The following is a 72,089-nucleotide window of genomic DNA, read 5'->3' on the forward strand; positions in this document are numbered from 1 at the left end:
ATCTGCTAGTTAGCTAATTGACTCTGCTATTTATTGACTTTGAGGAAACTAGAGAAAGACAGATATGGATCTAACCATTAAGTAGTTGGTCCTCAAACACAGATGCATTAATATTTTATTGATTGCATTTCATTTTAATTGTAGTGTTGCTAAAATTTCAAAGAGATAAACATCTCTTTTTATTTGAAGGCCCCAGAGAACAATAACTTTGAAACATTTATTAACAGAATAAATACAGACAATTATGTATACATATGTCTGTGAGTGACTAGGCTAGTAAAGGTCTTTGAGTAAAATCAACAACTGACATCAGGTTTCAAAGGAAGGCTATGATTGCACACACATACAAAAATATTTCCAACCTAGAAGACTAGCTGATAAAAATCTTTACTTTTTCAAAACAGCTCTACCCAGTAGCCTAAAAGGCTAGGTTTTCCAGACTGTTGTAACTGCTCTTGGATACTAACTAGGGATTGGAGGTAAGATTCTACCAAAATAATTACAGAAGAGAGAGAGGAGAGAATGTAAGAGCCAGAGAGTCAGACAGAATGCCTATAAGATGCTGTCTTCTGGAAATGACATGCTAGTTCACTTATGAACTCACAGTATCTGTGGTTACCAGCACAAGATTGGATCAGTTAGTGTTCCATCATGGGGTTAAGAGTGGTCTTCCATGGGGAGTCAGCAGAACCCAGCTCACTGAGCCTAGGCAGGTCCAAGCCCCTTCCCATTGCACCAAGGCTATGCAAGGTGTCACACCACAGGCACTAGATTCCCAGAAGCCTGCCCATGCACCAGGGACAGATCCCGATCCCCCTACTTGAGAGCCCCCCAAAAACCCCATGGGAGTCCTCGATTTGGGAGATATAGGGTGGCTTGGGAAAGAGGGCTGGGGGATGGGAGGAGGAAGGGAGGGTCTGTGGATAACATGAGGAGTGAGTAGAAAATTTCTCTTAATAAAGACAAAAAAAAGAGAGAGTGTGTTCTTCCAAAGGACCTGAGTTAGCATCCACGCTGCAAGGCTCACAACAGCCTGTAATTCAAGCCTGGAAGGATCCAAAGCTTCTGCGGCACCTGCACACATAAGGCATATTCTCTCTCTCTCTCTCTCTCTCTCTCTCTCTCTCTCTCTCTCTCTCTCTCTCTCTCTCTCTCTCTCTCTCTCTCTCTCTCTCCCTCTCTCTCTCTCTCTCTCTCTCTCACACACACACACACACACACGCATAAATGTAAATAAATAAATCATAAAAAAGGGCAAAAATTTCATCATGGATGGTGGGGGCTGATGAGGCCCCGCCCCTTCCTGAGGAGCTATTGATGGCTAATGATTGCTGAGAGGGGGACAGTCGTTTTCTTCAGAGCTAGAGCCGCTGGTAAGCCGCCTGTGCGCTTGTAAATAACTCTCCACTCAGGCTCTTGCCAGCAACCCTAATTAAACTCAGCGAGTCATTACAACACAAAAGCCATGAAATCAGGAAGGCCCTCCTTCAGAAGAAGGGGTTCAGTGGTGGGGGGAGAGGATTGAGAGAAGATAGTTGGGTGAATGTGACCAAAATAAATTATATACATGAAATTACCAATAAAAATTAAAAATATTTTTAAAAGGCTGTTAGTATACATTTATTAGCTTTAAATTTGAGCTACAACATGACCCTCTGCAAGAGATGAGTTTTAAAATGTAGTGAAATATTGCATCTTCTAAAAGTAGTAGTATGACTTGGAGAAATGCTGCAGGCAACAGTGATTTTGGTTGACTGATACTGGAGATTCTCTCATTTGAAATAAGTCACTGGCAGACTTTCACAGGACTCCACTGCTCAATCCTTAGTTTGGTCAGCATTGAGCAAAGCAAGAGCCTACTGGATGTCAGCTATGTAGTAATCTTAGGCATCTCTCATCAAACTAATTTTCTAATGGAATTCACTAGGGATGATCTGTTGGCTTAGGTGTTACACCATATTCCAGAGGTCAAATGCCACTCACTTCTTTAAAAAAAAAAAAAAAAAAAAAGGCAAAAGGGGATTTGACAATAGGAATCATGAGAATGTGTTCCATTGACAACAGAAATCATGAGAATGTGTTCCATTGATGGTAGAAATCATGAGATCTTCCATTGACAGCAGAAATCCTGAGAATGTGTTCCATTGATGCTAGAAATCATGAGAAGGTCTTCCATTGGCAGCAGAAATCATGAGAAGGTCTTCCACACTAGGGAGCTCCAAAGTCCCTCCTACTCTGTTCTGATTCATGGTCCTGGATTGTGTCCCTTTCTTCATTGAGAGGAGGTGGCGATCACCAAATAACAGCACTGCCTGGGTGGGCTGACAAGTTGCATTTGACTCCGCACGGCCCTTCTCTACTTACTAGACATTGAACTTGGGCAAATTTGTAAAACTTCTTTAAGCCTAAGTTTTTTCTTCTGCAAATTGGAAATATGCTGCAGGGACAGAATGTGATAATGTAAGTAAAGCTGTGAGTACTACGTCTGGCAAACCATAAGCACTCAAGAAAGTGTGGTTTCAATTTATCTTGTCATTAGCAGAGCATAGAGATGACAGATGAAGTACAATTTATTGAGTTCCTAGTGCTCCTTGGGCAAAAAGAGGTTCTTGAAATTACTATCTATCTCCTCATTCTTTTTCCTCATGCTCCCCCTCACAAGTTTCTTCTCCATGCATCTAAAAGTTAATTATCTAATATGTGTGCCTTCCCTTTCTTTCATTTCCCCTAGTTCCCCATGGTTCCTTTAAAAATATATCTATATGTAAAAAAAAAAAAGCAGAGAAAAATAAAAGTTATTATGACAAAAATGAAATTAGTACATAAAATTATTTGTTAGGAAATATGTCTACACAGTAGAATTAATGATTTTTATTCTTTTAACATGCACTCTAATTAAATAGTGTATTTTTAAAGGTATGCATACTTAGGGAAAGATGCTTATTAAACTCAGTAAGTATGTAGTTGTAGAGAAGTGTGAATCAGCTGAAGTTTGAAATAAGCACCAGAGAAAAATCATTTTTATGAAAAACCCAAGACTTAAAAGACATTTGGTTGAATTTTAGTAGAATGACAATCCTGTAAAGCCTCATTTGTCTTATCCATAAAATGGGGCAATAATATTTCTAGTAATTCCATTTATTGGTACTGTTGGTTTGAAAGGCCCGTTTTGTAGCTCCCAGAGCTAATAATAATAATTCATTCCAACTTTAAAATTGTTTACCACATTTATGTATGTATGTATAAGTGTATGATTATATGTGTATGTGTGTGTGTGCTTGCACATGTGTGTGAAGTGTGGTGGTTAGAAGATAACTTGAAAGACATGGTTCTTTTTGTTGTATGGTGTAGCTGGAGTTTTCTCCAGTCCCGCTTGGGCCAGCAGCCACTCAGACCCAAGTAAATGCACAGAGATTTATATTACTTATAAACTGTTTGACCATGGCAGGCTTCTTGCTATCTAGTTTTTATATCTTAAATTAACCCATTTCTATTAATCTATAAGTTGCCATGTGGCTTGTGGCTTACTGGTACTTTACATCTTACTTCTCATGGTGGCAGCGGCTGGCAGCGTCTCCTGACTTCCACTTCTCAGACTTCTCTTCTCTGCTTATCCCACTTATACTACACTTCCTGCCTGGCTACTGGCCAATCAGCATTTTATTTATCAATCAATAAGAGCAACACCTGCACAGCATACAGAAAGACATCCCCAGCAGTATGGGTTTCAGGGATTGAACTCAGGTAGGAGGGCAGCAGACCTCTTTACTAACTCACCAGCCCACATTCCAACTACTAATTCTGTAATAGCCAGTGTGTTCCTTATTCCAACTGAGGTTTCCTCTGAAATATGAATTTGAGTTCACCTTTTCTGTATGTTTCTTTGATAGATCTATAGCATATCCTGCTCCCCACCACTACTAATAGTTTTTAAGTATACTAATTTCTCCCCCTTGGTCATATCTAACATCTAGTGACCAATGAATCTTCTATTATACCATAATACTTGGTTTCACTGAAACTTGTTTGTTTGATTGTTTGTTTGTTTGGAGACAGACTAGCCAGGAATTTTCTATGTAGACCAGGTTGACCTCAAAGTTAGATTCATCTGCCTCTGCCTCCTGAGTGCTGGGATTAAATGTGTGTACCACTATCTCCATCCTCCTCTGAGCACTTTAAATTCTTCATGTTGTATTTAAGAATCTCCAGGTTATATTTAGTGATCCAGCCACCAATTGCTTTATTTCTCCTGCATCAGCTCTGATTGTTCTAAAGAGTATTATGTACTTGATCTTTGGTATCCACTGAGAATACCATGTCTCTGAATATTACCTGCCTCTGGGGCCCCTTGACTTTAGCATTGTTGATATTCTAGGATGAGCTATTGTTTGTTTGGTTTTGGTTTTTTTGTGGGCATCTGTCCTGTCCTTCCATAATCTATTAGGAGTGGATTAAAATTAGATAGAAAGAAGTGCCTGTCATTACATTAAACATCTAATATTCATAATTCCTTTACAACAAACAACTTCAATAGAAATACCTACACATAATAGAACACAGATGTGTAAGTGAGGCAAAAGATTTCATTTTATGGTTTTTTTTTTTGTAATGCATAAAATTATTGTCTTTCTTTCTTTCTTTTTTTGTTTTTGTTTTTTGAGACAGGGTTTCTCTGTATAACAGTCCTGGCACTCACTTTGTAGACCAGGCCGGCCTCAAACTCACTGAGATCTGCCTACCTCTGCCTCCCAAGTGCCAGGATTGAAGGTGTGCACCACCGCTGCCCAGCATTATTGTGTTTCTTAATTCTGAGATAAGATATTATATAGTTAATCTCTTTGTGAGAGCAAGCCATTTCTTCACTTTCCAGTTTGGCCCCACATTCTCTGAACTCTAGCTTTGGTCTCTATCATTTCACTAAAACTCTATTAATTATATTACCAATAGCTTCTTGTGGTGGATCTGATGAGCTGTCTCAGGTCTGTCCCAACTGTCTGTCTTTGATTTTGATATTTGCTTAGACCACATGTTCTTTCCTATATTATACTTTTACTTATTCAAATCAAGATCCTATACAATTTGTTCTTCTTACCATGGATCAGAGAGAGTATTGACATGGTATGTTCTTTGGATAGAACACTAAATAGCCTACAAAAATAATTAGTGACTGATAAATAATATATATAGCAAAGGATGTAATTTTAGGCAAAACAAATATATAGAGATTGGCAAACTCTATGATGATACCAATTCCATCAGGAAGATTATAACACCACCAAGCTGACAATAACCACTTAAAGATCGGCTTTGGACTACAAACTGCTCGGGACAATATCAAGATAGCTAGCAGGGATGATATAGCCTCACAGACTACTCTAGCCAGGACTTGAGACAAGCCCCATACTTTTACATTATGCAGAGACAGGACAACAAATGATACAGCTACCTCTCCCAAGACTTGACAATTAACCCAAATTTTTTTCTTTTCAGGAATCTCTGAAGATGCCTTTGCCACCCCCCCCCCCCCCAGACAGCAGGAAGTAATTTTAAGAACACAATGCCCACATTCCCAAGAGGTGGGGTGGGTGGTTTTTGGCCTTTCAGTGGGTTATGGATAATTGTCATTGTTTAGTATGGTTAGTTACAAGTTGTTAATTGATAATGGTCAGGAAAAAAAAGTTAAACAAAGGAAATTCAATTCAGGGTTCTTGTTTGAAAAAAAAGAAAAAGAAAAAAGAGGATATAGATAAGAGGTGGATTATTGAATCTGGAAAAAAAGGTATAGAAATGATAGGATAGATTATTGAATCTATTCTGGAAAGAAAAAGGGAGGATATGGATATGATAAGATAAAAAGGTAGATTATTGAATCTACATTTAAAAAAGCAACTACTAGTTTTAAATATTTTTACATTGGATTAGATTTTTGTATATTGTATACAAATTATGTATATTGATACAAATTAGAGATTGATTTTGTTAGAAAATACTGTATATATGTATATATATATACATACACATATATATATATTTCTAATCTTGTTCAAGGTATTGTACCTATATAGTTCATTTAACAATGTAATGCAAATTTATAGTCCTTGAAAGTTATTATTACCAACTAATTAGGATATAAAGAAATGCAAGTTAGTAATTAGTCATTACAATCAAACTTGTAAGTCATATTAGGTATGTTTTTAAGGTCAAAAAAATATATTTTATACAGACAGGTCATCTTCAAATACTTCAGAGAACTACAAAATATGGCATTTAAGATATTTTAATAACATAGATTCTTTTTATTTTTTCTTTAAGACACTGAGACATGTCTGCTCCTGGCAGCACCAATCTACTTCAGAGTAGATGATGGACACTGAAGAAACTCCATATGGAGTTTACTTTCTCTGTGGCAAAAGTTAGCCACTGGGCAAGAAAGCACACTTGCCTCAACTATTAACAGTATGCTGTCCAAATGGACAAAAGGACACAAAAGAAAGGACTGTCAAACCTTGCAAAGACAAGGTAGGATAGCCCTTCAGAAAATCCTGCTTCACAGATAAGTCTGTCAGATATGCTAGGCTGGTAGGCCAAAGATGGATGCTCCAATGTTGCAGAGGAATCTAGGGTGACTGTCCAGGAAGCCAGCTGTTTCTGTCATTTCTCACATTTTTGGGAAATCACTTCCTGCTTACTCAGTAAATATTATTTCCTTCTTGAATCTCTAAGGGAGCTGAAGACTAGATAGTCATAGTTTTCCTTATTAACAAATTCAGAAAAGAAACCCATTAAACAGGTATAAAGTGTATAAATTTGAAAGACATCAAGAGAAAGTTTTTGGTTGGCAATACAAGGATAGAGAGTGAATTAGGTACAACACTTTGGATTCACCAAAATAGGATAAACAATGGAATATTTTCTCTGAATTTATCAAATGTTTATGGACTGGACACTGTTAATGTAATTATTTACGGTTTATACTTATTGTACTTATTGTATATGGTTTTTCTTATATTAGTTATAATCTTTATTATTTTAGACAAAAAAAGGGAAGTGTGGTGATATACTGTGTACCCTAATAAAATTTGTCTGAAGATCAGAGAACAAAACCAGCCACTAGATTAAACATAGAGGCCAGGCAGTGGTGGCACACACCTTTAATCTTAGCACTTGGCAGGCAGAGATCAGTCTAGATCTCTGTGAGTTCAAAGCCACCCTGGACTACATGAGATTGACTCAGTCTAGGAGAGAAACAGAGCCAGGCAGCGGTGGCACACACCTTTAATCCCAACACTTGGGAGTCACACGCCTTTAATCCCAGCACTTGAGAGCTCATGCCTTTGCTTGGAAAGTACACATGCCTTAAATCCCAGGAAGTGATGACTGGGCAGAGAAAGGTATATAAGGCATGAGGAGACAGGAAATAAAGACAGGAAGCTCATTCGTCTAGATGCCTATTGGCTGAGGCTTTTTCAGGCTGAGGAGTTGTTACGGTAAGAGGTGGTGTATGTGGCTTGTTCCTTTGTCTCTTTGATCTTTCCGTATTTATCCCCAATATCTAGTTCAGGGATTTTTATTAAAAGATCTATTAGAATTCGTGTTACACTAAAATTTTTTCAGTAATTGAAGGGTTGTTTCATTTTCCAATCAACATCAACTACAACATCACTTTTAGGTACTGAAAAACTACCAAGTCTTAATTTTTTTGTAAAATTTTAAATAAAAAAGGGGAAATTTTTTTATTTTCTCTAACACTACAATCTATACAATTTAAAAAAAAATAGGCATCATCATTGACTAGTCAATGTGTAAAAAAATGTATAAAGTAGAATTGGAGATTGTGTTTATTATTCTAATTTAAAACAACTAGACCCAATGCAGACAAAATAAACATGAATATTTGTAGAAGCTATTTAGTTTTTATTTTTCAAGTGCTATATACTTCAATTTCTTTGTTCTAATCCAGTCCATAACTGCTCAGGGGTAACTCTCAATTCTATCTTTCTGGATTTTAAAAAGCTATGGAGTATATTATATGAAATGCTATGAAGTTAAGAGTAATTAATAATGATTATTATGCATTAATTAATAAATACATTGCAATTACTTATAACAGCAAATTAAAAAGTGACCATGTTACTAGATCAGTGAAAGGTCAAGGAAAACCCTTATGCTTTTGGAGAATGAGTGTGTGAGTGTTACTTATTGATACTTATGAGTGTCTCAGTCAATGATACTCTTTCATATGTCTTCTGAAGTGCTGTTAGTTGGTCTTTGATCTTTTTTGGGGGGCCCATCACCCAGCTCACAAATAATTCACACACAGAGGCTTATTCTTAATTATGAATGCCCAGGCTTAGCTTGGCTTATTTCTTGCCAGCTTTCATTAACTTAAATTACCCCATCTACCTTTTGCCTCTGGGCTTTTCCTATTCTCTTACTTCTGTAAATCTTACTTCTTACTCCACGGCTTGCAATGTAGCTGGGTGGCTAGCGCCTAGAGTCCTCTTCCTTCTCTGGCTCCTAACCCTCTCCTCCCAGTTTTTTCCTTTTATATATACTCTCTGCCTGCCAGCCCCACCTATCCTTTTTCCTGCCTTGCTATCAGGTGTTTTAGACAGGCAAAGTATCACAGCTTCACAGAGTTAAACAAATGCAACATAAACAAAAGTAACATACCTTAAAATAATATTCTACTACACTAAACAGACAAAATATTTTCCCATCATTTTGGTGTTGACAAGTGTCCCATACCCCTTGGATCATTTAGAAGTCACTCACTGACTTTACTTAGTGATCTATTCTTCTGTGAGTTAAATAAATAAATAAATAAATAAATAAATAAATAAATAAATAAATAAATAAATAAATAAATAAATAAGGGCCTGTGTCACACAATACACACCTGACTTACAATTCTATGACACATCAGTTTATAGTCCTTCAGTTTTCCAATAAAACTGTCTTAATCGTACTTTATCATTTTTAATAAAACAAAGACAAAACAAAAACCCACTGCACATAGATCGAGTCCTAAAGAAAATCCAGTAAGATGGATATAGAGCAGGCTTTGACCAAGCTACTGCTAAGAAACACAGACATCTGGAATTTTACTAAAAGTATTACCATGAATATGATGTCAATTTATATCTCTTCTAAGACAAGGAGCAGAAGGATGAGAAGAGAACTTAATGTCCGGCCAGCTGGAAGTCAGAATGCTGCATCTCAATCCCAGATGCCTGTGGAATGACTTTTGTAAGAGGCATCAGTCTTAGAAACCTACACATAGGATTTTGTTCTAATTATTAGCTTCCAAACATCTTGATTTGGGATCCCTTTCCATGTAGTGTGAGGTACAGGAGATGGACTCATCCAATTTGACTAAACACAATACTGAGAATCAGGAGAGAAAATCCTAGCACTTCTTAAAAATCTTTTGAATTCTTTTGTCAATATATTGGTCATAGTGAAAGCTAAAATCCTTAGCAAAGAGAAAACCAAAGGAAATAATATCACAGGTACTTTATAAAAATGGAGGATTATTGCTGTATCTCAGAAAATGTTTTAACAAGTAAGCAGAGTCAAGAAATAATGAGGGATAAACATGCAGTTAAAGTGCTGCCCTTGCATGTGAGGTTCTGGGTTTGATTCACAGTGTTGCAGGGGAAACTTACTTAGGCATCTTGTCCAAGGTGACTGCAACTTCATTGATAAAACAATGTCTTGAATCCTGGCTAAGGTTTCAAAAGGCATAAAAAAAATTATGGAGTAAATAATGAAGCAACAGGAGGGGAAAAGGAAGACATTAAAAAAAAAAAGACATGAAAAACATGATGACCAGTGAAAGTGCGAAGAAAAAGGAAGAGAAGTTGACTCTGTTTTTCAGTGAGGGGAGTCCATTCTGAAATAATAAAATAAAAGTCCAGCGAGGGAGGAAACATGGTCATAACTGGGTACAAAGCTTCAAATGTAAATGTTAACTGCATCTCAACTTAAGATCAGCTAGAAATTCATGTCCAGACTTAATGGCACATTTTTCTGTTGCAATCTTTTTTCCCCCAACATAACATTTTCCCACAGAGGGCTATGACAGTGTCCATGGCTCGTGCTGTGGCAGAGGGCTGTGTTGATGTCTGTGGTCTGTGCTGCGACCAGAGGTCCATGGTAGATGCTGACACCGGAGACCATGTGGATGTCCACAGTCCGTGCTCCCACTGACTGTAAGGCCAAGGAAGCTACTTTTGCATCTTATGGATGACTAAAGACTCACAGTGGAGAAAGAGGGACACAGAAGGCTTCTGTGACAACCTCTGCTGCAGAGCTTATATTCAGTATTCTATGGAGTGTGAGGACCATCTCTGGCCAAAATGAAGGGAGGATATTTTAAAAAATTGATAAGTAGCTCACTCTAAATAGAAATGTTTCTATTAATCAACTTTAAACATGTCTGTAAAATCAGAGCAATAAATTTAAATCATAGTATGTCAAAGCAGAAAATGTTTGTCTTTCAGGTAATGTCACACACATGAATACTCTACTGACTGAATGTTAATTCTGTTTTACTGACATATGATCATGAAATGATTGCCTTCAGTCCACCACCTCCCCCATATGTTGATTGGATTTCACTGGATTTCCTCCTAAGGACCAATATAATTCAAGATATTGATCTAAAATTTTAATTATAAGTAAACACAGTATTTTCTGTAATAAAATTAGAAGCAACCTGGAGTCATCTCTGTCCTTCACACTGAGCCATACAAGGACTTTGGTAGGGCCTCAGGTAGTTTCAAAATTGTGTTGAAACTAATTAAAATGGGTTTATTCTCAAGATATCTATCTGAGGCAAACATGTTCAGAGAATATCTGTTAGTTGTCTATCAACAACCCTCAGGGAAACTCTTCCACTCAGTTTTTTGTTTGTTTGTTTGTTTGTTTAAATTATACACATGGTAGGAAATGAAAGAAAAAAATCTTTGGAGCTGTGTCTTAGTTTGCATTCTGTTGCTGTGATAAAACACTGACCAAGTGCAACCTGGAGAGAGAAGAGTCTAGTTACATCTCACAAGTTACAGCCTGCCATAGAGGGAAGCGAAGGTGGGAGCTTGAAGCAGAAACCGAAACAGAGACCATGGTGGAGTGCTGCTTACTGGCCTCTTCTCTCACAGTCATCTGCCCTTCTTACACAGCCCAGGCCCACTTGCTAGGGATGGTACTGCCCACAGTGGACTAAGCCCTACTCTATTAATGAGCAATCAAAAAGAAAAAAAAATGCCCACAGACATGCCTGTGGCCAATCCCGTAAGGAAATTCTTCAACTGAGGTTGCCTCTTCCCAAGTGTGTCAAGTTGACAACCAAAATTAGCCATCACATGGCTTTGTGACAAACACTGTTATAAAATTAAAATGCTTTGTAGATGGATCGTCTTTTCTCAAGATAGTTTGATTTTAAAATTAAATATCTTTCAGCTTACCTCTGCCTCAAATGACCATTTAGCAGTGTTTGGACGCTCTTTATATGACTGCCCTACGTCCCACATTTTGTAATATTTCAAGAGATGGAATCAAAATTTGTGTTGTTCTTGGTGATATATTGATTTTTAATAATAAAATCAGGAAAATGCTTAAAATTAATCCAGCAGCCTTAACCTCAGTTAGTGGATGCAAAAGACAGTCAGAATCCCTAAATTCTTCAAAACTGTAAATGGTCCCAGTGTGCCAAATAACACCAAAACCCAGTGTGTAATTGTTTTTGCTGATGGTTCACATGTATTCTGACTAGTTGATGTATTCATTCTGTGTAGTCCTTTTGTGTTTAACACATACTCTGAGAGAAACACTATATATAATTAATTGCTCATATTTAACTATATCATTTAAAGTTTTACAGGTGTATACACCTGTGACTCTATCACCAGTCCAGACAGCACATGTCACCCACAATTCCCTTATCCTTGAAATTCCTGCCAGCACCCTCTCCCTGCTACTGACCTACCTTTTGTTACTATAGATTAGTCTGAATTTCCTATCACATTGCAAAATGGTTTTACTCCCCCACCCTTTATTCCTGGTCTGTTATTTTTCACAAAATTCATAATTTCACAATTATGCTGAGAACTTAGATGTTGTAAAATGCAATAATGTATTCTTTTGTATTGCTAAGTAATATTCCATTGTTAGAATATACTAAAATTTATTTATTGTCCTGTTGATGAGCTAATCCTAAATTTTAGGGCTCTCTGAGCTATGCAAACTTGGGCTTATGTGGGTGTCCAATTATTGTGCATTTTGCCTCTGTGTTTTTCTAAGATTAGTTAGCTGTTACTCTTCAAAGATGTACTTATGTTTCACATAATGTTTTAAATTTTCAAGGCTTGCAAGCAATTGCATTTTCCCCTCTTAATTTATGTATCTCCATATATTAAAATAATCGATCACTCAGTTAGTGATCACAAACTATTTGGTGGTCTGAGTGGTCAAATTATGAAAAGTGTCTGACCTGAACTCTTTGAGAATAATTACAAATTCTTTCTGGTTTCATCTTTTTTCCTTTCTTAATATTTAATATCTGTTTGAGAAAACTATCAAAGCTAGACACTTAAAATTTTTAAAAATAAAATTAAATATAGTTTATACCTATAACTACATTAAGAGGAAAATATATTTACATGGAGGAAAATGTTTATTTTCTTTTCTTATTTTGAGTTATTCTTAAAAGTTATGACTGACTTTTTTAATTGGAAAAATATGGTGATGTTATTCTTTTAATTGAAAAATATAGGAGCAAGATGGGGCAGAGTTCCAGTTTTACTATAGGAAAATGCTCATATTTCACAGGTATGCCATTATTAATGCCCAACTTCATTGTCATTTTTCATTCAGAACTCCCACTGGGAATACTACGTGAGAAAGAAATGGAGGATGAGACCAGATTATTATAATTCACAAGACTAATTATGACTTTGAGTTTTCCTGAATAAGCTAATTCTTTCTGTACCCTGGGATCGGTAAGCATGAGAGCAGTCTCACAAGGGCTTTGCTGAGTTTACCATGGCCTGTATTTATAAATAAATTTGATGATATCAAACAACATTTCAGTTCTATGTTTTCTTTGGGGTTTGCTTCTGAAAATTATTCTAAGAGGGAGGGACAGGAGAGGCTAATGTGGGGACAAATACTAGCAAAGTACAAAGAGAGATCTGTATGAAAATGTCATAGTGAAACCCATTGTTCTGCGTAATACTGAAACAATTAATTTAAAAATCTGTTGCCACAGGTATATTTTAACTAAATAATAATAAAAAAGGCACACACGAATCACGCACTACAGGTCTAAACTCATAGGTTTGAAATAAGCTGTTTATTCTTATTGATATCACTGGAACAAAACTAAAGCGGACCGTGGGAAAGAAAGGATAACAGAGAACTTGAGAGGACAGCGGGCAGACAGGAGTGGACGGGAAGCTGGCAGGACACTGTTGCTTGATCTCCATGTTTGTTTGTGGAGGGCCTTGGGTGAGACATAAAATGATTAGATGATCTCTGATGACTTGAAATCCGTTTGAGATGTTGGTCTGACCGACCTCACGAATGCTGATTGCAAGGCTTTCTGTGATAACACCATTAACCAGTTCCTCCAGGATCCTCTCCATCAGTCACTCATTGCAATCCACCGGAAAGGGTTTTCTTGGTGCATTAAACAATTTCCATTGGTGAGGTTTCTTGTTTTTCAGTCTACCTCCAGTTTTATGCTTACATTTTGTTCCAAGAGAAAAACTAAGCAATAATAGACACATGTGCCTTTGCAAAGATTCAGGCCCCAACCAATATAGCAATAAATTACATAAGGTCAAAACTCCTTTTCACATGCCTCTAATATTGATGCATTTCATGAGGTAGAAGAGCAAACACTGACCTCCTCTAGTAGAGATACGCAAAACTAGTAATTACACCTAGTTGTTGAAAAATCATTATGAAGTTGTGTGACAAAAAAAAAAAATGGGTATTAACTGGGAGGAGAGATTCTACCCACCAAGCCATGTGGGAAGCTTAATGGGCTCTGGGAAACAAGCCACCCTATAAAACTTTCTAACACAGCTATGTCACCATGACGAGGGACACACTTTCTCTTTTATATGACAAAATATTGTATACTGAATGTAATACAGTAGGCTTGTGTGTAAGACACATATAATCACTACTATTTTCTGTTGACTTTTCTAGCTTAAGTCATCATTTTCTCTATTATCAATTTACCTAATATGTTAGCAAGAATGTGCTTTATTGTCACTTAGTGCTTGCCAGGTGGCCCTTGATTATGATTAAATAGATACGCAAGCTCACTAGCCGTTCTTATGTGGAGTCGTCTATTGCTACAATAAATATTACCGGATATTTTATATGACCTAGCTATAGAAAATAGCATTTAATATTGAGGGCAAAGGCTAACAGGACTTTACTTCTACTGTACCACACTTCCCTGTGTTATAAAGAACATCTGTGAAATATGCATGCCTCTACAGAAATTACTCTTCTCAAAACATGCAGTGCTCATTCTGCTCTTACACATACCTGACCTCCACTGAATCCAAGAAGATTTTGCTCCCTTACTGTAAAGTATGACTGTTGCGGGCCCCTTAACATACTCCACCACCATGAATGAACCCTGATCAGAACAGCAAGTACAGCTACATTGAGGCTTATATCAGCAATGCCACTTAACACATTTAAAGAACCTGGAAGTTCTGACACAAAGTGACAAACCTGAGCAGAGTTGGATGAAGCTCTCTGCAGCTGGCTTCTTGTACTGACACAGGGAGTTGTGCCCAGTGAACACAGAAGTTCAATGTTCTGGGTCCTCAGGGTGTGAAGGCTCTTTCCAAAGTCTTCATGTTCAGCACATCTCATCTACATGGCATAATAGCTTCTGTAGCTACCAAAGAAACCTGTGAGACTTCCAGGTTTCCAGGCCAATCCTTTGAATAACTTCCTGTTGCTTCCTCCCACCCACAGCCCTGTATCAGGCTCTATATCACCACCAGAACAAAAGAACAATAAGACTGTGTTTGGGGCATCTCCTAAGGTTGGTTTCAGTTAAAAATGTAACTTTCTCCAGTATGATTATTGGAGGTACTAAACTCTCAAACTGTTTTAGTAATTTAGGGCTGGAAAAGAATCATTCCAGTTACAAATGCTGTCATAACATGGTCAATGGAAACAAATGGCAAATATACTTGTGTTGAACATTTCTCTACACACATGTCCATGTGTTCATATAAAGTATAGAAACATCATAGCATGTACCAAGTACTCTATGTAACTGTAGTTATCACTTACATATCTGGGATACTTCTCAATTATAAACATATAATCTCCTTTTATGAAAATTAGTTTTTGGGATAGTAAGTACATGTCTAGGTATAATATACTGCATTTTTGTTAATAAATAATTATTGTATTCTAAATATTTTAGTAAACAAATATTTTCTCTCAATAATTTCATGGCCTTTGTATAACCCAATAGAGTTCATATCTCCTAGTGTTTTCAACAGACACAACTATTATTAAATCTTTTGCTATATTGGAAGTTATCTATTTTTACTGTTGCTTTTGCTCATTTGTTTGCTTTGCTTTTAGAAACAAGATTTCCCTGTAGAGACCAGACTAGTGTGGGACTCATTGAATAGCCAGCATGGGCCTTAAGCTCACAGTCTTCCCACCTCAGCCTACTGGATGCTGGCATTGTAAGTATGAGCTACCACACCTAGCATTGTTCACATTTTAAAGAAGGGATGTTTCCTATTAGAAACAATATTTTTTTGCTAATCTCAAGCACATATTTTAGCTTAGTGTATTGTGTATTAGTAATACTCTGTGTATTAGTATACATGCATTGTTCTCATTAGTATTAATTAACTGCTGATCTTAAAGAGTAGAATTGTTCATTTGGGGAGTTGAGATTTTATTAGTGTTGCCAAGTACTTTAGATTCTTAAATAATCATTTAATTATTTGTAATATACCAAAGTTGGTTAAAAGTTCTTCTAAAACAATTGTCAGCCTTGTTCTATAATACCTGTTTCAAAAATGGGTCTAGTACAGTGAAAGAAATGCTTTTAATGGAGAGATGAAAAAGGGGAGGGGAAACTCAGAGGGAGAAAAATGTCAAGTGAATTGATATGATTTGTTAAATTAAATATGGATTCATAGAACTCATTCACATATTTATACAATATATTCATACTGACATTGAAAATACATTTTGAAAATATCCAAATAGAAGTTCTATATCCATGAAGACATTTTTAATCTTTAAAAAGTAAAAGTTATCCACATAATAGAATTTCATGACTTTTCTGCTAACTACTCTACATTTCAAGTTTTTTGACAGGAAAACACAACAAATCTTAACCCATGAAAGTTCTAAAGGAAATTATATCCAGTGTTGCTACTTTCAGGAATTTTTATACTTACGCTGCTAGTTAACAATGCCAATGAATATAACATACATTCTTTTGTTTTAAATTCATATCCAGGTCATTGAATGTTAGTCCATTACATTTACAGCTCCATGCAGCCATTCTGCTGGGTCACTAAACGTTTTAAACTTAGCAGATCAAATGTTAGTAAAACCAAATCTTAATTTTTGTCAGTTGTGGAATATGATACAGAGAAAATGAACTAGTTCTTGAGAGTTGGAAAGATACAATTTTTAAAAAGTCTCCTCAAATTCATGTATCACAAAGACACGTTATGCCTTCAGTCCTACTTGGACTATTAGCATCTGTGGATGACAATGCATTTTCTAGATGGTACAGCACCTAAAATGAAGAGTTTGGATCTTTGGAAAATGCATATGCTATGATTTGCACGTAAGTCGATTTAATCTGAAAAATTAAAAGTGTTTAGATATGAATCCCGAGTTGTTTAGGGTTACTTTGTCACAAAGCCTATTAATGTTGGTGGATTCTCCTCCAGTCTTGTGTATTTCATATTCATGTAAGCTTTTTGTTCCTGTCTTTGCAAGGAGTGTGTTTTATTGCTTTCACAAAAATTCAGTCATAGCTCAAGTTATTTTAACAAATTATTATTTTTTCTCTGTTTAAAAAAATGGTGTCAAGATCAAGATTTTACATCGCAGAGAAAATGGAGGAAAATTGAGAGAATCCTTTCATTTCCTTTTGTAGCCTGCTACTGATGATGAAAAACAAGAGAACGAATGTAATTGGTAAAATAAACCCCATGGGAAGTTTCAAGCATCTCTAACAGAGGAACATTCCTAGTTGTAAATAGCTCAATTTTATTTCTAGAACCTAAAATATGTATTCCTGCCACCCCACCCCAATCTTGCTTCCGTTTCAATACTCCGGCCTTCACAGAATAAACAAGTGACTGTCAGAAAAGAAAACCCAGCTAAGGTTTGGGGGCTGCTGCCGCCCGCTTCTTTCTTGCACAATGCCATGCCAATCGCTACTGGTAAGGAGAAATAAAGAGAGGTCCGCCACTGTGGGGTGTAGAAGCAAAGGGCCAGAGGGGCATCACTTCAATCCCTGGCCTCTGCTTCCCCCTCACTCTGCATCGCCAGAAAAGAGATGCTCTTCATTCACAAAACAAAACAAGAAAAGCTCTATAATTATTTTTGGCTCAGCTCCATTGAAATTCATTCTCCTGGAAGCATCTCTGTTTTAGATTAAAACAATGCTTACAATATTCATTCTCTGCTCTTACTTGCTTTCCTTTTTCAGTATTCCTGCACACTACCAATCACCAAACAACCCACCCACCCCCATTTTCCTCTTGCAGTCTTTATTTTTCAATGGTTTTCTCTCTTTCTTCTTCTCTCTCCCCTTCTCTCTTGCCTATCTCCCTGTCTGTCTCTCACACTTTCTTGCCTGTCTCTCTGTTTGTCTCTGTCTCTCTCTGTCTCTTTCTCTTTCTCTCTCTCTCTCTCTCTCTCTCTCTCTCTCTCTCTCTCTCTCTCTCTCTCTCTCTCTCTCTCTCTCGGTTACTCTCTCTGCCTTTCACAGTGTGTTTTTCTCTATCATGCTAAATAAAGTTGAGCTTAAAGCCTGCTAGCAATGATGCCTCTCAGTGCCTACTGAAGACCTCCATGTTTATTGTCAATGGTACAATCTGCCTCCCCTACGAGCCTTGAAAGTTCTCCTCATCTGATACCCCTGCATACTTCAGGATAGTTGGTCTGTGACATGATATTTTGAAACAAAAGCAAAACAAAAAAAAAAAAACCCAAACACAGCAACAACAAAAATCAATCGTTCCTCATGCATCCTATTAATAAAATTTGAATTTACTTTCCTCTATCTCTCTCTCATCCACATGAGATGTGGATCTAATTCACAAAAGATGGATAAAGTCTTTATTACCAATAGTAGGTGGCAGTTATTCACTTCTAGCAACAAAACCTTCAAAATCACTATTTTTAAATCAGAATTCCATGACTTAGTTGTAAGGATTTAATCTATTTTTTCTAACACTAACTTTAACTCTTTTTCCTCCTCTTGAGATAAAGACTTTTGTCTCTTTGTTGTTAGGAGAAAATAATTTCAGCAAATATAATTTGTGTATCTGTACTTAATAAAGTTATCTGTTATGAAATGTTGTCTTGTCTCTCATCTCTCCTGAAACAGTGAGTTCTTTGGACTCCTTGGATGAGGCAAAGATTTTACTTGAAATGACTTATACTTTGTCGAATTCCGATTTCCCAGGTTTTTCCATTCTTACTGACTGTAGGCACAATTTGCTGATAAACCTTTTATTAAAAGAGGTGGATCTCATACCTACTTTCACCATCATTAATTTTTTAGTTTTGCTGTTTCTCACTCTCTAATTGCATAATTAATTTGTGTTCATTTCAAAGTCTCAGCACCATCACCCATGAAGTGTGCACTCCTGTGAATAGTGGCTGTTTTGTGTGGATACTGGGTTCACTTGTAAGGAAGCTTTACCCTTCTACACCAGCTTGACAAATGGAAGAAAATCCTGACAGCTGCCCAGATGTGAAATGTCTCTGGGCTTTCCTATCTGTCTAATAACATGAAAGCAATGTGTGACTGTATATTTAGAAGAGTTTGGGAATCTATTTCTGAGACTCTGCAACAACCCTATCACTGGGCTCCACTTGGTTTACCAAATAAAATGTCTAGGGGGTGTAATCCCTCTCTCTCACACACTGCTGTTAATTACACTGTAAACATTTAATACACATTCTTTCTTTCCTTTGCCCTTTTCAAAAGGAAAGGTGGTAATTTATATGTACTCTGCCTCTTTCTTCTCATTGTTTTATGTCTTATCTTTCTGGCTTTCTTTCATTTCAGTAGAATGGAGGTGGACATGTTTGGGAAGACAAAAATGTTTACCCAGTTAATTTTTTCATATAAAGAAACAGCCTAGGCACCTTCTACTTTGTCTTATGGCCTTTGTTAAGCCACTAATGTGAAAGCTGTGCTTTAATTACCACAGTACTGTAAAGGGAATGCAGTGGGAACACATAGCCCTTGAACGTTAGCCAAATGAAAGCAGGTTTAATAGCAAGAATGGCTATGTTTGGGATCCATATGCATGTTCAACTCACACATTCAGGCAACGCAATAAAGCAGGGAAAAAACAGCTGATACACAAAAGGGACCGTCTAGACAGTGCCCCATCAGTCTGGCTAAATTTGGTGCTGGCATTCCCAATGGGATTGTAATATAATTGTTCTGGTGTCTGCGTTCATTCCCCGTCAAACACCATTCCAAAAACACATCCTTCTCCCCCCAACACTTCTTCTCCCACAAATATGAAACCCAAACTATGCAATGCTAGAGAGGGCATTAGAAGGCCCAAGCCCAAGAAAACATCACAATTCAGCAGAATTGTACCGTTTAATTTAATTCTTTCTTTTAATCCCCATGTTAGTTAACTCCAATACAATTAATTTCACTGAATTTTAATAATTTAAGATCATGGGAAAAAATTTAAATGCAAATATAAACAACCTTAAAATACTGAGCATCATAGATGAAAGCAAACAGGCCTTCTGTTCCTTTGTACTCATTAACCTCTGTTATAAAATTTAACAGAAATCAGAGATGTAAAAGTATAGAGATGGACATGGATCATAAATTCTAATGAGGAAAAGGCTAATGAAAAGAGTGTTAAGCAAAAGCATTGAAAAATGCCAATTGTGTATTTTTTTTCTTTTTTGAGTCGAAAGCCACAGTATTTTCTGAAATGAAAGTTTCATTTCTGTTAATTTTTGAATGAATGACTCCATGTCCTTGGCTTTTAAAAAGAGAAATCAACAATATCCATCTACTTGTTTGTAATAGCTACCAATTAATGTTTCTAAATATTCCAGTTTAAGGCCTCAAGAAAAATGAAAATCATTACTTAAAGAATAAAATAAAATGCACATCATTAAAATGAATAATGCATAGATTATTGATAAAAATATTCATAATATAAAAACTTCCACAACATTGAAATTAAAACTGTCAGATTCCACCACAGCCCTTAGGAAAACACAGATTTGAGGACTGTATCTTAACCTAACTATACACATTTCTTTTCTTTTCTATTTCACATGTCACCAATGGACACTGTTACGATGTTTACATTAACTAGGAAACCCATTTTTAAAAACTATTTTTTTAATACCCAGAAAAATTATCTTGGTAAAGAAGCTGGACTGTTGAGTGATTCTGTACTCCTGAGAGTGGGTCTGGATTTGCATTTCTGATTTGAGGCTTAAATAACCCTTTCCTGGTGCTATGAACTGAGTTGTCTCCAACCTTTCTAGCAGCTTGGAGACATCAGATTAGGATACCAAGTACACAAAGCAAGTGTGCCAACCCCATCAGGAACCACTCCAACCTGGAGAAAAATCAAGACAATGCTTCAGGATCTAGACCCTGGCTTTATCCAACGGGAGGAAGCCGAGAGGCCAACATCCCCACCAAAACCTGACACAGGCAAGAAATGGTGCAAGGCACAAGGCCTCAGTACACACAAAGACAGAACACAGACCCCATGGAAAACCACAGCCACAGCTGCCAAGACATACCCAGCAAGAGTTAGAAATGGTCTAAATCCTCATGTGAAGTAAAAGGTGAAATGTATGATTAAGAGACTGTATCTTTCCATTTTTTATTTTATTTTAAAAATCCACAAATAGTGATGTTGGATTTTTCCCTTCTTCATACAAAATTCTCATTCTGCACCTGCACATGGGCACTAGAAGTATGGTAATTAACAAAGTCAACAACACAATATTTTAACAGAATATCCACCTGCAGCTGGTTCTTTGCTTATAATTATTTTATTATTCACTTTATTTTTTGAGCACGCTCTGCTGGGAAGTGAAAGAGAGGCATGCTGTAGACCTCTCTGAGAGGAAACACTGTAGCAAAATCGGAGTTTTAGACCTGGTCTTCAAACTATTGAGTAATATCCTATGAGACCTCTTAGGTCTTAACTGGATTAAAATGAATATATTTGTGCTCCAGCTCTTCAGTTAACTAATGTGCATGTGAATTGACTCTGCAAGGGAGCCACACTGAGCCTGGATGCAGGGGACAGGCTGGGTGAAGCTGTGTGAGGGAGTGTGCAGGCCAGTGCGGGCCGCTTCTGACGAATGACAAAAATGAAAATGAGCGGGCCTTGGGGTCTTAGTGTATTTTGTCGGGGCCACAAGAGCAGCTGAGCTGAGAGGTGGGGGGAGGGGAAAGGGTAGTGGTAGGAGGAGGGTGCAGAATGGGGTGTGGCGTGTGTGTGTGTGTGTGTGTGTGTGTGTGTGTGTGTGTGTGTGTGTGTTGGCTCTGAGGTTTTAGCTATGGCTGAGCTTGGAGTTTTTTTGTTTAGTTGTTTCCCAGCGTAAATAGCATGGCGTTTCAGGCTCAGGGTGGAGGGCTTGCAAAGGGAATGTCATCCCAGCTTCTCTCTCTGGCCCTTCCCTGTGGTCGCTGCTCAGAACACTGTGGCTGGGAAGAAGGAGTGGGGGGTGAGGCAAGAGACGGGGGTCTGTCTGCAGCTGCCCCTCTCACACTTGAATAAAAGAACTTTTTTTTTCAGGGGTAGGGAAGCTGTGAATACCTTTCCCAATAAGAGATGAGGCATATTGAAAACTATATTAAATTACCCTGATTAACAATTTAGCCACGAACAGGGGAGCTTTGGGAGATCTCTATAGGCAGGACTGGGGGCTATTCATGCCAGCAGCTAAGAGGTCGAAAGGTTTCTGAAGTTCACAGGCTCAGAGCCTTTGTTATGCTAACAGACAATCTCAAATCAGCTGCCTAGTGGAGTGTGAAATATAAATGATTCCTTGAGAACGTCCAGTAAGTTGTCACTCTTGCTCTCCAAATACCAGGACAGGCTGCTAATTTTTAGCAGGCCCTTTTGCAACATCGCTAGCCCTAAATGAATGCCTTTGTAGTTCAAATAATCTTTTCAAGAGAGCTGTCCTATCATCATCGTCCAAATGCATCTCGGTTTTGACTATTAAATGAAAATCAGGGCTCAGCCGTGCTTGACTTTTCCAAGCAGCCGATGTTTGGGATGGGTGGAGGCCGCCCTCATGCACAAGAAGTTAGCACCCACTGCAGGAGGGCCAGGGCATTAATAACAGCCACAGCCAGGGCTACCCCAACTCCATCCCCCACCTCCACCCCTGCTAGGAACAAAGCTCCTGGAGAGATTTACAGGGGTCTTCCCTCAGGCTGGACTACCTTTCTTTTTCAGCCATACCAACCCTTGTCTGATTTATGGACCCTCTGTCCAACAGGATGGGCGCTGACCTGTTAGCATCTGACTGGTCACTTTGAAGCAGCAACCTTAGGGATGAATATATTCATTCTTCAGGGCAGATGAGGCCAAGAGGAAGAGGACAAGGTGTATGTCCAGGCTGTGCCCTCAGTATCAGAAGCCCGTGGATATTTTTTTTTCCATTTTTCCCAAAAGGTTAAAAGCATGGCTATGATCTTGGGTAGAATCTGAGTACGTCCAGAGAAATGTCTTAGCTCTTCAAGTTTGAAATCCCAAAACTCTGTTAGTAAGCAAAGCACCACCAATGCAAACTGCAAGTAAGCTCTGAGATTGATGATGAAAATATACTAGGGAGAGTGTGGCCAGATCAAGTGAGCTAGGAGGACAGGACATAGCCAACTGACAGAAATCAAGGAAACCCAGAAGAAAGGACAGAGCACCTGCTGCTGGGCACCCATCTGCATCAGTCTGCACAGAGAGCTGATACCAACGACCTGACCCTTAACGCTTTGGGAGACTATTTCTGACTTCCTGGTCTCAACTTTTTGTTGAAACACTAAAAGGCCCTTAACATCTCTGCATTCTCCAAACAGGTCAAGCTTGATTTCTGAGGCAACAAATGGAAGAAAAACAAAACAAAACAAATGAATCGTATCTCCTAATATATTCTCCCAGTATGTTGGTAAACATGAGAACACGTGAGCAATAAATTTAACACATTCTTTATAAAGAGCTCCATCCATCCATGCACAAAAACTGAAGGCCTTGAGTGTCCCTCATCTCCTAGTTTCTCTAACTACAACAATTACTAACTACTATTGCTGTGGAAACTAGTGTAAGCAAACACTGTTTTTTCTTCCAAAGTAACTAGGACTTGGGACCATATATTAACACATGAATTACAAAACAATATGAAAGGTCCTGTATCTTTCACCAGCTTAAAAATTATCTAGCTATAGATTTAAATGTTATTTTATAAAAATAATCAGCATACAATATCCATTTGGAAAGAACCCTGAATTTTAATTCAGAGAATCTAGTCAATTGTTTTGGATTATTACTTACTGTTTAAATCCTTTTTTTTATTTCAATTTTATAAACTTGTAGTAACACTGTTTAGGAAAATTATTTCAGGTTAGTAACATTAAGGAGTAAAAGTTCACAGTTTCTTCAGTTAAATATGTGAATTGGACAATAATTTGTTACTGGTCTGTTCATGCCCTTCTCATGGGGACATAGCAAACTTGTCCTCCTAATTTCGGGGACAACAAACTGTGGACTTCTAAATATATAAAAAGGAGGCAATATTGATCAATAAAAGTTCAGCAAATGTGATAATGTGCTTAAAGTCAACTTTTATTCCCTTTCTATCTAAAAAAAAACTCAAATTAATATTAAACTGTGGAGTGCCTCCCTCCTGTCGACTCATGCTGGACATTCAAAGGAGAGATGCTCACCCTGTGCTTTCCAAATTCCCGTCTCACCTCTTCCTCGTGTCCTCTCTCTTTAACACACCAAAATAGGGGAGGAAGCGCTTTTGTGTTAAAACTGCAGAGGAGACACTGAGAACGTGGAGAGCAGTGAATGCCAGCTCCACTTTTGGGGCTCGGTTTGTTTGTCTCCCCCCGCAGCGGTTTGTCTTTCTCCTCTGACTTTGCAGACCTTAAACTCTGGTCACTTGAAGAAAAGCAATGGTTGAAGTGAAAAGTGGGGGCAAACTGCGTCAAACCTGTGTTTTGCTGGGAAATGAGCAGGATGAACACAGTGTGGGGACAGAGTCCCGCATCTCTCCCTACACCCGGAAAGAAACAGACCATGTACAACGCTGCTCTTTTTGTTTACGCTCACCTAAACAGCTGTGAACTGAGAGAAAGAGAATTCCTGTTTTAGGAAAGTTTCCAAGTTGCCAGGTCACTGAGGTGGGGACATCTGATCGTGTGTGTTTGTGTGCATGCGTGGGAGAGTATGTCTGGGGAGGAAAAAGACAGACGGGGTTGGGGTGGGGTGGAGGAAGGGCAGATAACTTTGCTGACATATTAATCCTTTAGATAGCAGCAAACGAATGGTCCAAATAGACATTTGTTTCCCTGAACAGGTTCTGCGCAGGTCCTCACAAGCTGTGGCATATGCTTCATTTATATGTATATTTATTTAGAACAGTAGAGAATAATAGGTATAGTTTGTCTACAGTCATAGTTATTATTTAAAGTCCAAAGAGGTTACAACTTTCTTTCTACCCCAAACACAAATACAAAGGTCTTTTGAATATGCCTCTGGCTTTATGTTGTGGGCCAATTAAAAATAAAGATAATATTCCAACTATTGAGCCTTAGTAGAAGGAAGAATGAGTCTACAAAGCAGAATGGCTCCAAGATGGCTGCCTCTCCTTTCTTCCCCCTCCCAACAGCCTGTTTTCCACATAGAAATTAATGTGATATTTTGTTTGGGAGCCACACTGAAGATCATTAGCAAATGAAGCAGCCTCTCCCTCCGAGGCACCAACCTCTGCCTGCAGTGTCCTCAGTGCCGAGGAGGTGTGGAGAGATTAAAATGCCAGCATTCAGATGCACTAGGATTTTGCACAGTGACTGGACTCACACACATGCACACTTGAACATATGAACACCACACACGGTTGCAAATAAAATCAAAGGCCCAATGCTGTCTCAGTTTTCAGGACAGACAGTAAAGCAGGGCCTGAACCTTTTCCCAAAGGTTAACAAAGGCACTATTCACGGCCTGTTTGATTTTTTAAAAAAGATATATCTTACTGATGACTCTCTCATTAAGCAGACTTCTGAAGTCTGGGGAGACAAGATTTCCATAAATTATCTCTCTATTCATCTCACGCTGGTACAAAATGCAAAGATAATTTTTTTGTTTTTCTTTTTTTGTTTTTTGTTTTTTAAAGAGACAATATGAAGCTGTGTAGCTTCTTGACAAACACACTAAAGGATTATGATCTTTAGGAATGACTGTTATTAATTATAATAAATATGTATTTTAATCATAAAATCCTACCCATAAAGCCAAATTTAAAATAATGCAGAGAATAAATACAAATATAACTGGTGTTTTCTAGTAGTTCCCTCACAGCTTTGTAGACTAGAGTGCACTAGGCACAGAACAATGTGAATGGTTTAGTTCCTATAGGAAATATATTAAAAAAAAAAAAAAACCACAACCCTTTATCTAAAAGCCATCAGGGACAAGCACTCAATACAAGTTAACAAGCAGGGACTGATAAGATAACATTTATATGAGGTCAGAAGTCAAATGCCAGTCAAAGGCTTTTAACCTCTTGGGTCATAAACAGGAATAGTTAAAAGTGAGAGGTACTTATTTATCGGATTTTAAGGGTACCTGATCATTGCCAGAGAATCACCAATGATAAAACTAATTGGAATTTATAGAAAAAGGACTTTGTAGCTATTCGAAGAAAATTAACCTACAAACCCACAATTCTTCAATTGGCAGGAAGAAAAACAAACAAAAAACCCTTGTTTCAGAAGAAAAAAAAAATCAACCCACTGATTTAAACAGATTTAATAACAACAACAAAAAAAACCTCTGCTATAAACAAATTATGACTACTATAAAGACTGACTAAAATATAGTAAAAGACATTTTTAACAAATTCCGTATTAATATTCTTAATAGCCCCAAATTCCACAATTTGTTCCCTGTTTATTCCTTGTTCTTTTGCAAACCTTCAGACCCTATAAATCAGAATATAATGCCTGACTCACAATGCTCATATCCCCACAATGCCATCATTTACAAATTTAAAATTATAAATATTCTAATAGCAATTTTAAAACATCAGAAAATTGAAACTGCTTAATTAAATTTTTATCTCAATCTATCCAGACAAGCACATGTTTTCTTTTATTTCCTGCAGGAATATTTTTCTTTGTTTTGATCTCTCTCTCTGTCTGTCTCTCTCTCTCTCTCTCTCTCCCTCTTTAGGTTTACATTCCAAACTCCCAAGCAGTTCCTAGTCCCTGAGTCGATGCTCGTTTATATTTTCAAAGCACACCCCCCCTGTTTTCTTTTGCGATAGAAAAAAAGCAGATCTGGTTAGTCCTTTCTAGAGAGAGATGGAAGGACGGACGGTTGTCAGGCCCTCCAAGGCCCACTGTTTCTTTAAACAGAGTCCACAATACACTAGACGAACATTGTGGATTTAAAATGCTTTTAAATATTTATCACTAGTATTTTATCATCATATTCAAATGACACCTGGAGTGCACTCACCTTTATTGACAATCTCTGTTCTGAAAGTCCATTTGCTTCCTTAAAGCCCCCCAAGCAGAACAAGGACGACCCGTTTTCATTCAGTTAATGTTTAGTAAAAAACCAAGCAACCTTAATCAGCATGCTGATTGCATCGTCAACTAACAAATAATTTACTACTCTGCGCATTGCATTCCATTAAAAGCTCATTAAATTTTCTGCTCTCCAATGGGAGGTTTAGCTTTTGAACTGCATGCTTTTGCTTCGAACGATCATTTATTCAATTTTTATAAAATGTGGTGTCCCCCCACCCCCTCACTCCAAAGTATAGGTGAGCATTTCAATACCTATAGACTGTCAACATGCGGAAACACAGTCCAGGGTTTGATAACATTCGATTTGATTTACAAAATCTTTTTAATAAAAACCCTGCACAATTGCTTGTACTTTCAGGACTTTGAAATACCTGAACTATATCTGTGGTCACATGTAACCCAAACACAGCTTCAAAAATATTAATATCTAATATAAAATTTCAAATCCTTTTTTTAAGTTTAAATTTTTCTTTCCCATGTCTTATTGCTGTTGTTGTATTTATTATGTTGTCCTCATATATAATTGTTGTCTGCTGCTCCAAAAGGCGGTGATGACACTACAAAGCTATTTAATGACAAACTTTGGCAGGGTGGCCAGTTAGCCAAAGAAATCTACATTTTTCTGGGGTTTGCACATTTCCTATGGATCCCTTAGTCCTCTGAATTATTTTTATGCCCAGACTCATCAAGAAAAGGGTATATTTATTATTTTTAATTTAGGGAAATGTTGAAAATATTAGGCCACAAATTAACATGCATCTTTGGATTGCTAATTGTGCTCATTGCAAATTTGGGTCATTTTGCCTGAGTGACTCTAATGTGGGGCTGAGATTGCCATGCAGCTCAGTGGATTCCTGATTCCCCTCGCTAATCCTGAACTCAGTGATTGTGTCAGGTGCAGGTCTGTATGCTCTAGCAGCTGGCTCATCCTCATCAATGCAAATAAGGCAACTCCTACAATCAGAGCCTCGTGTGAGTGTGAGGCCTGATTGCTGAGGGCAGGCGCGAGCGCGACACAGACTCTCACTTTCAAATCACGCTAAGTGACAAGACTACTGCAGTGTCCTCCCAGCTCAAAATCAACCTTTGGAAAACAAAACAAGAACGTGATGGCGGCCACGAGGAGCGAAGCCCGGTGTTGGGCAAGTGAACTTGTTTAGAGGGGCTTTATTTAGATACCGGTAGAATGCAAAGTGTGTTCCAACAAATAATTGTTTAGCTCCCCTTCTGGGCAGGCTTTGTTTTCAGAGCTGCAGGGGTATGCAAAGGTAAGAGAGACACAGGCCCTGTCTCCAAGAAACCCTATGGTTTGATTGCGGAAAATTGTAATGATTCAGATAATGGCAAAACTACTATTAAGGAGCAGTCACTAAAATCTTAAATGAAAACCACAAAACCATACTTTCAAGGGAACTATTTATAGAGGGAATTACAGCAGAGAAGTTAAGAGCGAGGTTTTGAAGGCTTCGGGTTCAAATCCCCGTCTTGCTACTTACTCCATCAGGTTTCTTCACCCTTCTAAGCTGTGACATCACCAGCCCCCGTACCTACTGCCCAGGGATCTTAGAGAATGAAATGGCATTACATAAATGGCACCCACCTGCTTGGCACCTAGGAAGTGCTCAATAATGTCAGTTGTGACTGTTATTTCCTCCTTAGCACCAAGAGAGGAGCAATACAGAAAAGACAGTGTGCCACTGTTCGAAAGACATTTATGTGGTCTTGCTCAAAATTCTCGTGTTGCGTGTAACACTTACCCTGTGGATGAGAAAATACAGTGAATGCTAAAAAGCCCTGTGTCTCTCAGTGGTCTGGCCAGTCCTGGCAACTCAGAACATAAAGGAGAGAACACGAAATCCCTGTGTTTTCCCTTTTCTTCTTCTCCAAACAAGTGTGCGGACTTCCCTGCCCGCCAGCCCCACCCTCTTTATTTTACCGCCTGATCTATAAAGGGGATTAACAGCAGCATGCTGCTTTGGCATGGAGCAGATTCTGGATGAGGACCTGCCGGTGGAGTTTAATGAACACAGTTTTCTAAGATTGTGAGTGCATATTTCTAGGTGCATGCTGGGCTCCAGCACTGGCCCTTGAGACAGATGAGCAGGCCTTTGATCGGGTGTGCATGCTGCTCCAGAACCCAGAAAGAGCTTAGAGAGGGAAAAAGTCTCCCCTTTTTCCTCATTCATAATTTGCACTCTGTAGATTCAGATTCTAGATAACTTCTCTTGGTCCCCCCCCAAAAAAAAACATGGAGGTAACACCATTGGGAGGATAAAAAATACTTCTGGGCAGCAACAGATCTGCTTCCTGTCTACAGAGAGGGTGGCTGGCATGGAAGCCTGTGGTTGGCATTTTTCCCCTTGAGAATAAGATGGAGGTAGTTAACCTTCCTGGGGGAGATTGGGCCTAGACAACATCATAGACACCATATCCCCCCTGGAGTTACCAAACAATAAAACTGCTTCCTCTGCCAAACACAAAGAATGGTCTGTGGTTGGATATTAGCAAACAGTGAGTCATAGAAACAGGAAAGGGAAGAAGGGAAGAAAGAAGGAAAATTACGCTAAGAGAAAAGCACAAAAAAAGATTTATTTTCTCCCGTCATTTGCCACAGAGACGGCAGCCATGCAGTCCTGTCTTGCTTTCTGCCAGTGCCAGGCAAGCGATGAAGAGGTGGAGAAGGGATTTTGATGTCATGCCAAGCAGGTCAGTGATGAGGCATGAGGTCTTCTGGAAATAGCAGAGATTTGAGTACCTGGGATGTGGAGAGCCTGTGAAAGAAGGGAAGAAGTTTGATCTTTTGCCTTTCTGCTCAGGACCCTTCTCCTTCTCTTTCTAATAGGATTAACAGATATTTTCCCAAGTAGAAATCAAAATGTGTCAAATCATCTGAGACAGTCAATTTGCTCACAATGCCCACATTCCACAGTACACACGCAGCACTATTCAAAACCGGCTTCATTTCAAGACACACAAAGCAGCTGAGAGGTAAACATTTACCTTCATAGTCTTTCCCACCTTTCAGACTGTTTCATTTTTCTCAGTGATTTTCCCCTCCTCTTTCACTGCCCCCCCCCCAACAATCCCCACCCCAACTCAGCTGCAAAACGTCTAGTACAAAATGATGAGACTTCCTGGGAGGATTTGTTCTAGGCCGTCCTGATGATGCAATGTGCATTCTCCTCCATCTTTGGGAACTGCCAGGATGTGTTTGCAAGGCGTGCCTCATGGCCCAGTGGTCCTTACTCTGCATCACAGGAAAATCCTCCTGGAACACCTGCAAAGGTCCCCTCTACCTTTCTTCCCACCTCACCCCAGTTATGGAACTCCACCCCCACCCCACCCCACCCCTGCACTCCTTTGTTATTGCTGTCATTGCTATTATCATCTTCTCCACAGGCAGGACCTCTTCAACCTCTCTTGGGTAGGCATTAAGTTGCCTTACTTTGTGCTACCTTAACTGCCTGTCCCCCAGCTCCTTTTGAATAATACAGACCAGAGTCACCTCGGGACAATAAATGGAAGTAGTTAGAGTAGGGTTTCAACTTCACATGCCTGGCATTTCCTAAAAAAAAAAAAATCACATGTGTTTTCATCCCTTCCCACCTTTCTTGAGACTCCATAAGATAGCACCAATTAGATGGTCTGATATAAACACAAACAATAACCACTGGTGTGTCTTATTTTTAATATTTGAATAGTAGATAATTAACAAGCAGAATAAAGTCCAGATTCCATTTCTTTTTCTCCTCTCTTGCTATGATATGGAATCTGGATGTCCCCCAGGGTAGACACTACTGGAAGTGATAGAACTTTTGAAGGCAGGAGGTTTTAAGAGGCAATTGTGAGGACCACAGTTTCCTCCCCTTTCTTTCCCTTTCCCCAGCCTGGCCAAGAGATTCCTCTTTCTTTGCAGCATCTCTTCTACCAGGCCCAAAGTAGGACAGAATATAGATCTTGGATCAAAGCCTTCAACATTTGAGCCAAAACAAACCCTTCTTTTTATGTTTACTTACCCCTTTGTTACAATGAAAAAAAAAAAAAAAAAGCTGACAAGTTCACCACCTACAGTTTCAGTATACACACAGTTTCTGTTAAAAGTGGATGTCTTACAGTCATTTCTATAACACCATCACTGTTATTGCCTCATGTTAGCTGCCTGTTTAACTATGATGTCCCACATCCCCATGAAACCAAAAGTAGTGTGTCTGTCCATTCTACCTAGAAAGCTCTGCCCATCATTTCCTATCTGACCTGTTAGCATCCTGCCCATGTGCCCTCTGGGAAATGGAGCCAAATCCGCACGGAGCAGCGCTCTTCGGTCACCTATTGGAGTTGGGTTTCTACTCTGTGTGTGGCTGTCGTCTTCCTGCACAGCCACACCTCGCGTCATGGAACACAACGGACTCACTTTCTCTAGTTTAGCTTTTCTAACAACACTTAGTCCCACCCAGTGAAGCTCCTGAGTGAAGTCCATGTCCCACCTCCTTGGCCTGAGAAAATCACTCTTGACCCACGTGCGCCACCCCATTTTCATTTAGATCTTACAGTGATTTTAAGGCTTCCCTCTATTAGAATTTTTTGATATATTAGTCTAAACACTCACTTAGTAAAATCATAACAAGATGTATTATGAAATTAAAGAATTAAGAAGTGATACCTTATATTGGAATGACTAAATCATTTCATTTACTCTTCTGTTTCTAGGCTGCTCTGAAATTGGCAACAAATACCTTGGAATTAGTGCCCTGGACACAGTGGATTCATGTCCTACTTCTAAAAACATTTAAAGCACTAACAAATTATTTTCTGTGTCACTTGGCATTGGCTTGGAACTTGGAGTTGGTGTGCTACATGTGTTTATATTTAGCTTTTGAGTCATCCTTATTATTTTGGCTCTTATCCACATAGGGTATTTATCTTCAAAGAATCACTACACCACAGCAAACATCCTACTTCATATTTTAACATTTTTCTTAACACCATACCTTGTTCTCAACCCTATCACTTCAGCATTGAATATTTTCTCCTGATAAGGCAAATGACACTTTAGCCTTAGTTAATGTAAAACAGGGAAGTGTTAATCTCATTTTCAACATGTCAGCTCTTCCAGGTGGGGTATTAATACGCAAAATCCCCTGCTGGCAGACTCAACAGAATCTTTCTGGCTGTGAAGGGAAGTCCAAACCTGGTAATTTTTGCTTTCCTTTATTGAATGTGCTCAGATCTGTTTCATTCATTGAAAAAAAGATGTACCAGTAGCTAAATGAATATAGAGAAACACAGAGATGTTTGCAAACTATTGACTCAACTCTGTTCTCAGACACTAGTTTATTTTAAAGTATTCATACACTACAAACATTTGGGTTTGTTTGATGATAAATAGCAACCAAGTATGGTATATTTAAAAGGCTGTCTGTGTTGTATAATTTTGTAGTCTAGAACTACATTTGCTTCATTCAGTTTTTTGTTTTTGACAGGATCTCAGGTTAGCCCAGGTTAGCTTTGAATTCACTATCTAAGGGTGACCTTAAACTTCTGATCTTACTGCCTCCACCTTTGAAATGCTGGGGCTAAAGGCATGGACCACCATACCTAGTTTGAGCTACTGAGGTGAAATCCAGATGCTGATGCATGCTGGGCAAGGCAACTGAACTACATTCCCAGCCCTCGTTCAGTTTTTCTTTTTTAACGTAATAGTTCTACAGAGCTAAACAAGGGCATTTCGCACCCCTCAGCTGTATTCTCAGTTGCACATCTTATCCATAAGCCCAGTCTGGTCAGATTGCCTAACTTTATCCTGGTATCATGACATCCAGCCCAGAGGCCTTACTCAGGTTGCTTACCCTGGTTCCAGTCAGATAAGTTTATCACACACACACACACACACACACACACACACACACACACACACACCCTGCCCCATCAAAAAAGCTCCCTTTTGCCACAGATGAAGTCCATCACAGAGATCTATAGCTGGTCAAAATGCAGGAAAAAATGCCCAGCCACAATGACTGTATCTACCTCCTGTACCCATGGCTCAGGGAACATCTCAGAAGAGCAGGCAGAAAAACTATAAGAGCCAGAGGAACCAGAAGTCATAATTGTGGCTTCTGTATATAACAAGAAAGCTATACCCATAACTTCTCCACAATATGGTCACCTAAGCAAGACAAGCACAAGAACATTAGTAGATTTGACAGTGTGGATGAGGGAAGTTTCATGCAGCCCCATGAAGAGCTACGGGCAATGGATGACTTCTGAGAAAGGGAGAAGTTATCTCCACAGAGATGAACCCTTTAATTGGTTATCTAATCCTGAGTGGTCAGCCCTAAAAACATATAGCTATTTGCAGCACTAAGGGGACTCAGCAGATTATATTATGTAATTAGTTGTGTATGTATGTGTGTAACAATAATAATTAAGAAAAAAAAAGAGACCATGAATTGGAAAGTGATGGGGTGAGGGCAGTTCAAAGGGAGGGGGAGAAATTATGTAAACACAGCACATACATATGAAAATTTAAAATACAATTTAAAAAGTGCTAAACAAGGTTAAATATGGAATCATATATTTTTTTCATGAAACACTTGTGGCTCAAATGTTTTTATTTTTCTGTAATGTTAAGAAATTTTTAAATCCCAATAGTAATGGCAAGACATTCTTATGAAAATGAGCTGGTATGGGCAGTGTCCAAAAAATATATTTGCTATAGAAATGTTAGCAATGTCAAGCTTCTCTCTACTTCTCTTAATCTCCTATAATCATCAAAAGGAGTTGTAAGGACAATTTCAAAAGAGGGCGATTAAACAGACCAAAAAAGAAATAACTAACTACAGTGAAAACAAGTATTAAACCAAGTTCTGTTATTTGTAAATATGAATAATTGGATTGTTATTTTTAACTGATACTTAAAAATGCACAGTTACATTGCTGTAATGTGGCATTTCAATACATGCAAATGTAGTATGATATTCAAAAAAGGCAAGCAAACATCTTCATAAACAGCTACCTTCTTCATGGTGAAAGCAGTTAGGTTGTACCTATTTATACACATGTATACACATGGTATTATTGTTTTAACAATAGTCACCCCACTGTGAAATAAAACACAAGGTCTTCTTTCTTCCATCTCACTATAACTTAGTACCCAGGAAACAATCTTTCTACCAATCTCTCCTCTCATTTCACTGGTGTCTGGTGACAACTATTCTACTCTCTATTTCTATGAGATTATCATCTTCTTTGTACATTCCACACATGAATGAGATCATATAGGACTTGCTGTATATCGTGTTACTATATATCATGGATTCTCTTTTTTCTATGGTTACATGGTACTTCACTGTATAGACAGACCATATTGTCTTTATTCGTCACTTCATGGACACACAGGACTTTTATTTGTTTCTATTTCATGGCTATTGTGAATAATGATATAATTAACATGGGAATCCATATATTTTCTTAACATCTTTACTTAATTTTCTTTTAAGAGATACATAGTAGTGGGACTTTTAAATAACATAGTAGTTCTATTTTTAACTTTTTAAGATCTGTAAAGTGTTTTCCATATTAATTGTGCTAATGTACATTCCTGAAAACTATTCCAGAATGCCCTTTTCTCCACACATTATCTCTTGCTTTTTCTAATAATGATGAAATGTGATATTTCAGATTTTGATTTACTCGAACATTACATATTTTGTTTCATGTTCCTGATAGCCTTTTGTAGATATTCTTTTAAGATTGTGTAGACAGGGACTAGGAAGATGGCTGAGTCAGTAAAGTCCACGGCCGTCCAAGCCTGTGGTAGAGAGTTACCTCATGGTGACTAGGAAGCAGAGAGTCACAGAAAACAAAAAGCGGGGCAAGATTCATACATCAAAGTCATGCCTACGTTGATCAAGGCCCATGTCCAAATGTTTCCATCACCTCCCAATAATGCTGTAAAATCGCTGGTGGATAAATTCACTCATAAAGTCAGCCCCCCCCTTGCTTCTCCATAACTGCACCCTGAACACCGTTTACATTAAGCCTTTGACAGGGAGAGGGGTGCATTTCATATCCAAATCATAATTGTGGATTTTAAACAATATAGAAATAGATCATAGGATTTATGAGGTTTACATTCATTTGATGAAAAAATAGCACAGACACAGAAAGGAGAAAAATAGGATGATGGCTGTCCTTGCTGATTTTTATGTCAATTTGACACAAGTTAAAGTCATCTAGGGGGAGGCAACTTCTGTAGCTGAAATTTTCCTGGTCCCACCCAGCTCCCCCGGTCCTGAGGTCCTGGGGTCCTGTAGCCGCTCAGACCCAAATGAACACACAGAGGCTTATATTAATTACAAATTGTATGGCCTATTGGCGCAGGCTTCTCACTGGCTACTTCTTACATCTTAAATTAACCCATTTCTATAAATCTATACTTTGCCACATGGCTCATGGCTTACCAGTATCTTTACATCTTGCTTCTCATGGCAGTGTCTGGCAGTGTCTGGCAGTGTCTCCTCTGTTCTTTCTCTCCTTTTTTCCTCTCTAGTTAGAATGTCCTACCTAACCTTATTCTGCCTCACCATTGGCCAAACAGCTTTATTTATCAGCCAATTAGAGCAACACATATTCACAGCATACAGAACGGCATCACCCATTGAACTTCAATTGGTTGGCCTATTGAAAAGCCTCTGGGGAATTTTCTTGATTAACGGACGATGTGGAAGAGCCCAGATCACTGTGGGTAGTGCCAACCCTTGTAGTAGGAATCTTAAAAGTTCTTATTAATAAAAACAAACCTGGAGCTAGGTATTGGGAAGATCTGAGAAGCAGAACAAGCCACAGCCACCTCACCTCGCCAATTCCTCAGGTGATCCTGTTTCCTCAGACTGGAAGCCTCTGAGTTCTTATCCAGAATGGATCTCAATTGAACTGTGCTGCTCAAAAGCCTAAAAGCTTAACCAGGCCTATTTCCTGGTTTTCACACCTTATATACCTTTCTGCTTCCTGCCATCACTTCCTGGGATTAAAGGCGTGAGTCATCATGCCTGGCTGTTTCCAGTGTGGCTTTGAACTCACAGAGATCCAGATGGATCTCTGCCTTAGAAATGCTAGGATTAAAGGTGTGCATGCCACCATTTGCTGGCCTCTGTATCTAATGGGTGTTCTGTTCTCTGACCCCAGATAAGTTTATTAGGGTGCACAATATTTTGGGGAACACAATATCACCACAATCCCTGGCAAAGTGGTCCTGAGTATATAAAGACAGAGAGCTGAACAAGTCATGGCTGCAAGCCAGTAAGCAGTGCTCCTCCACAGCTTCTGCTTCGGGTCCTGAGGCCAGGTTCCCGCCTTGAGTTCCCGCCCTGACTTTCTTCAATGATATCATGCGGAAGTGTAAACCCAATAAGCCTTTTCCTCCCCAAGTTGTTTGTGGTTGTGTTGTTTTATGACACCAGTAGAGACGTAACTAAGATAGCTGCCTAGGCAAACGCAATAACATTTATCTGATAAGCAGGTAAAGGGGTGGATTTCAAACAGACCGATAGGCAGAGAGCCCCCGAGCCGTATTGTGTGCAGTTCAGTAGTGTTCTGAGAGGAGAGTCATTGACAGTCATGCCAAGGAGTTAATTTTTACACATGTGATTCTACCTGGCTCGCCAGTCCCGTGTCGTGATTTGGATGGGTGTTGTCCCGTGTGCTTTATAAGTGAAGAACACTGGGGCTGACACTGAGACTACTCTGAGCTACAGAGTTCTGTGCAAGCTCTGGGCCTAAAAAAAAAAAAGTTTCAAGTAGGGGCTTGAAAATTATGTAAAGAAGAGAAGAAAATGAACCAAAAAGATATGAAACAAGAAGGGGGGGTCACTAAAGAATTCGAAGCTGCCACATCTACCCGGCAAAATAAACCAGGGAAAAAATGAGATGATATGATTTTTTTTTCATTTATGTCCAAGTTAGTCACAGGCTCATCACCTCTTTGTAGCCATCGTCCATCTGTACAAACTTCTCCACATATGGTTTTATAGTTAAACAATTCATTTCCTCACCCTCTGGGCCAATTCTTTATCTTCTTACCTGTTTACCTGTTTCTTTCGTCATAGCTTCTTATGCTCCCTGCCAGTGCATGTCTATCCCCAGAATGAGAGAGTGGTAAAGGAAGGGGAAGGTGGGCAGGAAAGGCCAGGAAACAGGGACACAACACAGTCAGGGTCCCAATTGTTCCATTTCCCCAGTGGGCGTTATTATGCCTTTCCCCTTAAGCAGAGGCCATGGTATTATCAGTGTTTAGCTCTCGCCTAGTACAGGGCTGAACTAACTGAAATATATAGCACTGAATTCTAGCGCTGCTCACTGCAGCCACACACCTGACACTTTGTGTGCTTAATTAGAAACGATTTTCTGGAGGTGGTTAGCACAGTCACAGCCTTATAAAATTGTACAGTGGCTGCTGACCTTGATTTTTCTTGGGAAATAATTTAGTACTACTTTAATTGAAGACCTTAAGCTTCACAGGTGAATCTTTTTGGGGCATGATATGGAAGCAATAAGAGAAAACAGCCCATCAAATCCATTAGATGATATCTGTGACAGTCTAGATCAGAAACCTGAACTCAGGCTCTGTACCCTACACGTGGCCTCTCAAGCCCAATTCAGTCAGCACTCTGGATCAATTGGCATACACTGTGGTGAACTGCACTTTCCTATTCAGAGATGCCTGTTTTTATCAAGGTCGACCCCGCCCCTCACAATGGCTATTGGAAAAAGAGCCATTTCCCAAGCACGAACTTTCCAGAAACCCATAACACTTATGTGAATTTGTTATTACATAAGAATATAGATAAGGCAAATCTGTAGGAATGCAGAGAAAATATCAAACAAATGTTGCAAAGGCCTTACCAAAGATAAGGCTGCAGGCAGTGGAAGAAAAACATGGACCCCAAGATGAGCCCCTAACTGAGAGCTACTCATTCTGGTCTCCTGAACAGCTCAAAACACCATAGTCAGTTCTTGTCAGGCACTGTGTTGGGGGCCTGAGAATGAACAAAACTGGTACAATTCCTACTTCTTGAAAAAAAAAATCACTTTGGATACATGTCCTACTTTCAAAATATAAGTAATATACTCAGTCATATTGTGGTATGAATTAATTTACTAGAAAAACCTATTTTCTTGGCTGTAATAGAAGACTATCAGCTAGCAATGGCTTAATTGTATTGTGTATGATAAGGGGCCAGGGCAGAAAACACAAGAAGAATGGCAAAAAACGTACAGACATAATCTTAGCACATGGACGACTGGGGATCTGAAGCTATAGATCGTGATACCACAATGGCAAGCTTATACTTACGTTAGGATTGTGGATGCCTCCCGACCATTGGGTAGAAAGGGACCAAAAAGACTGCAGTTGATGACAATGTCTTGGCCTGGGTATCTGCAAACTGAGAAACCTTATTAGAGAATCTAGTTGTTATCAACTTTAGCAATGCCTGTGAAACATCCCTGTGAATTTTTTTGACTGGTATCCCTGGCTCTAGAAGATAAAAAGAGAATTCTGTGTGTTTGTATATATTCTGTATCAGTAGTCAGATAACTGATATTCTGTGTAAGTTTAGAAGAATTCTTTTAACATTTCCATCAAATTACCCCAACACTTAGGGAAAGAATGAGGTGACAAAAATTATGTCAGCAAAACGAGACCAGTGTTGACAGGCAGAGACATAACTGTCTGACTCGAGACCAGTCTTTTGCCTTAGACGTTTGTATGTTTAAGGACTGGGGTTGAACCAAGGTGCTCACACATGTGAAACAAGTGCTCTACCACTGAGCTGCAGATCAGACCTTCAAGTCAGCAAGTTAGAAATAGCTTCCTAATACTGTGGCTGTTTCCCTTTAGAATTTAACAGTTGTTTAGCATTATCCAACCACAGGTTGTGGTGCATGGAAACGATGATTTCAATCGCAAGTTATTCAAACTGACCTTTGAGAAGAGCTGTCATGATCACTGTGTGGGGCTCAGTCTGCTCTCGTGCACTGTGTGCTTGTGTCTAATGAGTTCACTGAGGAAGGAGAACAAGTACAAGGTTTCCGTTGTCTGAGTGATTGCAGTGTTGTGATGTAATCAAATTGGGAGCTTCTTCATTTGTTTGTAAGAGCTGCTCTTCATTTCTCAGAGTTCCTGGATCTACATGAGACTGTCAATAATGAGTGCTCCAATGGCCAGAGCAGGTAGAATATATAGGGCCAGCATTCCAAATAAAATCATAGCTGAATGCACAGTTTACATTTGGGGATATTTATGGGTAAAGAGTCCCAGTTCATTGTGGTATGATTGAGCATTCCTTGGGTATATACCCAAGAGTGGTATGGCTGGGTCTTGAGGTAGATTGATTTCCAATTTTCTGAGAAACCACCATACTGATTTCCACAGTGGTTGTACAAGTTTGCATTCCCACCAACAGTGGAGGAGTGTTCCATACCACAAAAATACATGCTCAACTATGTTCATAGCAGCACTATTCATAATAGCCAGAACCGGGAAACAACCGGAAACATCTGGTAGATGCTTGTCAATTGAAGAATGGATTAAGAAAATGTGGTACATATACACAATGGAGTACTACTCAGCAGAGAAAAACAATGACATCATGAAATTTGCAGGCAAATGGATGGAACTAGAAAATATCATCCTGAGTGAAGTAACCCAAACCCAGAAGGACAAACATGGTATGTACTCACTCATAAGTAGATTCTAGATATAAAGCAAAGAACAATCAGACTGCAACCCACAGAACCAGGGAGGCTATATAGCAGGGGGGACCCTAGGATGACTGTGGCTTATAATAAGTTTGGTTTTACTCAATTACTGGGCAAGCCTCAATGAAACATTTCACTATTCGGATAAGAATTTGTACTGTATTAACCTGATAATAGAAAAATAAATAAATAAATAAAAGATTCCCAGTTCATTTATCAGTTGTTAATAGATTAATGTAATATGAACTCCCCTTCTACAGCTAAATTATGTCTCAGATGAGCCAGGCTAAGATAAGACAAAAAGGAACATAGGACTTGCCTTACCCTACCATTATCTAAGTTTTGTGGAATGGAACATTTGTTTAACTAAGTAAAGATGTATTGCATTTGTTTGTGTTGCAGAATAATTGTTTAATTACATAAAGATGTGTTTTATTTGTTTGTGCTGCATTTGTTTAATTATGTAAAGATGTGTTGCTCTTTCACCTTGCCTGCCTAAGGCACCTGATTGATCTAATAAAAAAGCTAAATGGCCAATAGGCAGAGGAAAAAGGGGAGTCAGCCAGCTAGACAAGGAGGAAGCAGGAATGCAGGATGGAGGGTACATGGATGAGGTAAACAATCAGGGAAGCACATAGATTGATAGAAATGGGTTAATTTAAGTAAAAAAAAGCTAGCTAGAAACAAGTCTAAGCTAAGGCTTAGTATTCATAATTAATAGTAAGTCTCTGTGTCATGATTTGGGAGCTGGTGGTCCAAGAAAGCCTGTTACATCCATGTTCTTTCATTTTAGTAATGTTTATTGAGTCTGAAGCAGAAACCATTTAAGACATTGAATATATAAGGCTGAAGACAGACAAGGTCACAGTGACAGGTAAAATACCAACCCCAAAAGATGTCAGTGGTGGTTTGAATGAGAAATGTCCCCCCTAGTCCCAAAAAGATGTCAGTAGTGGTTTGAATGAGAAATGTCCCCCCCAGTCCCAGGCATTTGAACACGTTGCCCCCAGTGGCACTGTTGGAGGAGGTTTAGGTGATGCAGCCTCACGGGAGGAAACACATCACTAGGGGTTGGTGGGCTTAGCCAAAAAGGCCCTGTGCCATTGCCAGTTCACTCTCTCTGCTTGGTGCTTACGGTTGAGGATGTGTGGTCTCTCAACATTCTACTCTGGCTGCCATCCCTGATGCTTACAGTCACAGTTTGCTGCTATCGCAGTCCATCTGCAATTACAAGCCCAAATGAACTCTCCCATCTAGAAGTTGCCTTGGTCATGGTATTTTATCACGGCAAAAGAAAAGTAACCGCCGGGCGGTGGTGGCGCACGCCTTTAATCCCAGCACTCGGGAGGCAGAGGCAGGCGGATCTCTGTGAGTTCGAGGCCAGCCTGGACTACCAAGTGAGTCCCAGGAAAGGCGCAAAGCTACACAGAGAAACCCTGTCTCGAAAAAAAAAAAAGAAAAAAAAAAAAAAAAGAAAAAAAAAAAGAAAAAAAAAAAAAAAAAAAAAAAAAAAAAGAAAAGTAACCAATACAAACCCCAGACCCCACTTTTCCAGAATCTAAGAATAGGTTACCTTATATAGCACAGAAGAGAGGGTACAAATCGCAAGTGGGAGGAAATTATCTTATTATACAGGTAGGCCTAATATAATCACAAATGCCCTTAAGACCTCAAAACTCCCCGAGCTGGCAAATAAGAAAACAAAACTTGCTTTCTTATAGGTCAGAATCTGACCCTCCTTTCACTATATTAAAATCAAGGAGTTTATTATTAAAGTATAATAGTTAATAAATCATTATTAAGTTTATTAATAGAAGTTAATAAAGTGTAATAAGCATTTCAGAAGTTTTCAGAGGTTTGGTCAACAGAAAAAGACTGGCTCTCCTTAGAGGAGTCTTCAGTCGGTCTCCTTTGCTAGAGATGAGCTGTTGCCTTGGGTTCTAGGAATGAGAGAACAGCTGCACCCAGATTTGAACCCAATGATGGTGGTGCGAAGGGGAAAAGCAGTGATTGCTTTTGTTGCCCCCCTCTCTCCTCATTCTCCCTTCTGCTCTATTCCCCTCCCTTCTGTTCTTCAGCAGGAGCAGGGTCAACATGGTGACACATGGCACCAAAGGCAGACTCATTCTTGGCAGCCAGCACCCTTGGATCAGCTCTGCAAAATAGCTTCACTTCCTCCTTGGGTATGCACTTGTTTCTCTAGAAGTCCCCACATTTTGATAACACATCTCTCAGCACTTAAGAAACAAGGCAGGCAGGTTTCGAAGTGAAGACTAGCCTACATACACTGAGAGTCTTCTGTGTTCCTCTACCAAAATAAACGTTCTGCCCAGCTAACTGAAATAACTTTTCTTTTCAATAAAGGTCCTCATGGGAATGCGTAGTAATTTAAGGAGGTGGCTTTGTGCATTGTGTCTAAGGGCTCCCTCAGAGAGGAGTCTTAAGCTCAGCCAGGAAGAATGTGCAGGAGCAGGTGGCATGAACATCCGAGGGAAAACTCACAACTAGAGTATAAATGCTACTGCACCAGAGAGCTGCACATCCATGGGAAGGTGGCAGGAAAGACTCTTGCCTTCATCCAGTTTACCTGGGATGGGAGGCATGATCAATCACATAATTTTAGGTACCAAAATGTACTACAAAGAAAATGAGAGCTATAGGTGTCAAGTGCAGCCTCTTCAAAGAAATGATGTCACACTAAGACACAGGAAATGTATGATTTAGAGAAAATCCCTCATGGTCATTATTAGACTACTCTGTTCAGGGAGTGAATGGCATCAGAGTTCTTCAAACAAAAGTAAGTATTGCGAGGCAGTATTTTTCAAGGCCAGGAATACTGAGAGAATCCAGCCAAAGTTAAAAATGCCCTTAGGGTAACAGGTTGTTAAAAAACACTTTTGATCCTCATTTTTATACTGTCCTCAACCTTAAATTTGCCAAACACATATAAAAATATATTAGGAAGATTATTTCTTTCATGATGAAGTTTTTTTCACACTTGTAAATTAGCTTGAACTTTGTCTAGGACAGATGCTATTTGAAAAGTTCTTAAAATAAAATATAGAAGACAATGTTGGTTGTTTATCACCATCACAATTTCTTCTGGGTGGCTGTCCAAAATGGAATGAAGCCAGTAATAGTAAGAAGAATCCTCAGCCTTATTCATCTGCCCTCCAGCATCAGCCATCTGCAGGCAGAAATTGCTGATTGTACATGAGCCTGGAAAATAAATAATCAATGAAATGGTATTAACTTCTTTCAGGGCCCATATAGTTACTGGAAGATAAATGTTATTTATTCTCCAGAGGAAAGACCCACTCTCTAGAACTGTTTAATTGGCTTATAGACCCGAGTTAAAGGTGGGATGAAAAAATTAGTTCCCTTTGCAGATAGATCCTTACAAAAGATACAGAAAGTAGGGTGTGGTGCTTATTTTCTTGTTTTTTTCTTAAATTTTTATTGCCCAGGGTTACACAAAGCTATTTTCATGCAAGAATCTATTGGCACACTAGGCACATTCTCTCCCAGACCCTATTACCCTTCAAGTCCTTCCCTGTCCATTTGTTCCTTGGCTTTGCTTTTTATGTTATCTGTACACATATGATTTTAGGACCCTATCATGTAGGGGACACACAATTGAAGAGGAAAGTGTGATAGTCATCTTTCTGAGACTGGATGGTAAACTTTGAAATTTCTTCTAACCATAAGAAGATAGAAAATATGAAGAGCCAGTACTACTGTGACTAAAGTGTGATCAATTATATCAAAGGTGAAGGGATTTTTGCAGATATTAGAGATCCTACATTAGTTTACTGTAGCTGTGACCAAAATACCTGGATGACACAGCTTAAGGGAGAGAAGATTTATTTGTTCACAGTTTCAGAGGGCTCAGACTTAAGAAAATAGAAAGTCATTAAAATCTCCCAACAGTAACATAGAAAGAGAGAAAGGAAGGAAGGAAGAAAGGAAGGAAGGAAGGAAGGAAGGAAGGAAGGAAGGAAGGAAGGAAGGAAGGAAGGAAGGAAGAAAGGAAGGAAGGAAGGAAGAAAGAAAGGAAGAAAAAGAAAGAAAGAGAAAAAGCTCAGGACCAAATGATTTTAGTGCAGTATTCTATCACACATTCAAAGAATAGCTAATGCCAACACTCCTAAAATTAGTCCATAAAATAGAAACAGAAGGAACATTGCCAAATTCTTTTTATGAGGCCACAGTCACCCAAATACCCAAACCACACTCAGACTCAACAAAGAAAGAATTACAGACCAATTTTTTTCATGAACATTGATGCAAAAATACTCGATAACATACTCTCAATCAGAATCCAAGAACACATAATGAAATAAAATAAGAAAAACAAAGACAAATACATCAGAATAGAACAAAACAAACAGAAGGAAAAGAGCCCAAGAAAAGACACAAGAAACAGATATAGATGCAGAGACCCATTCATTCCCACACTCAGGAACCCCACTAAAAAACATTAATTTGGAAGCCATAATACAAAAGATTTGTGTGTGTGTGTGTGTGTGTGTGTGTGTGTGTGTGTGTGTGTGTGTAATTAAGATAAAAATAAAATGAAGAATAAAATAAAATTAAAAAAAAAAAAAGAAACGCTCACATGACATGAAACAGGGAACCTACAGTCTGTAGGACAGCTGTCTGGCCAAGCCTTCCTGCATTTAGAGTCTCCACTGAGAAGTCAGGGGATATTCTAATGAAGGTCTGCCTTTATGTGTTATTTAGTCTTTTTCCTGTGTAGCTTCTGATAGTCTTTCTATGCTCAGTACGTTTGGTGTTTTGATTATTTTGTGCCAAGAAGACATTCTTCTTGGGTCCAGTCTATCTTGTGTCCTGTATGCTTCTTGTACCCTTATTGGCATCTCCTTCTTAAATATTATTCCTTGATTTTGTTGAAAATATTTTCTGTGCCTTTTACTTCAGTTTCTTTTTCTTCATCTATTCCTATTATTCTTAATTGGTCTTTCATAGTGTCCCAGATTTCCTGGATGTTTTGTAACAGGAGCTTTTTAGAGTTACCATTTTTGTTGACCTATGTATCCATTTCTTCTATCCTATCTTCAACGCCTAAGATTTTTCTCTTCCATCTCTTGTATTCTGTCGGTGAGGCTTGCCTCTGAGGTTCCTGTTCAAATTCCTAAATTTTTCATTTCCAGATTTCCTTTCGTTTGTGTTTTCTTTATTGACTCTGTTTTGACTTTTTGACTTTCGGGTCTTGCACTCTTTTATTCATTTCCTTCTTCTGTTTGTTTGCATTTTAGTAGATTTCTTTAAGAGGTTTACTCATGTCCTCTTTAAGGACCTGTATCATATTCATAAAGGGCATTTTAAGGCCTTTGTTTTGTCCTTCAGCTATTCTCAGGGTCTACTCTGGTAGAGCTGTTGGGCTCTAGAAGAGACACAATGTCTTGGCTAGAATTATTATTAATTTTGTTTTTATGCTGGCTTCTAGAACTCTGGGATTAAGTAGATTGAAAACCTAGGTGCTAATGTTTGTTCTTGTCTTTGTTGGGTGGGTATTTTGTTCTTGGTTTCTGTTGTCCTCTCCAGTTCTTAGAATGGGGTGGTGGCTGTGTGTTGCCTAGTAGGAAATTCTGGGATCTTCTTAGGTGTGGCCTCTGAGAGTTCTGTGTATAATATGTTTCTAGGTATTGGTATCTGACACCAGGATAGAGGAGGGCAGGGGAGAGTAAAGGAGGTCCACAGGAGGGAGGAAAGCAGGGTGATCCACCAGGACATGCTTAGTCACTTGCGAATGGAGGCAGGAAGTGAGGAGAGGTTACAACAGGTAGTATGATACAGAGCTGGGAACTGGATATGGAGGGGAGGATCGCTTCTCTGGCATGCTTGCCTGGTGGGTTCCTAGGGATGGCCTGCAGGAGTAGGGGGCTTGAATAAAAGAATAATGGGGAGGAAGGTTAGAAGGGAAGATCTGTGATCCACTGGAGGAAGGGCAGAGAGGAGTGGGCAGCAGCAGGTGGTCTGTTACAGAGTTAGGAGAGACCCGAGTGTTGGGTTTCAAGGAGAGGAGAGTGAGGTGAAGATCTGCAGCTAGCCTACTTGCTTCCCTGGCTGGAGTGGCCTGTGGGTTCCCAGAGAATGCTGACAGATCTGGGGGCAGGGATAAAAAGATGAGTGGGAAGAAGGAAGTTCAGAGGGGAAGACCCATGTGATCTACTGGAACTGGGGGCAGACAGGAAGGAGAGGATGCCGCGGGTGGTCTGTTACAGAGCTGGGGATGGGACTGGGGAATGGATTTGAGTGAGAGGAGGAAGGATGAAAACCTGCAGTTAGTCTATGTGTTTCCCTGGCCAGAGTGCTCCTCTTCTCCTTTCATGATCCCCTTTCCAAGTTTCCTGATCTGTACACACACACACACACACACACACACACACACACACACACACACACACACCTATAGGTATGAATTTTACATCTAGATTATAGACAGAAAACAAAACATGCAGTATCTAATTCTAGCTCTGTTAGTTTACCTTTGAATTTCATGATTGCATTTTTCTTTACAGCTGCATAAAAATTCCATTGTACATTGTACCACATTTTATTTATCCCTCTGTTGATGAGCATCTAGACTAGCTGCATTTACTGGCTATTTGGAATAGGACAGGAATAAACACAGATATGCAAGTATTCCTGTGGTTTGTAGACTTAAGAATATATGTAGAGTACATACCCAAGAAAAGTAGAGCCTGGGTCAAATGGTAGTTCTGTTTTTGTTTTCATGAGAAGCCTCTGTACTGATTTCCATAGTGGCTGGGCACATTAACCTCCAAAGAGTGGTCAGCAAAGGCTCTTTTTCTCCTTACACTTGTCAATGCTTGTCATCTGTTTTCTTCTTTAACAAATATTGGCTAGGGAAAAACAGATCTACATCTGTCAGAGATGGAAACCAGATTCTTTTCTCCTGTGGTGTATAACAAATCAACTCAAAATGAACAAAGATCTTAAAGTAAGATGATGAACTTTAAAAGTACTAGAGCAAGAAATGTCTGGGTCCAGGAGTATGCAGTGAGTTGATGAAAACATTCCTCTAGCTGGGGGAATAGCAGGAGGAACTGATAAGTGAGATTCCATGAACACAAAAAACATAGTGTTGGAAAGAAACCAAAATAGAGAGTGGAGACACTGCACACAACACAGAGACTGGAGGCACTGCACACAACATAGAGACTAGAGGCACTGCACACAACACAGAGAGTGGAGACACTGCACACACAACATAGAGAGTGGAGACACTGCACACACAACATAGAGAGTGGAGACACTGCACACAACATAGAGAGTGGAGGCACTGCACACAACATAGAGAGTGGAGGCACTGCACACAACATAGAGAGTGGAGGCACTGCACACAACATAGAGACTAGAGGCACTGCACACAACATAGAGAGTGGAGACACTGCACACACAACATAGAGAGTGGAGACACTGCACATAACATACAGAGTGGAGACACTGCACACAACATACAGAGTGGAGACACTGCACACAACATAGAGAGTAGAGGCACTGCACACAACACAGAGAGTGGAGACACTGCACACACAACATACAGAGTGGAGACACTGCACACAACATGGAGAGTGGAGACACTGCACACACAACATGGAGAGTGGAGACACTGCACACACAACATAGAGAGTGGAGACACTGCACACAACATGGAGAGTGGAGACACTGCACACAACATGGAGAGTGGAGACACTGCACACAACATAGAGAGTGGAGACACTGCACACAACATGGAGAGTGGAGACACTGCACACAACATGGAGAGTGGAGACACTGCACACAACATAGAGAGTGGAGACACTGCACACAACACACAGAGTGGAGACACTGCACACAACATAGAGAGTGGAGACACTGCACACATAACTGGAGGAAACTTGGACCAGCTCCAGATCTGAATCCAGATTATATAGAATATACAGAGGGGCGTGTCTGCGTATGAACTTTCAATGAAAAAAAGAATACATACCGAACTTGAACAACGAAACATAAGGTAACATATAACCCAGTCAGTGCATCAGCTAATGAACTGAAGAGTTCTTAAAGAAGAGCAAATGGCCAAGAAAGGTATGAAAATATTTATCATCCTCAGTCATCAACAAATGCAAATCAAACTATACGGATGGACTCCCTATTAGTCCTGCATGCGCCTCCATGTAAAGTCCCTGGGCTCTGTGTTCAGCGCCACAAAAATAAACAAGCAAACAAAGGTATGTTGAGAGTCTGTCTCACTACACTCATAATGAAGGTGATCAAGAGATTATAGTGGAGATGCAGGTTTGTTGGGCTCTACAGGCAGTGGGAATATGTTAGTTCAATAACTAAGTTCAATTACTGTGATGATTGCCATGAAGATTCCTCCACAAACTAAAAATAGAACAACATATGATCCAGCTATTGCACTCCTGGGTACCGAATGCAATCAAAGTCAGCACACAACAGAGATGCCTGCACACCCAAGTTCATGGTGTTACTGCTCACAATAGCAAAGTTATTATTTCAACCTAGGTGTCCATTCATATATGAATGGATAACTAAAAGTAGCATAAATATGCATATATGCACACATAGAGTATTATTTGATGAGCAAAATTGTATCACTTACAGGAAAATTGATGGAACTGGAGATCATCGTGTTAAACTAAATAAGTCAGAGTCAGAAAGACAGAACTGAGTGTTTTCCCTCAAATATGAATTCTGCATTAAAAAATAGTAGTTGAAAACAGAAGAGAAACTGCTTGGGAAGAAGAAGGGGACCAGCAGAAAGGCAAGCAAGACTGGGCAATAGGGAATGAATATGAAGGTTATTGTACCTTATGCATCCATGAACATGCCATGATGATGTACATTGCTTTGTATGCTTAATACATACTAAAGATAAAGAAATAATGAAGGGAAGAAGAAAATTATTAGTGAGTTTTCCTTAAGAAGTAGACTTTCTAAAGAACTGTAGGTATTGATTGACTAAGTGAACCCATGCAGGGATGTCCAGAAAAATAATCAAATATGCCAAATTAAAATCAGTAATTCGGATTACATTTTTTTTATGTTTTGAAGAAAACTGAAAGAAATCTTGCATGGCTACATGGCACAACCATGTTTACTATCTTACCGCCAATATACATGGCACATGGGTAATGTTTACAGTCATGATCACACACAAACTAATCTGGAGTATAAATAGATAGGGAAGGGCAAGGTTGTATCTGTGTTAGAGAGAAGGAAGTGATCTAGATATTCAATATTTATTTAAATTGGCCTGTAAACAATACCACCAACCATCACACACAAGAGAAGAAAGAGAACAACCTGAGCAAGCATATTTGGTGGAAACACAAAGGCCAGTTTCAGAAGTTCAGGGAAAAGGAGGTGAACCCGGGAGAAAGAAAGCAGGAGTCTGAAATGTTCTGCAGCGTTCTACAACAAGTACTCACCTGTTTTGCTTTGCAAATTATGTATATGTGACCTGGATGCACAGTGTGAAAGGCCCAACTGAGATGGCTAAAGCCATTACATAGATGACTGATCTATTTCTTACATTAAGAACATATCGACTATGTAAATCTTTATATCAGTTCGTTATAATAATTTGTTGTTATGATTTAAGATCAAGCTCATCAGAGATAAAATATCCAATGACTCTTTTCTTTCGCAGCTTTTTCCTATACAAGTTAGGGACGTAGACCAAAGTTGTTGCAACTACCTGAAATATTTTTGGAGCTGTCTTTAGAATTTCAAAGCCTGTGGCAAACTTCTTTAAATAACTTCAAAGGTGTCAATTCATGGATTTAATATTTAAAAGAACCAGAAATTGTTTGGAAACACATCCTATTTGAGAAGTCACAAGCTAGATAAAACTATTTTAGGTGGAAAGCAAGGTATGACTAATGCAGCTGATTTTTTGGATGGTTTATGAATTAGCTGCAAAGAAGAATCCTGCAAAGGGGCAGGATTCCAAAAGCACGTTGTCTTTGAAGCATAATTACCACAATGTGTGTGTGAAGAGGATGTTCCCACAGAAACATCAAGGATAGTCTACATAAAGCATACAAACAATACTTATATTAAATAACTGCAGGGGTGATGTTGGGAGAAAACATGCTGGAAGAGACAATATTGCATGTGAATTGCTCTCTGTTCTAAATCCAAATAGAATTGACCATGACTGAGCTGGGACACTTCTTCCATCAGTACAAAAGACACACAGATTAAACTTCTGTTTTGATTGGACTGCTATTGGCGAATTATCAAAAATGGCTGGGTGCATTTCTTCATCAAAAACTCATTCATTCCATGGCTGGAGAGATGGCTCAGTGGTTCATGACACTTGCAAAGGATCAGAATTAGGATCCCAGCATTCAGGGCAGGTGGTTCACAATCATCTGTAACTTAAACTCTAGAGGATCCAGTATCCTATTCTGGCCTATGTGGGTACCTCTGCACTCATGGAACACACACACACACACACACACACACACACACACACACACTAATTATAATTACTATAATGTAATAATCTCTAGCATTCCTACACTGATTGACTTAGACATCCTTTCTTTCTTCAGCCATAGCAACAACAGTTAATGTGCTGTGTCTTCCGGGATTCTTCAGAAATGCTTACAGAAACTCACCAGTCAAAACCTTTACAGTCTTGTAATTGATCCTGATTTTATTCTCAACTATAAGGATGGGTACAAACCCTGCTGTGGTCATTGGTGCTTACTTTTTCAAGAATCAACAGAGTGTAGAGGACACTGCTAGATGTCCACTATTTTCACTTCTTAGGCAAAAGGGGAAACTCCATTTTCTATTTTACTGTACAGATCCATTAGACAGTGGACAATGATTGGAAGGAATACATACCTCTCTCTTGTGTGGCTCACATTTCAACCCAGCACTTTGCCACATGCAAGCTAAATACAGAGTCTGAGGATAGAGCATAGTGGAGCCAGCAGCTAATGGTTGTCCACAGCACCACTACATAAAAAAGAAACAAACTTATTTTGAAAATAATTTCAAAGCTGTATTTGTAGATGCAGTCTAGTCTGCAACAACTAATCCACAGGATTTTCATCCCAAATAGAGGGCCTTGAGAATGAATAGATTAGAGGGGGGTGGATGGAGAGAGATGGGGGAGGGAGAAAAAAGAGAGAGAGGGAGAGAGAAAGAGGCAGACAGACAGACAGAGAAATAACTTTTGAATCTTAGACCTTTGCATGAAAACTACATTTCTTCTGTTGCCAAAGTACATTTCTTCTGTTCCCAAGCTGGCATTTTGCTTCCCTTCACTATCCAAGAACTCTGGGCTTGAGACTACCTGTCTCTACCTTTTTAAAGACAACCACAGATTTTGGCCCAGCAGCCCTTTCTTTATTCCCTGTATTGAAAATTGCAGGCTTCCTAGGAGCTGAGAAAATAAAATGGATGTTGTTAGTATTTCCCATGACTTAAACTTCAAGGCAAAGCTTAGTATTACAATTATGTTTATCTTATTCATCCTTTATGGGGGAAAAAAGCATAGAGGTTCCTAAAAAGACAAGAAATTGAACTGTCATACTTTCCGTCTGTCTCTCTATGTATCCAGAGGAAGTGATCAGCGGTTTGAGGTGATAGTCACATTCTCATATTTATCACAGAATTATTCACAATCACTTAGGTGTTAGAATTGACCCTGTCTTTGAAAGATAAGTGGATATATAAACAGATATATAAAATATATATTTATCTATATAAATAAATGCTTTATATTTATATAACATCTACTAACATATTTACATATAAATAGAACAATATCATATATAGATAGGAATAAGGTATGATATGACTATAATAAAAATAATTCTGCCATTCAAAGCAGTAAGAATAGAACTGAAGGATATTGTCTTAAAGAACTAACTTGGGCATAGGAAGACAAACACTGCATGTTCTTACATGCACAAGTTACTAAACTAATCACAAAGCAGTAGAGAATAGAGTCATAGTCTCCAGATCCTGGAATGGATCAAAGGGGTAGGTATGAAAGAGGATGGCTGATGGGCACAGGCTCCAGCTGGACAGGAGGAATTAGCATCTAATGTTCTGTGCAGCACAGTGAGACAACCAGACTTAATAGTTAAATGAAGTTTCAAAAACTGTTCCTAGCACAAAGAAACCATAAATGCTTAAGATGACACATCTTGCCCTGATTTGTATTAAACTATCACACTGTACCCTATAAATATGAATAATCGCTATATATTAGTTAAAGTAAAATTATATGATTAAATAAATCAATAATCAAATCAGATTTGTCTTTTTTGGTATTTTTTCCCTGTACTTTAAGTCTAACATAGAGTTGTGTGTTGTTGATCAAAGTTACTTATCTCCAAGGCACACCATAGGCCATAGTATACTAACCTAAAAGAATTGATTATGAAGTGTTCAGAAATCTTCCAAACTGTTAACTATAGCCATTATTAGATTTAAATTACACAGATTAAGAATTAGAGCCAGAGAAATAGCTCCGTCAGTGAAGTGCTTGCCTTACAAGTATAAGAACTTGAGTTTCAACCTCTGAACACATGTCAAAGAAGCCTGGTGAGGACGCACACGCTTGTAATCCCAGTGCTGGGGAGGTGGAGCCATGAGTGAACCTGGGGTCATCGGCCACCCAGCCTAGCCTGTTCGGTAAGTCCCAGGCCAATAAGGAACCTCAACCTAAAACCCAAGGTGAGGTCAGCAAGACAGTTCAGTGGAGGTAGGTGCTTGCTGCCAAGCCTGAGGATGGACACTCCATACCCAGCGCAAGGCAAGAACCAGCTCCTCTAACTTATCTCTCTAACCCCCAGATGTGTGCCGGGCCACATGCATGTGTGTGTGAGCATGTAGCTGGACGATTTCTCCAGTCCCGCCTGGCCCCACAGTCCTGCAGCCACTTATAAAATAATCACTCAGAAGCTTAATATTATTTACAAACTGTATGGCCTATGGCAGGCCTCTTGTTAGCTAGCTCTTATAGCTTAACTCAACTTATAACTATTAATCTATGTACCGCCACATCTTCTGTGGTTTACCAGTCTGCTGGCATGTTGCTCCTTGGGCAGCAGGCTGGCATCTCTCCAGACTCCTCCTTTCTCTTTCCTGTCTCTCTCCTTGGATTTCCCACCTGCCTCTAAGCTGCCTTGCCATAGGCCAAAGCAGCTTATTTACTAATCAATGGAAACAACATATAGTCACAGCGTACAGAAAGACATCCCACAGCATGAGTGTGCATCCAAAAACTGAGAATTAAATAAATTATATTAAAATCAAGGGTAAAATAAAATGGGAAGGCATGCCTGAGGCAGGAGGACTTTGAGTTTGCAAACAGCCTGGGCTCCAGAGTGAAAGCCTCTCTCAAAATAGAAACAAAAGCAACTAATGGTAAACACTCAGAATCACTTCCTGGCCCCATTCTACATGTGTTTTTGAGTCTTACATATACAGTAGCAATTCTGTGGGATTAGGTCTTTTCCCACTCTATGGCTCAGGTTCATCGTGTTCTTGAAAGAAATCTTGGCTGATGTATTCAATATCGTGAAAATCAGCAAACACTACACGTGGAATGATTGTTTTGTGGTTGTTGTTGTTTTGTTGTGTTGAAATACTGTTTCCTGTTGTGAAACCTTTGCTGTCATATCCCTAGGGGTAGAGGAAAAAGTCAACAGATAGTCTGTGCTCCAGACACTGAGGAGCCTAAACTACAGCTTCCTATTACAGCTGACAAAACAGGTATGTATACTGATTTTGGTTTCCGCTACTTTTCTCTGACAACTGGTAAATTATTTCAAAGTTATTTAGAAGTTGTTGTGGGTTTTTTTTTTTTTTTAATGAAAAGCAAACAGTTCAGTACATTGCTAACTAAGTAGCAAAATTATAATTCCAAGAAGGTATGCCTGGAATGTAGTTAATATAAAAAAAAAAAGTGTACGCTAAAGTGCTGATTATTTTTAAAAGGAAGTGCATTAACATAGCAGATTAGGAGGAGGCAGCCAAGCAGGAAAAGCTTCCCCTGGGTAGCAATCGATTATCACTGGCCAGGGTACTGTGTTTTCAGTTGTTTCTGAGATTCTGAAATCAGAGATTAGCATACAACAAGGAAAGGGGCATTTATATCAAACTACTTTTGCTTTATTAAACAGCAAGAATTTGTGGGTTAGAGACAGCGCAGATAGGAAGAAGAGACGATATGGTGGAGCCGTGAACAGTATGGGAATGTGGAGATTCAGTATAAGGTAGTCAGTGCTGTTCACTCCTCAGGCTTCTTGTCCCACAGTAAAGAATCATTTAAATGGGTCTCATTCTTATTAAGTTTTTCTTTAAAAATCCATGTTCCTTACATATGTGAAGTTTTGAATTTTGGCATTATCTTTAGATTTACAAAAAAAATCCTTTAGTTTTCGTATCCAGTTTTCTCCCAAATGTCTTGTGCCAGAATAACATATTCTACACAATAAAGAACAAATAATGATATTGTATTATTAACCAATCTCTGAGCCCCAATGAGATCTCTTTAGTTGCTGTGATGTTTTGAAAGAAAACGGCCCATTATAGGGAGTGGCACTGTTAGGAAGTGTTGCTTTGTTGGAGCAGGTGTGGCCTTGTTGGAGGAAGTGTGTCACTGTGGGGGTGGGCTTTGAAGTCTCCTATGCTCAAGCTATGCCCAATGATGCAGTTCACTTCCTGTTATTTGTGGATCAAGTTGTAGAACTCTCAGCTCCTTCTCTAGCACCATTCTGCCTGCATGCTGCTATGTCCCACCATGATGATAATGGATTGAACCTCTGAAACTGAAAGCCACCCCAATTAAATGTTTTCTTTTATAAGAGGTCCCATGGTCAGATTTCCCTGAAGAGGAGAAATAGATGAGATCTCCTGGGTAAACTGGCAGTGGGGTAGAGGGGAGTGGAAGGGAGGGTATGAGGGAATGGGAATATGAGGGATCAGGTTGGTTGAGTTGGGGGTGGGATGGAGGGGGAGAATAATGAAAGAGATATCTTGATAGAGGGGGCCATTTGGGGTTTAGGGAGAAACCTGATGCCAAGGAAACTCCCAGGAACCCACAAGGATGACCCCAACTAAGACTCCTAGCAATAGTAAAGAGGGTACCTGAACTGGCCTTCCCCTGTAATCAGATTGGTGACTACCCTAATTGTCAAAAGAGAGCCTTCATCCAGTAACTGATGGAAGCAGATGCAGAGAACCACAGCCTAGCACTGGGTCGAGCTCCAGGAGTCCAGTTGAAGAGAGAGAGCAAGGGGGTATCAAGATCATGATGGAGAAACCCACAGAGACAGCTGACATGAGCTAATGGGAGCTCATAGACTCTGGACCAACAGCTAGGGAGCCTGCATGGGACCAACCTAGGCCCTCCGCTTGTGAATGGCAATTGTGTAGCTTGGTCTATTGTGGGGCCCCTAGCAGTGAGATCAGCACATGTCCATGGTGTATGATCTGGCTTTTTGGAACCTATTCCCCATGCAGGGATGCCTCACCCAGCCTTAATGCAGGAGGAGGAGCTTTGTCCTGCTACAACATAATATGCCATGCTTTGTTGACTCCTATGGTAGACTTGCCCCTTTCCGAGCAGAGGAGGTGTGAATAGCAGTGGAGGAGATAAACAGGAGGTAGGGGGAGGGAAAGGGAAGAGAGGAGGGAGGGGAAACTATGGTTGGTATGTAAAAGAAATGAAAAATTTTAATCAATATAAAAGAAAGAGTTGCTGAGGTCATGGTATCCCTGCATGGCAATAGAAACCCTAAGACAGTTGCCTAATGTCCTCTTCTCTCTTCAGGATTCAGTCCAGGACATCTCAGTTCATTCTGGTGTTTCCTTAGACACACCTAGACTGTGTGTTTTTCAGACTTTCTGCTTTTTTTTGATGACATTGGCAGTTTTCTGGAGTTACTAGCATTTTATAGAATGTAGTCTATCTTTCGACTGGTATTAGTGTCAGGACAGCAACAGAAGCAAAGTACCATTGCATAGGCTTTATAAGACACTGTACAGGCCACAGCTAAGGAGAGTGGCACTCCCGGTGCATGTCTTGGAGGAAAGTCTATGTCAACTAATTTGAACTCTTCTGCATAGGCGATCTAGAAGTTTCCCATTTGTATATGTAGTCCATTTTATGTCAGTATGAACACATGTCTGCTTATTTGGATTTTGAGTTATAATTCAATACCACAGTTACACTGGTACTCAAATTATACCTTTAGTTAGCTGCTTTGTCTTTTGATATGGCTTGTTTTGATTTGGGTTTTGAGCATGTCTTACTTTCTGGAGCTCCAGGATGTTCTGGGGTCATCTTGGGTTTTTCCTGTCCTAGTCCCAGAATTGGTCATATCTCTAGGTACCTCTGTCTCCTTTTCTTGGAAAATGGTATTAGAGCCAAGATCTGGACACTGGGAGTGCTGGTGACTGTAGGAGTGTCCTTACTTCAGAAATGTGTGCAGTTTTCATTTGTATTTTCTATAATGACTAAGGATGTTGAGTGCTTCTTTGTTTCTCAGCCATCGCGTTTCCTCTTTCAATCTTTAAGAACTCTGTTTAGATCTATATCCTATTTTAATTGGAGTATTTGTTGTCTTGATGTCAAGGGGTTTTTAGTTCTTTACATATTTTAGGTATTAGCCCTCTATTGGCTGTGGAGTTGATAAAAATCTCTTCCCATTGTGTAGCCTGCCTCCTTGTCTAAATGATGATGTCCTTTGCCTTACAGAAGTGTTTTAGTTTCGTGAGGTACCATTTTTTAATTGTTGATTTTAGTGCCTGTGCTATTGATGTTCTGTTCAGAAAGTCTTTTCTTGTACCAATGAGTTCAACCATTTATGCATAAATAAAAATTAAAATAAATAAATAAGAGCAGCTCCATCCATTTACCTGAAAATTTAATAATTGTATTTTTTCCAGCTGAAGAGATTTGCAAGCAAATGGTTGGAGCTGACAAATACTACCCTGAATAAGGTAACACAGACAAAGAAAGACAAGCATTGCCTATTCTCATTCATATGTGGATCTTAATGTTGAGTCTTTAGATTTGTGTGTTTAAGTTGGAATACCTGTAGAATTCAGGGAACTAGAAAGGGGTCATTGGTGGGGAGGGATAAAAAAGGTCTTCAGGGAAAGGGATAGCAGATCAGATGATATGGTGTGGGAAAGGATATAATGGGGGAGAAGACTTTAGTTAGGAGAAGAATAGTAGAGTAGGGCAGAGGAGAGGAGCAGGGGAGGGTATTTGAAAGAGCCATATGGAAATTTAAAATTTTATAAGCTTCATCATATATATGTGTATGTGAATATATATATATATGTGTGTGTGTGTGAATATATATATATATATATATATATATATATATATATATATATATATATATATATATATATATAGTGTGTATGCATGTGTAGATATACATATAGGAATGTAATTGGAGCCACCCTACACATAGGATTATGCTTATCCCAGAAGCCACAGGTCTCAAAAAAAAAAGCTCAGTGGCAGCTTTAGGATACCTCCCTGTTGTGCGATATTTTGTTTGTGTTCTGACAAACAAAGCTTACCTGGAGATCAGGGGGCAGAGCTAGCCACTATTTAACCATAGAGGCCAGGCAGTGGTGGCACACACCTTTAATCCCAGCACTTGGGAGGAGGAAGCAGGAAGATCAGGAGTTCAAGGTCACCCTGGGTTACATGAGATTGAATCAGTTTAAAAGAGAAACAGAGCTGGGCAGTGGTGGAACACACCTTTGATCCCAGCACTTGGGAGGCTCATGCCTTTGATCCCAGCACATGGGAGGTGCAGACAGGATTCCCCGGCTCCATTCAGTCTGAGGATTTGTAGAGACAGGATCTCACCCCATTCAGTCTGAGGATTGGAGATAAGAAGTGGCTGTGGCTGCTCTGCTTCTCTGCTCTTTCAGCTTTCACCGTCGACATCTGACCCCAGGATTTTATTAAGACTAGTTAGGATCGTGTTTCACCTCCCCTCAAATTATTGCTCTGAGGTGTCTCTGAGACACCCCCCCCCCCGCAAAACAATGCAGCCTATTACCATTGTTCTCAGTTGCCCACCAGAATTTAATGGTAAGACCCTATTGTTGAAGACACCACAACCTTGGTTATAGAACATGAAGAGATTAAGTTCTTACTAAGTTTACTCCCTATTGGCTAGCCGTCAAAGTACTGGAATGTGCTATCCAGACTGCTAGAGAGGGTCCAGGCATCAACACTCTTACCAAACTATGAACCTGGGAACTGCAATAAGAATCAGTGTGGTGAGCTCTCCAGCGCTGCCTGGGCTAGTTCACCCTCTGCAGCCTACAGCAGGGAATGGGACCAGCTCTCAGGCCCTCAGATCCACGTCCCCCACACTCACATTGCCAGGGCCAGCTCTACTGTTTTGCCCAGGCAAGATACAGGGTGCTCTCTCCTGCTTGCTGTAGGGGAAATATCAAGGGGTGGCAGGGTCAGCTGTCCTGCTCTCATGCCCTCAGGGTTGGCTTACCCATGTCCCTCACCACAAGGTCAGCTCTAATGTGCTACCCAGGTGAGTTGCATGACTATGACAAGGTGTGGGGTCATCTTTCAAGAGTGCGGGCAAGCTCTCCCCTGAGGAGTAGGGCCAGCTAGCCTCCTGCAGTATATTCAGCAAGGGACAGACAGGACCAACAATCCCAGGGCCAGTGAAGGGCTTAGTTGGCTCAGCACAGCGTGATGCTAATGATCCTCATGCTAACACAAGCTATGAATGTCACTATAGACCCCAACTGCAGCAGGACCACAGACCCAGACATGGCCCTGAGCAGCAGCTCAGCCTAGAAGCCACCATGGACCTGATGGCAGCACAGGCCACCTAGATCAGCACAGCCCTGGTGGCAGCATGGTCCCCAGGCACCAACATGGTCCCAGGTGGCTGACCAGACTCCAGACATCCACAGAGCCCTTGGTGGCAACTGGAGCCATGGACACCACCCCATGGCCACAGGCAGCAGCCTGTGCCCAGATGCCTCCAAATCTCCAGCAGCAGAGCTCACCTGGGTAGTGATGATGAGGGAAAGCTATCAAGCTGACCAACCTAGCTACCACCCAGGCCCTAAACCAGGGCTATGAGTTGGTCCACCTCAACATCCACCGAGTCTATGATCTGTTGGAGCATGTAAAGGAGACGAACCTACAGATCCAAAACAGCAGGATCTCTATGACATAGAACAACAACAGGATGTCCAAGAGGAGCCCCAGAGAGAGACCATTACTGGTGATGTAGCAGAAACCAGAGGCCTTGAGCCAGACCAATGATTCATGGCAATGAATACTTACTTGCAAGTAAAGATGAATGGACTAAAGGGTAAACTGTGTGATTCAACAGTCCACACTACAGCTTCCACGACATGACTCTTCTTTGTTTGTTTTGTTTTGTTTTTCTCTGTTTTATTTGGTTTTTGGTTTTTCTTCTAAATTTGGTTATGTTTCTGCCAGGGAGGTTGCAAGGACAGAGGGCAGATGTGAGGGGACAGGGAAATAAGTGGGATTGGAATGTATGATGTGATATCCACAAAGAATCAATAAAAAGAAGCAGTGAGGGAAGATATGCCCATAGGTTCAGTAGGGGCACAGATGTTAGGGTGAGGACAACCAACTGTTTTGTTATTGGATTTGAGAGCTGCTATACAGAAGGAAGCACAAGCCTGATACGGTCAGTCTGGCCTAGAACCTATGGATGCAAACACCACCTAGGTACCAGGAATGAACCTTCTACAGTATTCTGTTAATGGATTGATTGTCTTAGAGTCTCAAATGCTGTGATAAAACACCATAACCAAAATCGGCTTGGGGAAGGAAGGGTTTATTTCACCTTACTGCTTCCTGTCCATGATCCAGAAATGTCAGGACAGGAGCTTAAGGGAGAAATCTGGAGGCAGGAATTGATGCAAAGACCGTGAAAAGTGCCGCTTACTGGCTTGCTCCCAATGTCTTGCTCACCCTGCTTTCTTATACCATCCAAGAACACCTGTCTAGGGGTAGCACCACCTTCAATGGGCTGGGCCCTCTAACATTAATCATTAATCAAGAAAATGTCTCATAGATTTGTTGTCTTCAGGCAATCTGATGTAATTTTCTAAGTTGAGGTTCCCCCTTTTAAAATGCCTCTAGCTTGTATCAAGTTGACATAAAACTTGCTAGCATATGGACATAGTATCAAGCTGCCCCCTGAATTTGTATCTCCCTACCTGTAGATAGTGCAGCTCTCAGACCTGATGAGAGACGTTTCCTTGTGTAGTGGATGACAGTAAAAGCAGAAACTCTCAGTCAGTAAACATTCATAGACTGTGAGGTTCTCGGCCATAAATGGGACATCTATATCATTCCTTTCCCTCAATACTTAGGTTAATGACCACTAAAGGGAGAGGACTGATTGCAAGGGCCAGAAATTACAAAGGGCTAGAACTAAAAAGTCTGCTGACCACGGCAGGACTGCCACACAAATTAGCTCACAGCAGCTATGGTGCCCTGCACAGAATCTGTACAAGATCAAGCCAGTCAACATCCTAACAAGAAGCTTGAAAGGTTCATGAGCACTCTTTTAATTAGGGTTACTGTTGCTGTGATGAAATACCATGACCAAAAGAAAGTTGGGGAAGAAATGATTTATTTGGCTTACATTTCCATAGTACTGTTCATCATTAAAGGAAGTCAAGACAGGAACTCACACAGGGCAAGAACCTGGAGGCAGGAGCCAATGCAGAGGTCATGGAGGAGTGCTGTTACTGACTTTCTCCTTATGGTTTACTCAGCCTGCTCTGTATTAGAACCCAGAACCACCAGGCCAGGGATAGCACCACCCACAATGGGCTGAGCTTTCTCCCATCAATCACTAATTAAGAAAACACCCTACAGCCAGATTTGTGGAGGCATTTTCTCAATTGGGGTTCCCTCTTTACAGATAACTCTAGATCTGTGTCAAATTGACAGAGGACTATCCAGCATAAACACCACCCCTAATTGAAGAGCTATGGATATTTGATGGCTTCTGGGGAAGGGAGAGAAAGTTTTCTTAAAGGGTTGTTGTCCCTGAGAGATTCCCCCACAAGCCAGTGGATGGTACTCCACACAGAAATATTTGCACAGCACAGATTAGAGCCAATAGGATATTAAATTTGAGAGAGAGAGAGACAGAGAGAGACAGAGAGGGGGAGAACACAAAGTTGGGTGGGTAAGGAGGTGCAGTAAATCTGAGAGAAATTAAGGAGAAAAGTTGGGGGTGAATATGGTCAAAATACATTGTAAAAAGTTCTCAAAGAATTAGAAAAAAATCAAAGAAATGAAATATACTTCTAATTTTTTAAAAATTGTGTGTGAATGTGTGTATACACATCTCTGTGTGTATGTGTGTGTGTGTGTGTGTGTGTGTGTGTGTGTGTGTATGTGCATGTATGCAAGTCATGGTATGTATGTTGAGGTCAGAGGACAACTTGTGGAAGTCAGTTCTCTCCTTTTAACACACATGTTTTCCAGAGACTGAACTCAGTCACAGGTTCCAAGGACTCCCCAATCCATCTTTCTACTTTCTCTGTTTCACCTTCCGTTTTCAAGACATGATATCAGAATCACCTCTGGAATTCCCCTTGCAGACATACCCAGAAATGCGAGTTACTAATTATCTACATATCTCCCGATCCAACCAAATTAATAAACTTAGAGTCAAGATTAACTATCATAGTGTACATTTCTTTTTTTAATCCTACAATTAAGGAACATTAAATTTTAGTAACTTTGACTTGTTTTTGAGATGATAACTTTATCACTTCCTTCCTTTTCTCCTTCCGGCTCCTTTCCTATAACCCCACTTTTGCTCTTCTTCAGACTCATGCCTCTTTTTTTTTTTCAGGGTTGTTACATACGTATGTGTACCTACAACCTGCTTGGTCTGTGTTACTCACATGTATGTTTTCAAGGCTGATCATTTAGTATTGAACCAGTTGGCATGCTCTTTCCTAGGGAAGGCTATTTTTCCACTCTCAGCATTCCTCATTGTCTGTAGTTATTTGTGTAGGGTTGAGGTGTATTTTTTTAGCATGGAGATTGGTGTCATCCTTGTTCAGGTAATGTTTAGGAAGCCACATTAGTGACACGTCCTAGTTGGAGCCTCTGACATTTCTAGAAGACACAATCTGATTGGAAACTTCTTGTTATTAAGGCTTATAAAAATCTTTCTACTTTCCTCTTTTGCAACAACCCCTGAGCCTTGGGTGTAGGAGTTGTGCTGTGGATGTATCAGTTGGAATTGGGATCCACAACTCTTCGTTTTTATCAGTCATAGTGTTTTGTAACAGTCTCTATGGGATTTAAATGTAACCACCCCCATGATCTCATAGGGAGTGGGACTATTAGGAGGTGTGGCTTTGTTGGAGTGGGTGTGGTCTTCTTGGAGGAAGTGTGTCACTGTGGCAGCAGGCTTTGAGGTTTCCTATGCTCAGGATAGACCCCATCAAGTGTCTCAGTCAACTTCCTGTTGCCTGTAAGATGTAACACTCTCAGCTCCAGCACATCTACCAGCACACCACCATGCTCCCCATCACAATGATAATGGACTGAATCCCTGAAACTGTAAGCAAGCCACTCCAACTAAATGTTTTCTTTATAAGAGTTGTTGTGGCAGCCGGGCGGTGGTGGCGCACGCCTTTAATCCCAGCACTCGGGAGGCAGAGCCAGGCGGATCTCTGTGAGTTCGAGGCCAGCCTGGGCTACCAAGTGAGCTCCAGGAAAGGCGCAAAGCTACACAGAGAAACCCTGTCTCGAAAAACCAAAAAAAAAAAAAAAAAAAAAAAAAAAGAGTTGTTGTGGCCATGGTGTCCCTTTACAGCAATAGTTACCCTAAGACAGTCTCCATCTGATGCAAAGAGAAGCTCCTTGGATGAGGACTGAGAACTATACTTATCTGTGAGTATAAAGATAACTCCCAGAATGTAATTAGGGGTTATGTTGGTTGTTATACATTCTCCTCCAAGATCTATTACTTTCCTAGTCATGGGGAGTTGGTCAGGTTTCCAGTACCAGGCATGATTTTCCTATTGTTAAGTGGGCCTAAATCCATTTAGAAAGCTGTTGGTTACCATGTTTGCATGCCACTAATGTACCCTTATGGCTATCAGGCCATGCTAGTCATCGTTATGGTTCATAGTCATCATAGATAGGCAGTACTACTGTTTGCTTCCCTCCTTTAGAAGCTTGCATGGTACCTTCTGGTACCATGAAACCTAGTCTTTAGGAAGGAGGCAATTGTTTCAGACACAGAAGAGTTCATCTGGGTCCTTTCTCTGAAGTGCATAGTGCTTTCAACAATAGGAACTTGTTTTCAACTTCTGGGGGCAACCAAGAACAACAATAGCCTATAATGTTTTGGGAATCTCTTGGGCAACCCTTACCAACAACTCAAAAGAGGTCTTCTCATGCCTGGTGTTGGGCTTTGTCTTTTTTTTTTCTTTCTTTTTTATAGTTTATGATGGGGGGGCACTGAAAAAAATTTCACTTAAACTATGTGTGTATATGTATACAGACTTGCATACACTATATGTATATTTAGGTCGATAGTTAATATTATAACTCCTTATAACTTTTTCAGACATCCCTACTGCTATTCCCCCCTCCCACACACTTCTGTATCTCCTTCTCTGTCCCTAATTAAAGCCTGTTATTTTCCCATTTTCCCTTCAGATCATCTGTACCCCACCATCACACATTCTCTTCCATCCCAGGTTCCCGGCTCCAAATCTTCAAATGTGAGCATATAGCCTTCAGGAAAGGCAGATTTCTTTTTAACACAGTCTTTTCATAGGAAGGGCGAAATGTATCAGCTGGATACTTTCTTTCTTCTTCCATTTCTTTCATAGCTATAGTCATATACTGGCCCTATTATATACTGTTGGCTGTTTTCATAATCCTTCAATACTGTGTCTCATCTTTATACACAGTATCATAGATTGCTTCCAAGGGCCTGATTTTCTTAACTGTAAATTTTTAATAATTTTAATATCATAAGGCAATCTCATTCTTACATTTTTAATGTAAGAAATAAAATAGCAACTTCATTGTTGCTTCACAAGAGTCCATCTGAAGGTAGAATTTCTTCCTTTTCTTTCTTTAAAAACATCATTTTATTTAACTTTAGCCAAACTTCAAATATTTTAGAGCTGCTTGACCTACTTCTTAGATTTCCATTTATTATCCTGATATTTTCTTTTAAGGTTTTGTTTAGAGCCATGATTCCCAAACTTTTGGTATGCATCAGAATCTCAGATAAAGAGCACAGTGGCCCAGGTTCATTAAATTATGGTAGGTCCTGGGCCTGTGTATGGCTATCAAGATCCCCAGGTGTTTTTGATGGAACTGAGCTGTGCAAACCACCAGGTTGGTATTTGGAGGAAAGGTGAAAGGGGCAGTTCTCTCCAGCTGAGGACCACTGTCCCCCTGAATGGGAAACACAGTCTGGCTGTCTAGACATTGGCAATGGCGTCAGAGGCCAGTGCTGCACTCTGGGAAGTTCCCAGCCTAATACTTTCCTAGGGTTTGTGTGCAAGATTTTTGTCTAGAGCTGAAGTTGAACATCAGTAGAATATTTTTACAGCACAAGATACTATTTAAAAAAGAAAAAAAACTGGCTTATTCTATAAAGCTAACCAAAGGAATATTTTTAAGCCATCTGGACACATTGAACCAGGCAGGTTAAATTAAAACTGTTCAAAGATGTGCCTCAGAATTTGCATTTTAAAAAAAGTACACAATAGCATGCAGGGCAGACAATCCATACATCTTTTCATATTGCTAGTTCACTACTCTTCTATACAATAAAAATTAGATGGCAGTTATTATTTATTTATTTATTTATTTATTTATTTATTTATTTATGTTACAACAAAGCATTAGCCTAAACCGAGAGGACTGGGTTCAGCAATATAGAATGCTTTTTGTAACCAGAAAGCAACTATTTCTGATTTTTTTTGCTTTCAAAAGCCAAGTCTTCATGACCTTGTGTCCTAAGCTATGGCTAACATCCAGTGGAATTCAAGAAGGCACTGCATCATTCCAAAGAGAAACTTCTTCACATCAAACACGATTTGCATATTCATAAGATTCCACCTTCAGGAAGAGACATGAGTTCTTTTTCTAGGAACTATTGCATCAATAGAAATTGACAAACAAGCATCAAGAAAAATATGAATAAGGTTATTAAATGAAAAACCTCACAGTCTGGTATCAAGTAAAGAGCATGCTTGCTTAATCACAAAGTAAAAATTGAATGAAAGTAATTGTGCTCATTGTTTGCATAAACATTTAATTGACATTTTTACCAATAATTACTAATAGTGATGAAAGTACTTCAGAGTAATTGTTGAAATTTGCTGAAAATATACTAGTATGGCTTTAAAAAATGCTTAAATTTTACCAAAGGAGTTTTTTTTTTAAAATAAAAATAACACATGAAGGCATGGTTCAAAGCACTTTAGTTTTTTTTCAAAGATCCCTTTAAACCCAATTATAATCCAGAAATGAGTATTTTTTTCTGAAAATAAAAATATGAAATGTTTGAGTCTCCTTTGCCAGAAACCACATTATGCTATTAATTTTAACCAGTAACAAATGGTCATTGTGGGAGATATTTCCATAAATTTTTGCTTTGAGGATAATTTTATCATCACACTGAGGTAAATAATTATTTAAGAAATTTAAATTCTTCCTCTTAATTTCGTGTTTGAATATCTGGATGTAACTAGACTTTGTCCTCAAATGATTTACATCAGATCAGTTTAGTGCTTCCTCCGAAATAAAAAGAATCTTACTCTCTTCATTTATTACCAGCATTGGAAAGCAAGAAATGTGTGAAAACCACCAAAAGGGTTGTTTTTGAGTTCTGAGTTTTAAATCATTTAGCAATGTTGCTATTCGAGTACACACAAAAGCCCCAACTTTTATAGTGTGGTGTAAGTTAAGCATTGGACATCTGCCGATCACAGAGCCTACTGGGCAGGACTTGAGAGCCTCCCTTGGATATCAGTAGCAAAATGATGATAATAGTACAGGAGAGACTTCCTAAATCATTTTCACATATAATATTGATAATTACTAATTTATTGATTAGGAACAAAAGATGACCCCACAAAATAAGTTCATTCCCTTAAACATATTCATGCTAGTCCATTTTAATGTTCTCAAATGTCATTTTGAGGTGAGTGAGGATAACACATTTTCATCAACTCAGGCTGCTTGAAGTCCTAGGTAGTTTAAGAATCTGGAGCTAGCAAGGTATGATGGTCCATGCCTTTAATCCCAGAATTTGGGAAGTAGAGGGAGATGGAGCTCTGTGAGTTTAAGGCTAATTCTGTCTACAAAGTGAGTTTCAGGCCAGTTAGGGCTACAAAGTGAGACCCTGTCTTAAGTCAAAAAACAGAAACAAAATTAGAGACAGCCTTTAGTAGTCTGTAGCAGTGTTGATTTGTGAGGCCCGAGGCTTTGGTTTTTGTTGCTTAGACACCGAGCTCCTCTAACTTTACACTTACCCTCAGGACCCTGAGGGAAAGCAGTTTCAGAGTCAGCAAAGCACTTTGGGATCCAGCAATGGGGAAGTAGTGCTCCAGCCTTGAGAGAAGGCAGTCTCACAGGTTTGAAGACAATTGCCACCAGGCTGTTAACTTGCTGCTTAGCCACACTACATTTACTTTATCATTTATGTGGGTTCTATGGGAAGCACGGAGACAGTTTTTTTGTTGTTGTTGTTGTTTTGTTTTGTTTTTTTGTTTTTTGTTTGTTTGTTTTTTGTTTTTTTCGAGACAGGGTTTCTCTGCGTAGCTTTGCGCCTTTCCTGGAGCTCACTTGGTAGCCCAGGCTGGCCTCTAACTCACAGAGATCCTCCTGGCTCTGCCTCCTGAGTGCTGGGATTAAAAGCGTGCGCCAACACTGCCGCCGCCGCCGCCGCCGCCACCACCACCACCGCCTGGCAAGACAGCTTTATATCCCATTTCTGAACGAAAGAGCCTTTGTGATCCTGTCCTTAGACCCAGCATAAACTATTGCTTTTGTGCGCTGCAGACACAAGTCTCCTGTTTACATCTGTTAATGAGGCACAAGCAAGAGAAGTGACATTTTCTCCACGTGTGTCCAGAATAGTTCTCCCAATGTCAAACTCTTCTTTCCATGCTAAGGCTTTTACATACGCAAGCCACAAGTAAGAAAACAAACTACTATAAATAGACTATATAGTTAAACTCTTACTGCCAATTTTAAAGGATTTGAATGTATCTGAACTATAAATTTTCGAAATAACCAACTCAAGTGATATCTGAATAAAACACACAAGTACCTGATTTGTATTTTGAAAAAAAAAAAATTAGAGCACAGCAATTAGCTATCCTAATATAAAATAGCCCTAAAAACAAGCATATAAGTAACATTATAGAGACTCAGCTGGTTTCGTTTATGTCTTTAGGCACATTTATGTAAATACATATACATACATGCTTGCAACAACAATTAATGACCAAAGAGACCATGCATTTGAAAGAGAGCAAGAAGGGGCATGCTGGAGGGTTTAGAGGGAGGGAAGGAAGGGGGAAGTAATATAACTACATTATAATCTCAAAAAGAAATGAAATAATAAAAATAGAAGGATTTTTTAAATCATCTAATTTAAACTATTGTGGAAACTATATTAGTGTTTGGTCATTAAACCAAGTCATAATACACTGCAGGTCTTTTCTACATATGCTACAAGAACATTATTCAGCAAAAATTCACTTTTTGTTCCAAAAAATTTATTCTTAATTCTCAGAAGAAATAACTATCTTTACCAGTGATAAGTAAATTAAAACTGTTCAAGGAACAGTTACCATTCCATACATGAAATGAAGAAAGAAATTTTCATACTTGGATGTCAAAGGTCTTAGGTATAGAATTTGCTTACTTAAAATGTAAAGTTAATTTATGATTATTTTTATACAAGATTACTACAACTCTAAATGCTGACTTCTTTACTCCCAACATTAGAAAAATATCAAATTATCTGGTACTAAGAACCATGTAGAAAGTTTTTGCTAATTAGGTGTCTAAAATAAAAAAGGTTAGTTGAAGATGGAGATTATTCTAGAAAACAAATTTTGCATGTGTACATGTGAATGTTAACATGTTGTTATCTGTAATTAAATAAAATGTGGCAGACATTAATTATTACCATTGCATGCCAGGGCAGTTGAAAGGCTACTGGTAATGAATACCGGAGGAGAGCATCCCTTTGCTCTTTCAGCCTCTGTCTAGCACACAGGAATGTTCCAACCACTTACACCAGCAGCCCAGGGTGACCAGACTGGCAGAGACTCAAATACATTCTTCATTTTGACTTACACGCTAAGCTCATTTGGTTTGTTTGGTCAAAAGTGTTGTTGTAAACTTTTTATAATGCTTTCTGACCTCAGAGACATAGAGAAGTTAATTAATTTGTAAATTAAAGGACTATGATGTAAAAATTATTTTTGCTAAGGGGGTAGTGTCTCCGTTACTTGGTTGCTGTGATAAAACACCGTGACCGAAGCAATTTATGGAGGAAAGGGTTTACTTCCGCTTACCTTTCAAGAGTGCGAGTCCACAATGGCGAGGGAGGCAGGGCAGGAGACAGCCTAAGCAGGAAGCTGAGAGGCTAATCCCTAACCACAAAGATGAGGTAAAGAAAGTGAGTTAGAAGTAAAGTGAGGATATGAACTCTCAAAGTCTACCGCCAGTGATGAACTTCCTCCAGCAAGGCTCTGCCTCTTAAATGGTCCAGTCAGCAACCTCCCCAAAGGTACCTATCAAGCAGGGACCAACTGTTGAAACACATGAACCTACAGGGGACATCTTTCATTCAAACCACCATAGTAGGGGAGAATTTCAGAAAATTGATCACTGAAAATATGCTGCTAAGCCCCCTGAGAGAGACAGTAAAGTGGGAAGAAATAGGAGGGTTTGACTGGCATGATTGAATGTTATTGGTTACAGTCTGTCACATTCCAATGTAAACAAGTAGGCAAAGCAATGAAGTCAGTATACTGTCAGTGAACAAGGCAGGTGTATGAGAATACAAGGCCTTAGACACTTCTTTAAACACGTCTCCCACTTAAGACGATTTTACTAATGTCTAATTCCAAAGAAAAACAAAAAAATGTTAATATACTTCACACAAATTTATTCTCTTGTTTAAAAAGGATTTTTTTTTTATTGTTGTTGTCTTTAATACAATGTAACGAGCGTCTGTCTACAAACCCACCAGTTAAAGCAGAAGTTAGGATCATTACGGAAATCTACAGCTAACTTGAGATAGCATCATGTCCAACCACACACAACAATTTCATGATTTGTTTACTTTCTTACTAAGATAGTCTTTGCACACTTACAAATATTAAAGAATGCTTTAATTTTGTTTTTAACTTTATATTACAGAGAATTGAATTATATATCTTCCTCTCTACTTCTTATATCAAATTCTGTTTGTAATGAACTCTCCATTGTTATGCCTTTTTGAGAAGTTAAGTGGGATGATTAACGTAATTAAAATTTGAATTTTGGGCTTCTGGATATACTAAAACTATTTCTTCAGGCATAGTATTTCCTAGTGCATTCAGCAACCATATGCAACATGTTGCCAACATATGATACCCAGATAGAAATGAAAACAGCTAAAGAATACATGTGCAATTTCAAAATTGCCTTATTTGCCAATTGTTTACAGAATCACCTTTTGAAAAGAAATTTTATATGTATTATATTTTGTCTACATGTTTGTATATGCACCACATGCATGCCTTGTGCCATCGGAGGTCAGAAAAGAAGTGTAGGATCCCCTGGTACTACAGTTACAGGTGGTTGTGAGCTACCCTGTGGGTGCTGGGAATTGAACCCAGGTCCTCTGGAAGGGCAGACAGTACCCTTAACCAATGAACTATCTCTCCAGATATACAGAATCTTCATTGTAGCAATTGCTCTTGATGTCCATCCATAGCAACAAAATGTAGTTATTTTAAAACTGATATCAACATGTTTTGAGCAATGGAAATCAACTAAAACATCTAAAGTAACCAAGAGGACTTACTGGTTGAATAGATTTTCAACTAACGTAAAGTCTTGAAGTCTTTTCAAGGAATGGAATGTTTTTAATGACTTGAAGATATCAAAACAAAGTTGATTTCTTTCCTTGATCTCTGTTCTTTGTAGTTTACATCATCATCATCATCATCATCATCATCATCATCATCTAAATGCCACAGGTGATATGTCCTATCCTGGCAAAATGACTGTTGGGAAATATTATTTTAAGATGTGTTACTTTTGTTTTTGTTGCATTTGTCTAACTCTGTGAAGCTGTGTTACTGTGCCTGTCTAAAACACCTGATGGTTTAATAAATAGCAAGGCAGGAGAAAGAATAGGTGGGGCTGGCAGGCAGAGAGAAAATATAGATGGAGAAATCTGGGAGGAGAGATCTAAGAGCAAGAGAGGGAGGAGGACATCAGGGGCGAGCCACACAGCCACACAGCCACACAGCCACACAGCCACACAACCAGCAATGGAGTAAGAAAGAGGTATACAAAAATAGAGAAAGGTAAAAGCCTAGAAGCAAAAGGTAGACAGGATAATTTAAAGTTAAGAAAAGCTGGAAAGAAACTAGCCAAGCTAAGGCTGGGCATTTATAATTAAGAATAAGCCTCTGTGTGTGATTTATTTGAGAGCTGGGTGAGGGGCCCCCAAAAGAGCAAAAACAAACAACACATGACAGTAAAAAGAGAAAGCTAGAGGGAGGCATCATAGCTCACACTGCAATCCCACCACTTGGGAGATAAGATCAAGGCCAGCCTGTGCAAAACAACAAGGCCCTGACTCAAAAGGAAATAAAAAAAAAAATGACAGAAGAGGGCTAGAGAAAGAAAAGGGTGGAAGGAGGGAAGGGGAGATGGGAGAGAGGGAGGGAGGGAAAGAGGTAGAAAGGAGTGAAAAGGACTTTGGAAGTTACTCCCAAGACCTGTGGAAACTTGTTTCTTAAAAGTCGCTCGAAACATGTTGGTTTTTTTTTTTTTTTTTGGTTTTTCGAGACAAGGTTTCTTTGTGTAGCTTTGTGCCTTTCCTGGAGCTCACTTGGTAGCCCAGGCTGGCCTCGAACTCACAGAGATCCGCCTGCCTCTGCCTCCCGAGTGCTGGGATTAAAGGCGTGTGCCACCACTGCCCGGCTAACATGTTGGTTTTAATTAGTAAAATCTCCCAATAACACTTTACTTCCTCCATAGTTCTCTATAAAATGTTGCTATTAATTATTTATTATCTACAAGTAGCTCCTCTTTTAACTTATATAACTATGAGATTTTTCTATAAAAAGTATACTCAGTGATGTGTCCAACTTGGTTCATCAATTATAATATATTTAACATTCCAATGCAAGATGCTAACAATAAGAAGGCAGAGTGGGGAGAAAGGAAAGTGGAGGAGGAAGAATAATTCCATAGAAATGTTTCCATAAGCTTTAAATAGTTCTTAAACAAAAAGTCTACTTTTTGAAATTGACTTATTTTATGTGTATTAATAAAGTCTATTGTCTTAAATCCAATCAGAATCCTGGGCAACTGAGGTTTTGCTTACAATAACATTCCAGAATTGCATTTTTCACCATCTCATCTAAAGCATGAGTTTCTAAATTTATTCTTAGGTGATTTCTTCATTCTTCCTTTAACAGGAATGAGGGTATTATGGTATGAATATCATGACACTCCACATTGACTAGCCTTCTAAGACATTTCCATACATGATAAAATATATTTATTACCTCTTCATTCCAATATCAATATTATTCAACTTTACTTTTCAATGAACTTGGACAAATACCTGTAATATAATAAGGGTTGTGTTGAATTATATATATTCTGACATGTTCTGACTGCAATTGGTCAAAAATTAAAGACATGAAAAAAATGAAAGAAAAATGAGGAATACATCCAAAATGTTTATAAACAATTCTATATCACTTTTTTATTTGTTTTGGCTTTGCATACCAAAAGAATGTAGGTTTTATGTTTATTTTCACTTGCAATATTTTTGATTAAATAGGAGAGCATCAATATCCTGTGATATAAACAGTCCTAGAAGAATGCAAACAATGGCTTCTGGATGCTCTG

This window comes from Peromyscus maniculatus, chromosome 15 (genome assembly GCF_049852395.1).
Source record: "Peromyscus maniculatus bairdii isolate BWxNUB_F1_BW_parent chromosome 15, HU_Pman_BW_mat_3.1, whole genome shotgun sequence".
Taxonomy (NCBI): domain Eukaryota; kingdom Metazoa; phylum Chordata; class Mammalia; order Rodentia; family Cricetidae; genus Peromyscus; species Peromyscus maniculatus.